Raw genomic sequence first — 69,368 nt, forward strand, 5'->3', positions numbered from 1 at the left:
AAAAAATAATAAATATGGGTGAAAAAGGAATAATCTGATTGACTGAGAACACCATATCAGTAATATAACCGGTGTATTCTAGATTTTTTTCTCTAACAACTTCCTTTAAAGTGTCTTTAAGCCTAGCTAGCGGAACGCAATATTACGTTCGGAAATAAACATGATATTTTTCTCTCGTCGTTTCTCACCGCATGTAATACAATCTCTCCGCAATCCCAAACGAAGTCTTTAATCTATTACTACCTATTACTTTTATTTTTATTCCAAATTTTAATTTTTTTTAAAAAATAGTATTAAAAAATATCAAACAACCATCAGATGGAAACAACCTTAACATGTAGTAGTGGATTCGGGCCCAAGGAAAAAAAGAAAACTCTTGTAGAAAGCTCTTCAACAACACCTCTTCAAGGTGCCCTGATCTATCGCTATTTTTGTTCAAGATTATAATTTTTTAAAAATTTAAAATTTTTTTAGAAATTTTTGTATTTAAAAGCATATAACGAACCATCAGATATAGACAAAACTAACATGTGACAGTGGATCGGAGGTTCTCCATCAAGATATCGTTGGAGAGCTCCCGACTGAAGTTTTGTTTGGCCCCAATCTATCTGTGTATTCAAAAATTGGATAAAACCTTAGTGGAAGCTCTCGTCTATTGCAACAGATTAATTTTGTTTTTATCTAAAAATTTATCAAACTTTTTAATACTGGAAAGTAAAAAAAAAAAAAATTCTAGATATAAAGGTTATAATATTTCGATAGAGACAAAACTTAGAAAATATTTAATATGAGGCATCGTTGGAGCGTAGCATCGTTGGAGCGCTCCCTATTATAGTTTTCCCGCAAAATAGTGAAATTTAAATTTTTTTTAATTACTGATATTAAAAAATAATAATATCTAATACGTATCCTAAACATGGGAAATATTATTTAATATGCCACTTGTTTTCTATATTGTCCTTTTTATTTTCAAATTTACCTCCCGAAAATATCAAGTTCTTTTAAGTATACTTTTGCCCTACAAAGTTTATTAGAAAGATTTAGAGTTTTAGAGAGTATTTTAGAAATAGAGGATAGGTTTAAAAAATTATAATAATAGATAGGAATATACAAGCAATTGCCGTTATCGATACACTCAAAAGATGGGAGTAAATCCTAAACCTTATTGATCCATGGATCAATATTTTTTAATTAATCTTAGTTTTTTAATATTAAAAATATAAAAAAAATGTTTAAATTTTTAGATAGTTGTTATAAAATTTACACTCTACTTTTGAATCTTTAAATAGAATTAAATGTTGTTGGTACATCATATGACGCGAGAATAAGTTATTTAATTATAGCTCTACCATCTTACGAAGGAAAAAGTTTTTTTTTTGTTCATATTTATTCTGGATCAGAAGAATAATTTCTAATTAAATATATCTACAGTATAAAAAGTATGAATATAAATATTATTTATTTTGTTCATGCTCGTATTCTTTACAGTCCTACATGACACAATATGATTTATTTGGATATATTCTATGTAGTATACCTGTTTACAGTAAAGACTTTTTCTAATGTAATTTTCTTTTTCATGATTACAAGTTAGAAGTTAGATTTTATTATTATTATTCCTTTTTGCAAAATGTTAGCCGGCATGATTAATTAGTTAATATAGTATATATCATCTTCAAGATGGTTTATCCTAGTCGAAAAATAACTTAAGTACCACGTATTGTATTCCTTTCAAAACATTTGATTATATATATATATATATTTTACCAAATGCTACATTCTAAATTCATTTTGAGTAAACAAAAGAAATATGCGTAACAAAATATTCATGCATTCAAATGGAATTACCATCAACATGTGACATATTTGTCTATAAGCAATTCACCTTATATACCGAATAGAGTACCGTACCACTAGGGCTGGCAAACGAGCGAGCCGGCTCGCGTTCGACTCGTGTTCGGCTCGATATTCGGCTCGCTCGAGCTCGACTCGAAATTAAATGAGCCGAGCTTGAACGAAATAAAAGGCTCGAAATTTATTTCAAGCCGAGCTTGAGTATTACTCGGCTCGTTCAAATTAGGCTCGAAAAGCTCGAAAAGCTCGAATATATATATATATATATATATATATATATCTATATAGTATATATATATATATAATTATGTTACTATACTATCAATAGTACCAAGCTCTTGGTACGATTGAGTTTTCGGTCGTTGGATGAAAACATGTGCGGTTAGGATGATAGTGGTCCCCGATTAAATTGATAGTGGTCTCCCAGGGTTGAGTGGATGGTTGGTTTAATAGTATAATCTAACGGGAGAAAATGATCAAAGGGTAAATCTAACGGTAGAAAACTCAATAGTACCAAGGGCTTGGTACTATCGATAGTATAGTAGCCAGACTCTATATATATATATATATATATATATATATATAGTAGGGCTATTGTGCTACTAGGAGCACAACAAACCTTGTGCTCCTAAGTTCTTAACTGTCCATCAAATTTGATTGGTGGTTAGGGTGAAAGAGAGAAGAGAAATTGAAGAGAGAGAATAATTTCTCTTCAATTTCTCTTCTCTCTTTCATCCTAACCACCCATCAAATTTGATGGGCGGTTGAGAACTTAGGAGCAGAAAGGTAGCCCTACTATATATATATATATATAATGTATTTTAATTATATATAGGCTTTAATTTAATTTGGGCCATTATTGTTTGCCCATAAAATAAACCCAACAAGTACAACCGTGCAATTGAACCCAACTCTAAATTTACATAACATACTCTCTCTTTCAGACTTTCACTTTTGCACATAACCCTAAAACATGATAACATTCAAATTTTCAAATTCCTAATTTTTTTTCTTCTCTCTCCTTCTCTCTCTCTCTTTGCCCCTCACCCGGTCAGGCAGTCACCCTAGCTCATATTTCTTGCAATTATTTTGTATTTTGAACTATTGGAAATGTTGCATCAAATTGTAGGTAATGTTTTATAAAAATTAAACTATTGATTATATAATGTCGAGAATTTCAATCGGCTCGTTTAGAGCTCGAGCTCGGCTCGACTCGAAATTAGGCTCGCTCGAGCTCGGCTCGAATTAATTTCAAGCCGAGCTTGAGCCTAGATTTAGGCTCGAAATTAATTTCAAGCCGAATTTGAGCTGACATAAGCCTCGCTCAGAGCTCGCTCGTTTCCACCCCACGCTACCACTATTTATATAGAGTATTGTTACTGACAAAATTATTTCTCAAAAGAGAAATTAAATAAGTTTAGGTGGCTTCAACTGTCCGCAAAAATTTTTTATGGGCACCATGTGTAATTTTTCTTTTTGAGGATAGTGGCGCCACGTGGCACCCGAGCGACGCGGTGTTTTTTTTGGTGCCACCGGTGTACCGTTTTTATTTTAAAATTTTAAATTTAATTTTAATTTAATATAATAGATATATATATTTATTATATTTAAAAAATATATGCAAAAATAATTTTATATCTTCAAATCTAAATTATTTTATATATATTTTTAAAGTATCGTAATATATATATATATAATATATATATATATATATATATATATATATATATAAAATTAAATTATAATGAAAAAATAAAAAATAAAATTTTAAAACAAAACTAGTGCACCAGGTACACCAAAAAAATCCAACAGCTCTCCCTGTTGGGAGAGCAACGGGACCGATGGATCCGCATGGCTCGGGTGCCACGCGGCGTCCATCCAGAGTGTCCTTAAAAAAAAAAAATTTAGACATGATGTCCATAAAATTTTTACCCCAACTGTCCCGCCTCTTGTAAGTACAGTGACGAAGGTATAAAATTAAAATTTCAATTGGGCTGAGTACTTGAATACAAAAGTTTTGAAGTTTATATACCAGTTTGCAAAATGGCCTGGAACTCAGATTGGTCTTTTCCTAGTTGTTTATCCCAAGAAAAGCAATAAATGGCAACTCATAAAATATATATATATCCTTCTAGAAGGTGGTTTTCTTGCTGAATGTTCTGGATTCCAAAATCCTTCTAGAAGGTGGTTTTCTTGTTGTCCTTAAACATTTATGTCAAGGGCCTCAAAACTGTTCCATTGCATAAGCATGTATTGTTCAAAGTCAATGACCACTTGCTTTGAGATTTGAATGAGGACTAGAAATTTTATATATGTAGCTGAGTAAGAATATTGAAGAACCCAATCTAGAAGCAGAAGAGTTGAATAAGTAGACAATTTAGACAAGAAAAAGGAAAGATAGACTTGAATCAGAAGAGAAAAATCTAAGCTGTTGCATCAAGCAATCTCGGCCGTTCATTATAAGGAAAGAGATAATTGTAAGAGAAGATTTCAGAATTTGGTTGAGATTTTGTAGGATTCAGATTCGAATTTCAAAAACTATAAATACTTCCGAGAAAGACTCTAGAAAGAGACTAGATAGGAAGTTCTAACGTTCAATAAATTTGGATAGTCTTAGTTCGAGAGCAAGTTAAGTATTTTGGCAAATCTAGTTTCTTCTTCCGATAAGTCTCTTTAGAGCATTTGGCTATAACTCAGATTATTAGCTGAAATCGCAATCTTACAGAGTGCAAAAAGTCTTACCGAATCAATCCATTCCGAGGATCCAAAATTCGACCAGTTCGAAGTTGTCGAATGTAACATCCTTTAGGCGGTCAAGTTTCAGGAAGAATCCAAGCCGAATCGCTTGTGTTTTCATCTATTGTAATTTTCCAGCAATTAATAAAGTTCAAAGTTTTTCCTTCTTCAGCAAATTAAATTATTCAGTCGAATGAAAATAAATTAGGCATGCTCCTTGAAAGCTTCACTGTACTCATGATCCAAATCCCACGATTCGAGCCAAGCTTTTCCTGTTTGTATAAAAAAAAAAAGTTAAATTAAATTCCAAAATTATTGATGTATAAAATTTTAAAATCAGCTCAAGTTTTGAACATGTTAAGATCCAAAACCTAAGCAAGGGAATCTTATTAATTATTATGTAAATAGAGAGCGTAAAAAGAGTACCCAATTATTACAGTCAATACTGCATATATGCTTAAGAGTGTAATGTGGATCATGCCGAACCAGCATGGCCCATGTTACCCAGGTCAAAACGGGCTAGGGGTTGGCCCGGCTCGACCTGGCCCATCTTGGCTTCAAATTCAGGCCGGACCGTGTTCGAGCTGAACCTAGTCAGCCTCCGGCCTAGCACAGCCCTTCGGCTTGGGAGGCACGGTCCCGGCCATGCCGGATCAGATCGTGTTCTTGACCAGCCCCTTATATTTTATAATTTTTAATTTACAAAAAAATATAAAATTTAAAAAATTAAATTATTCCTATTTAAATTAATATTTTGATCAATAAATTTTAAAATTTATAGAAGTAATTATAAAATAACAAATATTTAAATTTTTTAAAAATTATAATTTTTTTTTTTTAAAAAAGATGAATTTGGAAAGATTTTGGTCCATTGTTTCAAAACCTACTCCTATTATCGTTTGCATTGGCAGACCTTGGGAGAAGAGCCTCAAAAGCTCAGACCCCAAGACCCAAGGCAAACCTTGGCTTGGAGCCGACTATATTGGGGCCAGGGGGAGAGGCACAACACAGTCTGGGATGCCGGGCCGGATCGGCACTGGTGCTACAACACCCGTGCCGTGTCGCAGCCCAGCCTGAGATTGTGCCAGGCCGTTTGGCCCGTTTTACATCCCTATGTATGTTATAGGTTATTATTTCGTTAGTTTTTTTGCTATTCTATGATTTATATAATGATAGATTCTTACGGTAAAATAAAAATGGGGTAATTGCTTATATACCCCTGAAAAATTTTCGATTTTCTGATTTACCCCTATTAGAAAGCTAATATTAAAAATACATTTTTACGTTCTAATCTATTTCAAATATACCCATAGAGTTAAAATCCGTTAATGAACTTTGTTATCTGTATAAAATTACTATTTTGCCCTTTCAAATATAACCTTCCACCATCACCGACTTTTCTTTTCTTATTTGCCCTTAAGTCTGAGGCACAAAAAGTATTTTGACTTTTGGTCTTTTCAAATATACCCCTCTACCATCACCAATATTTCTTATTTGCCCTTAAGTTAAGGGCAAAATTAATATTTTAATTTTTTTTTAACTATGGTAGATATTTAACTCATGTTTAATCCTAGTTAACTTAACGGATGATAACTGTAGGAGTATTTTGGAATAACGGAGGAACATATGAGGGGTATATTGAAAAGAAAAAAAAAGCAGGGATAAATAAGATATTTTTGAAGTTTTGAGGGGTATATAGGCAATTATCCCAATAAAAATAAAACCTTAGCCTCAGGGTAGTAAAATAACATTCAAACCACAGAGTATAAAATGGAAATGTATTTAATCAGAGTGGTTAATTAAAGTTTTTCCTAAAATAAAAACCATGATAAATTTACCTTTTTATTTTTCTAAACTAACGTCTATACTTATTAATTTTTGAAAAGAACAATGCTACTTAGTTGAGAAATCTCATCTTTAAAATGGATAAGGTACAAGATTTACACTAGTAAAGAATATCAATACAAACAAGTGAAAGGCGAGATGTACGGCAGGCTCCCCGCAATTTGCGGCCCGGTGGGGCCTACCAGGGGTTCGTGGCAAATATTCGCAATTTCTGCGCCCCCCCCTCCCCCCTTTGCGTTGCCCTACCGCCCGCTCTTTCTCTCTCCACGTGGTCCCACTCCCCCCAGCGGCTTCCTCTCTTTCGCCGCCGTCCGATCTTCTTGCCGAGATCCGCCGGGGTTCGCGGGTAGCCTGTACAGGTGGGGCCTACCAAGGGGTTCGTCGCGGATTCCCGGTGCTCATTTCCTAAACCACCCGGCCCCCCACCCTCCCCGGCTTGCGTTGCCCTTCCGCCCCGCTCTTTCTCTCTCTTCCCCCGCCCTCCGATCTCCTCGCCGAGATCCTCCGGGGTTCGCGGATAGCCGCGTTTAGGGGTTTCGTTGGGGCCCACCAGCGGAGGCGTCGTAGGTACCTCCCTCCGAGTTGCTCCCCACGGTTTCGTCTCTCTCCCCGTCGTACGTTCCCCTCCCCGAGATCCGACGGGATTCGCGGCGTGATCCTCGCCCGGGGAGATCTGCCGAGGATCTCGCCCGATCTCTCCCATCTGACTTCCAGATTTGGCGCCACGATCCTCGCCGGCAGAAATCCAGTGAGAATCGCGCGATCTCCGCCGGCGGGCAAATCTCCGAGGATTTCCGAAATAAGATAGGTGAGATCCGCTGGTTTCCCTTCCCACCCCCCTTTCTTTCTCTCCCCGCATTGCCCCCCCCGGCTGCCTCTGTCTCCCTGCTCTCCCTCTCCGTATTGCCCCCCCCCTCCCCATCGCCGCTGGCTTTTCTTCCTCGCTAACTATTAAGTCCACACAACCTCCCCGGCCTAAGCACCGGCCATGTAGCGCTGCGCATTCAAACTTTGTTGTAGAGCCGTTGTTTGCTCCAAAGGTGTGTGAGTTAAGCCGACAAATCTCATCTCCATCGATGGTAGCTCGGCCTGTGCCAAATCAGGACCAAGAGGAGGTTTGCCTCTTTGCCTTTTTTGCCTTACAGTTATATTGTTATTGCCATTGTCTCAGGTGAAAGCTTGCGTATTTTACATATTGCTATTGTAATTTTAAGCTCCACAACTATCATGTCTCTACTGCCCTGATTCTTGACTGCATTTTATGTGTTTTCCCTTATGTATTGATATGCCTGCTTGCCATTTTTCTCCACCCTACCCCTCCCCCTTGCCGGAGAAGCTCTTTTGATCCCCTATCTCTTAAGAGCTCTTTCTTACACTCAGCTTTAAAGCGGTGATTAATTTTATTCGATTCTTTTTTGCAAACCCCTTCTGTGAATTCCCTTCTTGTTTTGTAAGAAATGTTCGGCAGGAACCCCATTTGCTTGCTCAACATTTGCTCGCATAGGCACAGCAGGGCTTGTATCAGATACCTTTTAGCGAATGAATGGTTGTTGCTATGACCTATGAATAATATTCACTCGCATGGCCTTCGCAGTGCTATTGCCTTTGTAGCAGTTCCTGCAGCCAATGAGCTTCCTCACATAGGCATGGCAGGACTCATGTCGGTTTTATTTTACCAAATAAAACATAGATACTGCATCCTGCGAGTAATGCCCACTCGCATAGGCTTGGCAGTGATAATATTTTTGTAACAGTTCCTCCAACCATCGAACTTTTCCACAAAAGAAAAAAGAAGAACACATTATAGTTAAATTTTTTTTGTTTAAGAGGCAGCATACTGAATTTGTGCCGAATATTTTCAATTACTATAATAAAATTTAATTTGATATGATGCGGTACACGCGGAAAAACGCTATATGCTGGGGAAGAAAGACCTTGGTTTATTCAATGGACTAAATGAAGACAATCTTTATAAGGAAACTGTGAAACTGAGCCTTACTGTTTTTTTGGGTGATTTTTTTGCATTTGTTTTCAATGTCATTTAGAATGTTTGCTTTTTTTTTTTTTCTCTCTCCTTCCTGCTTATTCACGCTATGGGGTTTTTTAAAAGCCCCTGCTGGTTTTTTTTGTTTTTCCCTGTGTTATTATCGTTGTGCTAAAACTAAGTATTTTTTTTATAATTTTTTTTTTCCTTTCCCTTCCAATATGTTTGCAGTTTGCTCATGTTTTCCCTAGCACTGACAATAGTGAATGTCGATTTTTTTTTAATAGTCGCTTACTTTCTGAGCTTTCTGAGAAATTCTATGGGGTTTTTAAAAAGTTCCTGGTATTCCCCCCCAGTGTTGTTACCATTGCGCTAATACTAATTATTTTTTGTGCCAAATTTGTTCTTTTTTTTTGTCTTTTTCCCCCATATGTATTTGCAGCTTGCTCAAGTTTGCTCTAGCTGCGACAATGCCGACTGTTGATTTGTGTTACCTTCGTTTGCTTCATGAGATTGCTGAAAAATTACAGCTAGGAATACCTCGGTGCAAGGTAACTACAAATCTCGATGGATAGTTAGTTGCATATGTTGATTTGTGTATTCCCTCGGATGAGCCTATAGTTGGAGTTACTCGCTGTTGGGGTTCTTCCTCGGATATTGCTGGTATAGCTGAGCAAGATGCTGCTCGCGCTGCCATCCACCAGTTGAAAGGTAAGCTTGATCTGCACATTAAAGATGCTAATTATGATGAGAGATCGTACTACAAAAATATGTACGAGCATCTCACCAAATAGTACGCAGCGTTGTTCGAGAAGTACGGTAAGGTCAACTGGGAACTTGCTATCCTAAAAGAACGCTTCAATTCTGAGGTTGGCCAGAAGAATGAGTTTCTTGCGGAACGTCTTAACATACGCGCTGCAATTGAGGAGTGCCACTCTGTTATCAACCATCTAAATTCAGGGCCAAGCAGTTTGACGGTTGAACCTTCTGATTAATTCTGGCTCTCCTCCAATGCCCTGAATCCTAGCTGTGCTTCTTGCGTTTTCTATGTTTGCTCTATTGGTTAGCTAAATAATAGGGACATGGATAGTTTTTGGATGTGGTTTTCCTTTTCTTCTTTTTTTTTTCCCCCTTTTAGCGAAGAATATCAGAAAATGCTTCGCCTGTTCAGTAGTTTTGGCTGTACTTTGTAAAAGTTCTCCGCCTTAGTGGTGGTTTTGGTTGTGGTTGTCATATGGTGCAGAATATCAGGAAAAGCTTCGCCTGTTAGTAGTTTTTGTTTTGCTTTGTAAAAGTTCTCCGCCTTAGTGATGGTTTTGGTTGTGGTTGGCATATCATAATGAATTTTATGGTTCTACAAAAAGAGTGAAGTTGTCGTGTGATTGTGGTTGGTAAAAGCTCTCCGCCTTAGTAGTGGTTTTGTTTGTGGTTGTCATATCATAATTAATTTTATGATTCCCCAAAATTGGTGGAGTTGTCGTATGTTTGCTGTGCATGTATTTATGCATTTTTAACTGTAAGAAGTTGGACAGTTAAACACAAATTGGTCTTTTGAACTTCCTTTTTCTGAAATGGACTTTTGAAGCAGTTTTGCTTTGAACAGAAACAAATCGTGGTGGAATTGCTGTCTATGTATTTATGCATTTTAAAATTCATGAATCTGGGCGGCTAAACGCGAATTGTCCTTTTGAGGTAAGTTTTTTTCTTAAATGGCCTTTTGTGGTGATGCTGGTGTAAACAGAAACAGAAACAGGAATTGGAGTTTATTAAAATATGACAACCACAACCCCTTAAAAAACATAAGCTCATTAAAGTACTATAATGTACTGTGGATGCTATAAACTTCGCTTTTTTAAAAAAAGGCCAACTTTCAACAGTCCAGCTCGTTTCCATCTTAATTTGCCATATTTGTTTTCCTCTAATGTTTCTACCGTCTATATTATCACTGCTGTTTTACAAATTTGTTTTTATTTTCGTAAACTGCTAACTATAATCTAGACCTCCTAGGCTGTCTAAATATTTCTATTACGAAATTTCTAAAAAATCTTAATTCTGTTTTCATTCCATCTATTTTACAGATTGTCTTATTTTTTAAATATTTAAACCAGTATTCTTTTAGAATATTTGTAGTCATAATTTGTTACATTTATAGTCTACCTAGATATTTATATTTTTAGCATTCCATCTATTTGTATTTTTTTTTGTCGTCCCATAATTTTTTTTTTTGGCATTCCATTTATTTTCAATTTTGTTGTCATTTATTTTATTTTACATTTACATGTTTTTGCCATTCTATTTTTTTTCCCCTTTTATTGAATACAATTTATAGCTAATCAATATAATAATTTTTAGTAGCGTCAAAATCAAATCAAACATCATTATAGCATGTATACAAATGAAGAAGATATATATTTATTTTTTTTTCCTCCTTTGGTGACATTTGAATAGCAGAAACATACGCTATTATTTTTCACTTATGCAATTTATAATTTATATTATGTAAATAAACTCTAGATATATTCAAATTATTACCCTATAGTTTCACACTTTAGTACACTTAACATTTCTCTTTTAAAAAATGCTACCTGACATCTTATGCCCTCTCACATCCTATAGTTTAAAATATTTCTTTAGGTATCGTTTGATTCGGGAATAAGTAAAAAGTGGCTATTCGAGGAATATGCATAAATTGAGGTATAAGCGGGGATTAGATCAATTTTGTGTATAGATGAAAAAATTGGGTTATTTCTGGGAATAAAAAAAATAGCGTTTGGTTAGCTAAGATGGAATAAGAAGGATAGTGGATAGTTATAAATAAAAAATATTGATATTACCCTCTTATTATATTTGAATTTAAATTTTTAAATTTTAAATTTATATTTTTAATNAAATAATTTATTATAATATTTAAATATAAATAATATGTATTAATATAGTACAATTAATAATTTTATAATAAAAATAATCTATTATAATATATAACATACTATATTTATATAATTTAGTTTTAATTCAATTTATAATTTTAATTAAGTTTGAAATTAAGTATTTGAATAGTACTATTCCACCAAAATAGTGGAATAGCAAATTTCAAGCTATTCCGGAATAATTGGGAATAACAATATTTGACCGGAATAAAATATTCCGGTAAAAATTCACTCCGTTTGACGGAATAGCGGGAATAACTTTCGTTAACCTCGCTTATCCCCCAAACCAAACGGAGCCTTAGATTTTTAGTAAAATGATAATAATAATAATAATAATTAATAAGACTAGCAGGCGGTTATAGCTATAGAAAGTTTAGGATGGCCTATCCGGTGGGGCCTTGTTTAGTCCTGGCCAATTCCGCTTCTGGTTTGGTGTATTTAAATCCAACTATTATAGTTGGAAATGCAAGAGAAGATTCAACTATAGTATTTGGAGTTGAATCCAAATTGACCGTAATTCTAATTGCGGCAGCAGTTGGAAAAGAACAATTCAAAGCTTCAAAAGGAACCATTATTTTTTTTATCTTTGTAATAGATAAGTGATGGCAAGATGAATAATAAGGTAGATGACCAAGAGAAGCTATTGGGACCAACCAAATACACAAAAACTAATGTATTAATAATAAAGGAGGCAGAATCTGGCGAGGGACAAAATTGATTCGTTAAGTATTAATGTTTTTTTACTTTATAATTTTATTACTATATTACTATAATTTATATGTAAAAAATAATTTAGTAATTTTAAATTTAATTTTAATTATATAATAATATAGTTATATTATTTTTATTTATTAAAATATTTATTATTTATATATAAATTATAACTTTAAATCATACATTTTTTATCAAACAAACAGCAGAACTAATAAAATTTTATCTTTATAACTACGAAATAAATAGCGGATGCGAAATAATTTTTACGGAACACTACTTTAATTCAAAATCCACTCTAAGCTAAAGTTGGGTTTCAGCGAAACAAACGTGCCCTAAGTCAGACGCCCACATAATCTCATCTGGCACTTTGAACCGCAGCAGGCAGCATCAGGGCTAACTTGTAAGTTCCAGCCCAAGTCGGGCCTTCATCTTGCGCGCGGAAGCCGACTCGGCGCCGTGGTCGGGAAAAGATGCCGGCGGCCAAGAACTTCCGCAAGAGAACGTTCGACGCCGACGACTCTGAAGACGAAGCGGACCGCAGGTGCGTACGTTTACGTTACGTGAGGGTTTCTTCTTCTCCTTCTTCTTCCTCTTCTTCTTCCTTATCATCATCTTCGTAGGTTGGCGCTGGAGGAGGTGAAGCTACTGCAGAAGCTGCGCGAGCGCAAGCCCGGCATCCCCGCCGTCCCCTCCTCCTCCTCCTTCTCCGCCGCCGCAGCCGCCGCCGCCGCCGCGGCCTCCGACCTCCTCCGCCGCCCCTCCGCCGGCTCCGACGCCGCCTCCGCCGCCGATTCCGGCAAGGAGGACCTCGTCCTCCAGGACACCTTCGCCCAAGAAACCGCCGTCACCGTCGAGGACCCCAACATGTCCAAACCCTAACCCCAACCCTAACCCTAACCCTAACCCTAACCCTAATCGTCTTCTCATTGTCCCTTCTTTTCGATTGCTATCGTTAGGTTGAAGTATGTGGAGCAGGAGCTGGCGAAGAGGCGGGGCAAGAGGATCGACGCCGGCGATAAGGAGGAGAAGGACGCGCTCGACGAGCTCTACGCCGTCCCCGACCATCTCAAGGTTCGTAACCAATCCATCCCTGTCGTAGATTTGATTGGTTTGCTAAGCAACATTGCGAAAGATGCCTCCTTTACTGTTATTAGTTTTTTTTTTTTTTTTTTTACTTCATTTTGTTTCTTGCAGGTGAAGAAGAGGAACTCGGAGGAGAGCTCGACGCAGTGGACCACCGGGATCGCCGAAGTCCAGCTGCCCATCGAGTATGACGTCGTTCTCGCTCTTTCTCGGTAACTCGTTCGATAATCTCGTTGTGTTTGTTAAATGGTAAATGGGACACGCCGATGCTGCAGATATAAGCTGAAGAATATCGAAGAAACAGAGGCCGCCAAGAAGCTTTTGCAAGAGAAAAGGCTCGTCGGCAAAACGAAATCCGAGCTGAGCATTCCGTCCAGTTACAGCGCGGATTATCTGCAGCGCGGTCGAGATTATGCTGAAAAGCTTCGGAGAGGTATGATGCATTTACTCAAACCCACGCTTTGTGCAGGTCAGAGTTGCAAATGCAAACTTAAGGAAGAAACTGCAGCCGATCAGAACGAATCTGAACTAAAATTTAGAATAGTCTGTTCCGGATAATACTGGATTGCTAAATGCAAATGTTCCCTCGCTCTCTTTTCTTCAATTTTCTGCTAAGAACAGTGTCCTACCTCTCTCCTGATTTCCCCATTTATTACTTTTGTAATGAGCGAATCCTTGTATAGGGTAAAAGTTCTCCTTTTTCTTTTCTTCTTCTGTACCTCATCAATTAAATAAGTGGTGTCAGCTGTCGCTAAATCTGGTCTTTATTTCTAATAGAACAATTTCACGTAAGTAAATTCACATCAAATTTATAGAATAAGGAGATTTGCATTGGAAGGCACTGAAATTGTTTGCCGCCATGCGTGCAGAGCATCCTGAACTGTACAAAGACCGAGGTCCACAGGTTAATGAAGCGGGAGGCAAATCGACAGAAGCTAAAAATCCCGATGGTGCAGTGCGTAGGCAAGCTGCCACAGACGAGTTCATGCTTGAGCGCTTTCGCAAGCGAGAGAGACATCGTGTTATGCGCAGATAGCATCAGATGTAATACTGTTGCAACATGTTAAGTACTGACCATCCTTTGCATTACTTTTATTTCCCAATTGTAACTTTCATATCTTTGTCCTAGTCCCTTGTAACTTGGCTGCTGATTTGGGGATGCGAGGTTGCCTGTGTCATTTCCTCTTTGATGAGTTGTGGTAATTCCAACAAGTTGAATCTATTGACCAGGAAATATGTTTTACTCCATCCTGTTATCATGCACTGGAGACAAGCTATCCTGATTATGTTACATTACTGTATTATCTTCAAGTAATTAGTGTAAAGAGTGGTGAATTTTACAGTATTTATCCAATAATGCTGCTGTTGTTCAGAGTGGCTGGTAAGATTATTTGTGTCCTTAGTCAAATTCTGCATCCTAAGTACATTAGTTTTCGTGTATTTATTTGTTCCCAATAGCTTCTCTTGGTCATCTATCTTATTCACCTTGCCATTACTTGTCTTTTACAAAATTGTTCTTCATTGAAGCGATATTGGCATCAAGGCCATGAAACACTCGAGAGGTAGATAAAGTCTTGGCACCAGATTCAGATATACGACAATATAGTCAGTTATTTTATAAACGAGGGTCCTTGATTCTTGTGGAAGGAAAACAAGCAAGCTAATGATAGTACAAGTCTTAGATCCATGGGCTATACATGGTCAACTTGTAATATATGCATCGGGAGAGGATATGGAGAGTGAGCTTCTTCTGTTCTCAGTATTGGAACTCGGGGAAACTTTCTGGCTAGTGGTTGCTGTTGGTAAGTATTGCAGCCTAGATCTGGGCAATCTATTCTACGGCTGATCACACATTCTCCCTCAACAACTTTGCAGATCAGTCCTGAAACTTTACCGTATATAATAAGCTGGTGAATCTTATTCTGCCCATCTTAATGCTCAGTTTGTGTTGAAGTACTTGCTTTCCAACTATAGTTCCAGCAGGCCTGCAACTTTCTTATACGGGCCCGCCATGAAGTCCAAGAATATGTTCCTTAAAGTTCAAAGAATATGTTCCCCTCTATAAAATCTAGTATTGCATACTAATCAATCACTCCTTAGCAGCCATGAATAGCCATTGCACCCAACTTAAAAACCGTCTCATCCAAGTCTCTAATGTGTTCCATAATCATCTTGCAGTTTCTTCGCCGTTCTCCTTTGTATATCTTGTTATACCATTTTCTCTTCTATTTCCTAAGCTTCTTGTCTTCTTCTTTCCCCTTTTGATTTCTACTGTGCTATGTTGTGTGGCAGTTTATCTGTTTATATTATCAGAAAGGCAATCACCAAAGGAAATCGTACTCCACAACGAAGAAAACTCAGAACTAGGAGTGCTTCAATTTTACGACGAAGTAAACTTCAGCAGATATGATGAACACATAGAAGCTGGGTGTTTTCTGTTGAAGCGTGGCCAAGGGATGGGCGAAGAATGGGTGGGGGAAGATGGCGAGAGAATAACATATGCCGGGAAGTTGGAATGGCTAGGCTGTTGTGGTGTCCTCGATGAAGATGCTGTGTCGTTGAAGACAGATCTCCTTGCCGGAGGAGTGTGGAATGAATACTTCGGAAGGTGCTCAAAATGGACCTACATGAGGGGTATTTCGGAGATGGATAGTGATCTCAAGGAAATTTAACTTATTATCAATGTCCCTTATTCCTGCCTCTTTCCTACTTATGTAGTTCGCCAAATCCTGAATGTCTTATGAAGATTACTTTTTGTTTTTCTGGGTGTCGTTGACAGCTTTTTTGAGAGAATGTTCTTTCTTTTTTTTTTGTCGACTAAATTGCTAAGTTTAAATCTGAATTCGCTCTTAGTGAGTCTTTAGCAATAATTGACCTTTCATCCTTTCTGACATGTAGAAGAATCAGAATTAACTCCTTTCTGAGATGTAGAAGAATCAGAATTAACTGTGACAGTGTTTCTTTAAATTATCGTTATCTTGTATCAAAAGCAGCATGGCTTTGTGGGTGATTTGTATTCTCTACTTTTGTTTTGATTTTACAGTTGCTCATTCACTCACTGCTGTCACTTGTTTGATGCCAAATGACATAAAAAAGTAGACTTATGCATTGGCAACATTTCTCCCCCACTTTTATCTCTCTTTAGTATATTTTATACCCAAGGGATGCACTTTGTTGTAACACTTTGTTGTAATTGCTTGGATAGTGTGGTAGTTTTTCCTTACTGCATTGGCACATTGAGGTAGGGTACCCTGTTTTTAGTGGAAAGATGCTTTGCGACTCGAATCGTCTAATCACTGCTTTAGCTTTGCTTAAAAGCGCAGAGTAACTCTTAAAGAGGATGCAAATTGCTCAAACTTCAACAAGAAGCTGCATCTTTTTATTCCATGGAATCATATTCTCTGGTTACTTGGTGGGCTACCTTTATGAATCGTAAGCCACAGCCTAAGTACTTCAGGAAAGAATTGACACACAAGTAGAAAAGCAGGTCAGAGAGAGAAGGGAAAAAAAAAGAGGAACATGTTGAACTGAGCAGTGACTAGAACTGGAGGTTAGTGGTGTATGTGTTGCCGAAGCCCCAGTACGAGGGGGCGACGTCGTAGGCGGTGAGGACGCGGCCGTCAGCAGTCTGCACCCGGAAGGAGAGGCTCTGGCGCCTGAGGTATGCATTGCTCTGCCAGTTCTGGCCCCAGTTCCTGCTCATCTGAATCCACCCTGTCCCCGACCCTTTGATCGTGAACCTCACCCCGCCGTTCCTCTGGCACAGAACCCTGCGGCAGAACAATCGAATTCAATTCCAGTCTACTTGCTGTTTCAAATACGCTGTGAATGCTGATAGCGNGTTCCTCTGGCACAGAACTCTGCAGCAGAACAATCAAATTCAATTCCAGTCTACTTGCCATTTCAAATGCGCTGTAAACGCTGATAGTGACGACTTTTACCTGCGGTAGAAGACGGGGACGATGCCGCCACGGTAGATGGCGATGGACTCCCACGCAGGCTGGGACATGTCGAAGTGCTGGCGAGGGGGATTGCACCAGCCGCCGTTGTTGGAGGGGAGGTTGTAGTTAGGGGGGCAGAAGTTGGTGGCGGTGACGGTGACGTAGGTGCCCGGCTTGCACCACTGCGACTTGCTCCGGTCGCACGTGATCTGGAAGCACGCCCCGCACGACCCGCCGTTGTTGAACAGCGCCGTGCTCAGTGCCGTGTTGCTGATCCCATACCCGCCGCTGTACAAGTTCCCGTATCCGCATGCTCCGCCTGCACATTCCATATAGGCTGGTAGTTTAGTTTCGAACAGAGTTTCCCCGACGGCAGGATGAAGTGCAATATGTTATGTTGGGTGGGTGTTAGGAGTTGTCGGAAAAAAACTCAGAATTTTGTGGTGGTGGAGGTGAAGAAGGTGTATTTAAGCTACTGTAAATTGTTCAATTGTAAGTGCCAAGCCCTGCTTCTGAAACACTTTTTCACAGAGAAAACCAACAAAAGCATTACAGTTTTTGCTATGCCATCAATTGAAATGAGCTTCTATGATGTAAAAATTGAATCTCTAGTAAAATGAGGGGAGAATAGTAATGACTATATTTATTAGTGCTTCTTCAAACGGCTTCACTTGCACATCACTTTTACAAAAGCTGTAGTTGTGCCGATAGGCGCATATTTTGAGGCTCCTAGTGTTATCTATAACCAAATAAGGTTCCAGAGCTCTAAAAGCATGAGCTCTTAACTTTTACTGATGTTGTGGTAGGAAAAAGCTTTTATTAGAGCATCCCAAAGAGTACTAGACTTTTTGGTGAACCTCCAATTTGAACTAAAACTGATAAACAGACCCTCAGATAAAGATTTCAAAGGTAATGCAGAGCTGCCACTTTTTGAGTAGCTTTTCCATATGACAAGAGAAAGGTGAAGGTGAGAAGTTGCAGATCCCCTTAGCTTAGTTAATCAGGACATGTACCAACTACAATGCCCAATGCCGACGCACATTTGTTACGTAAAAAAGGAGTATACGGTGCGTTGCACCAACACACGTACCCATAGTCCCCGAAGCGTCGCTGCCTCCATAGAATGTGGCAGTCGCGGGGACCCATTGCGCCACGGTCACAGTGATCAATTGAGAGGTGGTGTTGAGGAGGATCAACAACACTAGCAACGGCAAAGCACTGCAGATGTTAGCAGCAATCATCTCCATCTCACACTGCAGAAAAATGCCCAGATGGAGAAGATTGATCATCACATTCTCTATTTATAATGACATACTTGGCTATCTCTCTCTCTCTCTCTCTCATCGGAATTGACCATTCCTATATAGAATTAAATTATATATAAGCATGATTACTTGGTTACAGCTTATTAAATTAGGACTCTGTTGTTTAAGTTGACTCTGAAAACTTCTTTTTTTTTTCTCTTTTTTATTTTTGAAAGTCAAAGGCAGTTGTTTTGTTGGTTCTTTAATGAGTTCTTCTTCTTTGTGGAAAATTTTTCTCTGTTCGACGTCTTATTTACATTTTGCTATATATGTTTTGGAGCATATAACTAGCATGATAATCAAAAAGATGCTGTATTTTCCATTACTATGAGACTCAGAATAAACTCTTTCTTGCTGCAAGTGATGAAAATGAGCACAAATTTTGTTTTTTACTTGGATTTGCAGATTCTGAGCTACTTGCAGGCACATGTGGGATTTAGACTTCTAAAACATTTCAGTAAGTAATTGTTACCTTAATTTGGTTACTTAATTTCCGCTATCTGTACGAAAATAACGACGGTACGATTTGCGTACGGTCCGAAAGAGGGAGCAAAGGGAATTGCATGCCACACTGTACTTATTAATCCAAGTTGCAAGTCAACTTAATGATCCTTATTCTCTTTGCTTCTCATTTGTTATTTTAATCCCTCATTACATTCTAAAATGTTGTGTAGAACATGCATTTCCATGTTACAAGGATATGCCAACCGAATGCACATGGGACCATTGCGGCGTGCCATATTTATTCTTCAATTTTAGAGTACCTGACCAATTCACACTTGATCAATTCAATGGATATAATGTTCAAGTATTGAAACATATGCATACCTCTCAATATAGTAGTTTTGTGTAGATATCTACATTGAGGTGATTATATTACTTAATAATTAAGAGTAAACATTAGAAAATCTGTAATTAAATATACTTGAGTTATATAGTGCACATGGCTTAGCTCTCTTTATCTATATGTCACCAACCATGTGCATCAGGCCTTTTTAAAAATATTGTATTAACTAACTATGGCATGGAACTTGATGGGCACCTATTCTTCATTTTTCACAAAAAAAAAGAGGGGAAAAAAATGATTGCTAATATATCAAATGATGGTTGATTCTATTGATTGTTCAAGATGCAGAAATAATGATTGTATCGGTGCGACTCACATGCTTGTTGACAATTTAATGGACACAAAATAATGGAATAATATCCAAAAACTTAGCAAATTGTTACTATAACAAAGATATCTCAATCAACTGTTTGACCCTAATGCAATTATTATTATATAATTTTTCATTATTTTCTTCCGTAATATTAGTCAATAGCTTTCACACCAATCGTGGTGGATGCTCTACTGCAACCTTCGTTTTCTGTGTTAGATGGGGATGTTGATTCGGGCCTGATTCGGTTTGGAAAAGAACAACTTTCGAGCCCGAGCTCGCTCTTAGTCTACCCAGCTGAGTCGAGTCAAGTTCGGTTGTGACTGAGGGCGTGTTTGTTTCTTAGGATCCACGACGAACACGAATGTCCTTACGCTAACTCAGTAGTGACCTCGTCCGCTATAAAGCCAGAGTCGAGATCAAGTGTAAGACCGCCGAGGTTCGCGACCTCCTTACCGTCGAAAATCCAACGAAACAAGTAGTCCCCCTGCTGACTTTGGGCATGTTTGGTTGGCCGAAAGTAAATCACCGAAAGTGGCACTTTTGAAAAGTGATACCTTATCGATTGTTTGGTTTGCGAAAGTGAATATGAAAGTCACTTTATAAATGTGGGCCGATAAAGTGAGTTATAACTAAATTTAACTTTTTTGACTTCAGTTCAAAAAGTTTGGAAATCACCAAAAGTGAAGAATTAGTTAAGAGGTTATATTTTATCTTAATTTTAATCTTTCAAATTATTTTTAAAGTTGAATTTCACTTTAAATTTTAATTAAAATCATGATCGCATTCTGAATTCCATTTGTAAATTCAAATTGAACATGAAATTTTTAAATTCAAATTTATGACCTTGTATTTAAATTTAAATTTAAATTTTAAAATTCTTATTTTCATTTAAATTTGAATTTTAGAATTTAAATTCAGAATTTGAAGTTTAAATTTTAATCTAATTATTTTTCGTTAAGAACTTCAGTTTGAACTTTAATTCAAATTATTCCAACTATAAATTAAAATTATTGATTGAAATTTGAATTTAAAATTCAAAATTTTAAGTTTAAATTCAAATTCAAATTTAAATTTGCTATTTTATTTAATTTAAATTGTGTTTCAATTTGAGTTTTGAATTCAAATTATGAATTCAATTATTCAGTTTGAATTGTGATTTAAACTCAAATTTTAATTTTAATTTAAATATCAATTCAAATTGTGAATTCGTATTTGAATTGAGAATTTAAGATCAAAGAGTAAATTAAAATATGATTCAAATTATAAATTCAAATTATGAATTCAAATTTGAATAAATGTTGTAATTTCTATGTTGAACTTTTATTTTAGAATTTAATTTTAGTTATGAATTATAACTTAAACTTTAAATTCAAATTGTAAATTTAATTTATATCTCAAATTTTAATTATAAATTTAATTCAGATTTAAGTTTAAATTTAACTTTTAAAATATAATTTTGAATTCAAAATTTAAATTTAAATTTAAATTTTTAATTTAAATTGCGAGTATAAGTCGTTTGTTTATATTTTCACTTCTTTATGTGTATAATAATTAAAGAATCAAAATTATAAAACTGTAACTTTTCATGTTTCGCTTTATAGCCGACCAAACAATCACACTGAAAAGTCACTTTTGCGAAAGTGATTTTTTTGTTTTTACTTCAGCCACTTTGGGGCAACCAAACATGCCATTTACTGCACTTCTACAGCAGCACTATTTTTCGCGACTTTTTCAATTTTAATGACCTTTTTATTTTATTTCAAGAAGGAGGTAGCGATGCACTGAGCTGGCAGGCCGGGCCCGGGCCGGCCCAACCGAGGACAGTTGGATCAGCGGTGTCAGCTGGGCTGGGTGTTCTTGCTGAGGCCTGCAGCCTACTCTCGGTCCATCTTCATTACACAACCCCGTGGCCCTGCGGGTCGAGCCGACTGTCATCCTAGTCGGAGGCAGGAGGAGGAGGAGAGGTGTACTATCCCCGGACGATCCGCAACCGCCGATGATGAGAGCTCGCTGAGGCCGGTATGGCGGAGAGGATGATGGGAGTCGCCTGACACTAATTATGATGTGAATTGTCGAAAGTGGGATAAGAATTGATGCTGGGGGTTGAGAAGAGAGGGAATAGAGATAGAGATAGAGATAGAGATAGAGATAAAGGACTGGGGTTAGAAGTAGAGAAGAGAAGAGGAGAGTTGGGAAGAGAAGTAGTAGAGAAGAAGAAGGGTTTGGAGAAGAACTTTTGGGAAAGAAAATAGACTAATTCATTTCCTTCATTGGTTTTCTCACATTACATTCTTGTATATTTTATATACTGCCTAACACTTGTACTGAAATTAAAACGAAACTATCCTATGGGGCTTAACAGCAATTTTTGTAACTAATGGAACTGTGGGCCTTCTGGGCTGAATTCGGACGGTTTACGGGCCTCGTCTGGGCTTGGCAGGTCCAAAGTGCTCTAGTGAATGGATGCGGGTTACCGGGCGCTTCCTCCGCGTAACCCACAACCCGGCGGGTACACCCTGCCGGAGTTCTGCCTGACGCCCCTCTCCGTGCTATCCTCCGCCAGCGCCTGAGCCCCTTCGGAGGCGCTTCCCGCCGCCGGATCGCTCCGCCNCTTGGTCGCCCGCTCCGCTAGCTGACTTCGGGTCTGGTCTCCGCGTAGCCCTCAAACCGGCGGATAGTGGGTCCGCGTTTTACGCCCGATCCGTTAATCCGACCGCCCGATCCGCCTACTACTTCCCTTCCGCCCGATCTCCTCTCTCCTCTCTGCCTCTAAGGACGCCATACTCGCCTCCGGTTTCTTCTCCGCCAGCGCCTGAGCCCCTTCGGAGGCGCTTCCCGCCGCCGGATCGCTCCGCCGAGTCCGCTCCTCTCCACCCTGCTGCCGCCCTTATTCCTCTCCTAACTGAGTAAAGTTGACATTTTTACTACTCTCCCCCGCTAACTCCTACTACTACTACTACTACTACTACTTGTACCATTTATTCTTCAGGGTTGTTACAGAGGAGAGGAGAGGAGAGGAGAGGAGAGATGACGACGGCGACGTCGTCGTCGTACCCGCCGCCGCCGCCCTACTACCGGCTGTACAAGGACTACGAGCGCGACCCGGCGTCGGCGCCCGACCCCCCGCCCCCCATCCAGGGCGCCTTCCCGCTCTTCGGCGCCACCTACACCGTCCGCCTCTCCCGCCTCCTCTTCTTCTCCTCCTCCTCCTCCTCCTCCTTTTTTTCTCTCTCTCCCTCTTTCATCTCATCAAAGATTAAGATCGATTCATCTTCGCAGACTGACGTGGTGCTGCCCACCCTCGAGGATCAGGGCGTCCGCCAGCTCTACCCCAAGGGCCCTAACATCGGTCCGTCTCCTCTCTTCCTTCCTGTTTGGTGTATATATATATATATATATATATGTTAGAATATGTTGTTCAAAAAAATCGAAGGGAAAAAAAAGAAAAAGAAAAAAGGAGTTATCACCGATTAACTTGTTATTATGACCAACCCGTGCCAGTTCTACGTCTGAGCCAGTGTTATGATTTGGCATATTATTAGTAGTAGTAGATATACTCTCGGTTCGGTATTCACTTCGCTAATCGGCTAGGGCTCATGACGAGAGAAGTATAGGATGTAGAACATTATTGTGAGTTGCGAATGAGCGCTAGGCCTTGCTCGCCTTTGCGATTCGCTGTAAACTGCTCTTATTTTGGTCCCTGGAATGCTATTTAAGTAGAGCGAGCTTTACCAAGCTTTTTTCAAAGAGCCGAAGTGTCGACATGTGCTTAGGAAGAACGTAATACTTCTTTCTGGAGCTAGACTAATAATCTCTTTATTGCAAGAAAAGTCATTGTGTGAATGGGCCACTTCTTAGTAGTAGCTACAAGTTCTATTGGGACTACTTTGTGTTGTTGTCGGAGTAGTTGCACATAATTTTGAGATAATATTTGAAGTGGAGTCATTACTGTAGCGGCAAAAGCGTGTTGCATGCTTTGAAGTTAGAAACCAGCTTTCCTTGACTGATACAAGAAATCAATCACTTGTAACAGTTATGCAGAGACAATTACAGTAACTCAGAACTGAGTTACTGAAAGCATTTACCAAAAAATAACATAAAATAGAATTTAAACAGTGGAAAGTTGTTATTTTTCTATCCATGTAGCATGTAATGGTTACAAAGTGGTTCTAAATATCTTAATCAGTATGATCTATACTATTCAAAATTATAATTAGCTAAATTTATTGAAAGTTTTATACCTCTAGATAAGAAATCATTGCAAGTCTTGTACTGGAATTATGTTATATTCCTTCATTTTTCGGTACGCTTGGTGCTTAATTAAAATACCCCCAAATCGAATGATGTCCTATATGTACGAACCTTAATGCTGTAGATCGTAATGAACTATGTTGATATCTCTCCCACCCTTCTCGCCCCTCTAAGTGTTCCGCTTTAGTGTCTAACAGGTAGAAATCATGACAAGAAATCAATTAAAACGAACATGTGGGTTCTAAAACACCGAGCGAACAAAATGCTGCCTTTGTTGCTATATGCAGCCATCATTGCGCAGCTTGTTGCGTTGTTAATAATATAATATAATGCCTGTTAATGTTTGGCCTTACATGTCTCCTATCCGCTTCATTTTGATTCCCAATTAGTTGAATTTTGGTTCAGACATAAAAAAGGAGCTAAGATCACTTAATCGGGAGCTCCAACTTCATATCCTGGAGCTAGCAGATATTCTAGTGGAGAGGCCTTCTCAATATGCACGCAAGGTGGAAGACATCTCACTTATTTTCAAGAACATGCACCATCTCCTCAACTCCTTGCGCCCTCATCAGGTGTCAAAATCAGTTGGCTATCTCAGTTGCATTCCTACGAAGTTAGCCTTTTCTCGCATCTGTTTGACATTGTTAGTTATTTGATTGTTTTCCAATTTTAGGCCAGAGCAACGCTCATCCACATACTGGAACGTCAGATACAGCGCCGAAAACAGGCAGTGGAAGACATAAAAAAGTGAGATATCAACCATCTTGACTGTTTCTTTTGTAGTTTGTTCCTGGTATGAACTTATATTCAACAAGGAAACTAAACATAAAAATATGGTTGTAATTTGGCCTTTTTTTTTTAGTTGCATTATCTGAATTGTTACCAAATCTTCTACACTATGAAATCAACCATTTGCTGTTCTTCTGATATTGCTGATGATTTGACACTTAAATTACTAGGCATTGCAGATGACAAACATGGTTTTGACATTTTCGGGTCCCAACTTATAATGATTTGTAAGATTAGGTGGCTGTCGAGTATGATATTGTTTTAAATTTTTGTCATCTTAAGGACACTAGGTTGCAAACTCTAGATCATGAGAAGCTTTTTTTGTGTAAATCTTCATTGTCTCACTTCTCTTGCATTTTGTCTCCATGCAATCTGCTTATTCTCTATGGTTTGAATTCAGAAGTGGATATTGAAGGATCACATGCATTAGATCATTTTGTTATGTAGTATTTTTTTTAGTTTGAAAGCTCTTGATAGTGTTGTCAATTGCTATCAGGCCGATTTGGGTCTGCATACCAGTGTTGATTTGCTGGTCGGATCCCGTAGGAACAGCTGGTTAGGTAGTTGGACTTGAATTTTGACCATTTTATGTTTAAGTTGGATTGGGTAGGACCTAAAAGCACGAAATTCACAAACTATTAAGCCAGGTTAGGTCCAGAAGCTGTTCTTAGCTTTTAAGTCGGAATGATCGATATTATTTGATAAGATTACTAGTTTAGAATCAATGTGAAAGCTTACTATCTAAGTGAAAGCTTACTCTATATTTGTGCTAAAATAAAATAATTCCATATCTTTTGATGGCTAAATATCTTCTTTTCTGGAACCAATAAGAGATAAGGATCTATTACTAAAAATAATAAAGGAAAATATCACGGAAAGAAAATATACAAGTGGAAAACAAATAATTAGATATATGGTGCACAGACAGTTTTGTAAAGAATTATAGTGCTACTGCTAAATCTGTCAAATATCACCGGACTCTATTAAAAACTAATCGAGCAGGTCAAAGTCAAACGTGTATTTACTTTGTGACACTTAACCGTCTTATTTGGTTTGAATTCCAGCATGCAGTTTCTGAAATAATCCTATAAATACATACATACATACATATATATATATATATATATATAGAGCAGGGCTGCTGTGCTCTCAGGAGCACGGCCGTTTTCGATGATGGAATTTTCGAATTGACGATCGGCTCCGATAGACTTGATCTAGCGCATTTTAAGTTTTTAGAAAATATTTTTTGCGATTTTTTGATATCATTTACTTAGTGATCGAAAGGATTCAAAATCAATAATTTTTAATGGTTGATATCTGCCGTTTTCAAGTTTAACGGTATAGAAGTATTCAAATCAGATGAAATTTTGATAGAAAATTCTTTATATTATCTACAACAAGATCAATATTTCTGATCGAAAATTTTAGTGCTATATCACCACTTTTTATAGAATTTTTATTTTCAGCCGTTAAAAATTATTGATTTTGAATCCTTTCGATTGCTAGGTAAATGATATCGAAAAACTGCAAAAATTATTTTCTACAAACTTCAAATACGCTAGATCAAGTTTAACGGAGCCGATCGTCGATTCGGAAATTCCATCATCGAAAACGGCTCCTGAGAGCACAGCAGTCCTACTCTATATATATATATATATAGAGAGAGAGAGAGAGAGAGAGAGAGAGAGAGAGAGAGAGTTGAGCATCCGTGCTTATGACATTTTAGTCGTCGGATTGCCTCACGATCCGTGCAGCACTATCAACGGTATGTCCCGTTAAGTGCCCTTTACTAGTGGTGCACAGATCTTGAGGCGATCCGACGGCTAAAAGCCACAAGCACAGATGCTTTTGTGCTTTTAAAAGCACATGAGCTCAACTCTCTCTCTTTCTCTCCATTTATATTTATATATATCACCTGCGCTTTGTGGATATTTGAACTCTTTTCTATTCAAGCTCCAATTGCTATTGTTGCTCCCACAGTATTGATAGTTTTCTTTATCGTTACTGAACAACTCACTATTCAGGAGAGAGGAAGCCCGAAGACTACTCAAGGAATCACTCCAGATTGTAGATGGTCAACTACGCTAACATTTGTTGCTGGTCACAGATGTAATATAAGTTTAACTTATGCAGCATGCAACTGCTATTGTGTTATTTATGTAGTTTGATAGTTCTATGTTATTTAACTCTAGCTTATTTATTTCGTAACCAAGGTACTCTATAAAGAATGTGTACTTTGCACTATGTTATAACATCATCTTTTCCTGTTTATTGGCATGTGCCACAACCTTTTATTGAACATAGATCTGATCTGCATCTCCTGATGTGATTGTTGGTAAATGTATATTGTTCAGATCCTTTCATATGCAGAGAAAATCATTGCATTGGCAACTTGAGTGATGAAATTTTGGACAATTACTTGTTATATATATTTTCTGGATGCCTCTAGAATTATGACCATGGAATTGAGTGTAGATCTTTGTTTTTCACTGCTTATAATCATAAGATTTATGTTTCTAAACATGCTAGATGGATTTGTACTTAGCTTCGAATTTCCAAAGTCTATGGAATTATAGACGATATAGGCTTAGTTTGGAAATGTGTTCTCGAAGCACAACCACTTTAATGATTCAGGCCTAGTTTGGAATGTGTCCTAAAGCCGGTGGTATTTGTTCCCCATGTACTTATCTATGTCTCTTTTCTGTGTATCAAGAACTACTCCAGATGGGAGAGGGGATGGAACCCTTCTTCCTTTCTCACCTTTACTCTCTCTCTCTCTCTCTCTATCTCTCTCTCTCTCTCTCAAGCCCTCTCTTCCTCTGCATGATGTTCTAATGATGATTAGAAGCTGCTCATACAAGTATACAACAGGTAAAGTGCACTATCAGTCCCGGAATCAGAACTTATTCTAATTTAGGATTGTCGGAGGATGCTTTTTTTGAAGGAAGAGAGGAGTCAAATATGACCTGCCACTTTCAGGGTGGAATAACAGAACATTAATGCAAAGCCTCTTAAAGGACATAATCTTGATGCAATGAAAACTTAAGATCACTAGTTCATAAGATATCGTTATTCCCTGAAACTCTTATATGCTTCATTTTATTGTTTTCATTTGTTCTTTTTCTATGTATTACTCTCTAATGGTGCATATTATTATTAAGAAGTTGCTAATAAGGACAGAAGATCTTTATTGGTATGGATCTATGATACATTATACTTTAGGTGGAAATAGTGCGACAACTTTAAAATCCCAAGTTCTTTCAAGCTCTTTGTAAACTCTTATGCTAGCATACGTTTTCGCTGATACTGGGGTTTACTGCTTTTATCTGACATTCTCCAGCTAGTGAACGTTCACTAATTGTGTTTCCAATTGCCAAGACTTTTGTCTGCTTTTGTCTGATATTCGTAGTGGAAAGAAACATATAGAGATTGGTAATTCTTGTCATATCGCAAACATAGTGGCCGGATTATTCCCGAATTATCACTGACATTCTCCAGCTACTTTTATCTGCTTTTTAGCTGAACTTCAACTTTTAAGGATTCTTTTTGTTGCCCGGAAAGCTTAAGCTGCGGGACCAAATATACATGATGGGTATCATTTTTTTTTTGCAAAGCATGCGAGCATTCATCTAGTTGTTTGATCTTTTTGTCCTGTTATGCAGACATGATCTTCTGTCTATTCAGCCGCAAAATTTCAACATTCAGAAAAACATTTGTTTGAGATTGTTTAACTCTCTTTTCTGTCACTATCTGGACTCTATTCGTTAGATGTTGAGTGTGGATATTGTGACTAGATCTATATGTAACTGTCGTACCATGACCTGCGGTATATACTGGCCAAACGAAGATGCATCTTCGTGATTTATACTTGTATACGATGCAAACAGGTCATGGAGAGGGATAATATGTGGCAGGTAGCAAACAAATGTGTAGGTCATGCTGCTTTTTAGTCGGACTTTTGATTTGGTTGGATCTTTTGCTATTTGGCTGTACCTCCTTGAAGGAGGCCCACTAGCTTTTTGCTGAAGTTCTCTCATTAGCTACCCTTTGCAGCTAAAGGGTAGAAGTTTCAAATTTGAAGTTCTGTTCTGTTTGGGGCCTCAGAAGCTTATTTCAACTTTCTATCATGCTTAATAGCTATTTTTTTTCTGTCCATTGTTTGTCTTCTGCTTCTCACTAACCATCTTTGGAAAGAATTAGGACCAGGTGGTGCTTTTGCTGACAGCAGTTATGCATGAGCCCATCCATAAGACAGATTCCCTACAAAAGCTGCTTCAGCAAGATGGTGGATGTAAAGTGGGAGGAGGGCAAAAACCAGTGATGTGCCAGGTAGTAACAGAATACACTCTTTTTAAGTAATAGTGGATTATGGATTAATCATTATATATATTTTTAGACATAAATTGTTGAGATCCCATGATCATCAGTTTGGGAATCAGCATTAGATTTGATTAAGCCCACAATTTAAAGTTAAAAAGTGTGCCAGTTGTGGTGGTTAGACTTTAGAGTAGCCCATGCTTTTTGGGTCTTGCTTTGGCAACTGCTTCTTGTAAAAGTGGTGGTGGTGGATTGTGAAAAAGTTTTTTGAGTTCAAATTGTTTCTACTATGTCCTCTTTGTCCCTGTCCCAACTACTTATTGATCCCTTGCCCACCATCAATTGTAACAAAGCTCTCTCATAATTATGATCATCATCATCTTATCCATGGAAAAAAAAAATCTCTACGCTTTGTGTGAAATTTTCCAATGTTTTAAAATTCGGGCCAATCCGGCCGATCGGATCGGGACCCAATGCCTAAACCGGTTTGGTTATACTCATAAAACCGGACCGACTTAAAATCCGTTTTCACCTGTTTAGACCTGTGGTTCAGCTAGTGAATTGGTGAACCAGTCTAGTTTTTGCAAGAATTGGTTGATTTCCTTTTTGTTTCATATATTTTAATAATTAATTAAATATATCTATTATTTTTTAATAATCTAAACTTTGGATATATTTTTAATTATATATGTAATAAAATACTATTTTAAAATAATGTAGAAGACTATACTAAGTATATAACCCTATTTTCTATTATATATATAGTGTGAAGAGAAATAATTAAGTATTTATGACATCATGTTGACGGCATTCAACCCAGTGGTTGAACCGGTGGTTGAATCAGTGACTCATGACCCGGCAATATTTTCGGATCATAAACAATTTTGGGTTTTAAAACACTGAATTTTTCATGCAAATAGCTTAAGGGCATTTGGGTATTTCTTTTATTAGGGTTTGGCCTCAGGCCCCAAAAACCAAAAGAGGGAAACAAGAAAAATGAAAGGTGAGAAATCATTAAGCTGGTGGGAGTTACAGAAACATAATTATTACCAAATGATTCAAATCAAGAAGTTAAATTGAGAAGAAAAAGTTAAACAGGCACCAATTGATCATTAATACACATTAAACATAACAAAAACAAAATGCCCATGGGAAAGAAAAATAGATTGTGGGACAAGTGATCATAAGAAGCAAACACAAATTAAACAAATCAGTTTTCCAATGCACTAGGTTATGTCATGCTTATTCATATGTTTATTTTTTTGGCGCAAGGCGGGATTTGATCTTCTCGGCCTCCTTGGTGCCGATCTGGAAGGCCTTGGTGAGCACGTTGTCCGGCACGGGCGGCGTGGCTGTGAAGAGCGTGAGCGCGATGGACTGCGTCCCCGGCAACTGGCTATTGAACGCCGCGATCGCAGATGCTGGCTTGTTGCCATTGTTCTTCTGGAAGTGGACGAGGCCGCGCGGGAACACGAACACGTCCCCCGCGGAGATGGTCTTAGCAACGAACTTGTTGGCGGTGGTGATGAATCCGACGTCGAGCGTGCCTTCGAGGACGAACACGATCTCGGTGGCGCGCGGGTGAGTGTGGGGAGGGTTGAGGCCCCCCGGGGCGATGTCGACGCGCGACATGGACACACCCAGTGTGTTGAGGCCCGGGATCTTCTCGACATTGGCGGCCGTTACCAGAGAGCCGTAGGTGTTGTTGGTGGCCCCCGGCGTCGCCAGCCCCTTGAAGAAGAAGTCGTCCGCCGTCACGTCCGCCTTGCACACGAATCCATTCACTTTCACGGCTGCGAGGGGAAGAGACTGATTTCATTCAGCAATACAAACTAGCTACTTAGCTCTCCGCTTTCGTCCTAGCTTCTGTTTTTGCTTTCAGCTGCAGTTTATGTCTAGTATAACATTTGGCAAACAGAATGAAAGTTTGAATTGACACTGTACTTTGTCGAAAAGCCAATATGAGATTTTGGGCCTCATAAGCATAGAAGCTCCAATTTGGACTTTCAAACTTCTGCTTCTGCTGCAAAGAGAATCTGATCATGGAGTATTAGGAGTTGGGCAGAATATGCACTTACTGGAGGTGAGATCGGCGACGCAGATGTCTTGGAGCATGTCGGGATCAGCGGCGAGGGAGGGTGAAAGGAAGAGGAGGAGGAGAGAGAAGAGAGCAAGGAGAGAACTAGAAGACCTGGCCATGGTGCCTGCTCTTCCTGCTTCTGCTGCTGCTGCTTCTGCTTCTTGGTTTGGATCTTTTGGTTTGGAGACTCACAAACTGTTGACTAGCTAGATGTGGTTATACTAAAGGAGAGAGAGACATAAAAGAGAGAGGACTTAGACTTGGACTTGGTGTGGATACAAAGAAGGGTGTATTTCTATCAAGGTTAAATGCATACAAGTCCCTACAAACATAGTAAATTATAAACTTATTTTTATAAAGTTCAAATTTCATATATTGTCGTCCTTGCAAAAGTTTTAATATTTTCAAATATGTTTTTTTGATTTGTTACTTTTAGAGAAGTGTTTATATTTTAACAGTACATAAGTGAAATGTCAATTTTGCCATCACAAATATGTCCCTCTAAAAGCCATAAAAGCAGAATAAAAATGTCAAGTTATCTCATAAATTAATCAGGGTTAAGCATTTTTGATTTACTAATATTTTCTAACGGATTCTAACGGTAGGGACATATTTGAAAATATTAAGATTTTTATTTGGATAACATATAAAAGTTGAACTTTGTAGTGATATATTTATAATTCACTATATTTGTAGGAATCTGTATGTAATTAATCCTTATGAACAAAGTACAAGCAGATAGGGTTAGAAAAGTACAATAAATGGTTTTTTTAAAAAAAATTATGATAAGATGACTGAACCTGAATGACAAAATTAATTGGTTGGAGACTAAATTAATTGGTTGGAGACATAAGTGATGTGAGGCAGAGTTTGGTAGAAGTTTAAGGCCTATAATAGTATGTGATATAAGATATTGTCTAAATAGTGCTTTTAGAAAAGGTATTATTTTAGAATTTCAATAAATTTTATCTGGTGCAGGAGTAGAAAAAATTAAATTAAAGCTTCTGTTTTTAAAACTCATAATATTATTTCTAATTTTCATTGCAGCAGAAATATTAGATTTTTTTTTTTTTTTTCGATTGTCAAATGTGATGCTAAAAATGATTGTTATAAGAAAATTGTAGGTACCAATGCCGCCAACTAATTTTCCATCTTAATATTGTTGGCTTCAATGAGCCATCATCCTGCTCTGTGGCGGGAGGTCATGTTGGGCCGAGTCTTGTTCGAAATAGCGTGAGGTTGAGTGGGCCAAGTCATATTCGAAATGGCATAAGGCTGATTAGGCAGAGTCACAATTGAGACCCGTGGGCGCTATATCTGTACGCTTTAAATGAATTAGTTGCGTATTTCTAATAGTTTCAACTTTTGGGATTAATGGTTAACGCCAACGATTTAACAAGTGGTATCGCCAACGATCTAACAAGTGGTATCAGAGTCGGTGGTCATGGGATCGATTTCCGCATGCTACAAATATGTGCAGGTGCTGGAGGAGGGATTGTTGGCTTAAATGAGCCAGCATCTTATCCTATGGCGGAAGGTCATGTTGGGCCGAGTCATGTTCGAAATGATGTCAGACTGAGTGGGCCAAGTCTTATTCAAAATGCCGTGAGGTTGATTGAACCGAGTTACAATCGAGATCCGTGAGCGCTGTATCCATACGCTTTAAATGAATTAGTTGCGTATTTTTAATAGCTCGAGTTTTTGAAATTAATGGTTAGCGCTAATGATCCGGCAGATACTGCAATTTAGGGTCTAGTTTGGTAATTTGATAGCAGCAATGTTGGTTCTGTGCTTTGGATGGCTCAAAAAATTAAAAAATGAATTCAATTTTTCGTCTTCAAATATTAAAAAATTGTAATTAAGATTTAATATTTTTAGTCACCGTATTATCAAATAAGGTCCAAACAGGTAAAAGATTAAAACTATGAAAAGACAACTGACCTGCTATCTCTTGTACAGAGCACGCATTTCTTCTTTGTCTTTCTTTTTTTTATCCCTTTCTTTTTTTGTCTTTTTAAACAATACTAGTAAAGATTTAGAGTTACATAGTTTTTGTAGCAGCATTTTTTTTTTATCTTGTTAATTAAAACATAATGTTATCCACGCCTAGCATTTATAACGTACATTAATTTACTCATTAGTTAAACTAGTGACACGTGACTTAATAATATTTTAAGTTCATAAACACTTATAATGAGTTTTAAAACATTGAATTTTTCATGCAAATGCGCCGAAAACCAAAAAAGGGAAACAAGAAAAATGAAAGGAGAAAAATCATTACACTGTTGTTGGGAGTTACAGAAACATAATTATTACCAATCAAACATAACAAAAAACAAATACACCAATCAAATCAAACATAACAAAAACAAAATGCCCACGGAAAAGAAAAATACAATGTGGTACAAGTGATCATAAGAAGCAAACACAAACAAATCAGTTTCCCAATGCATGCACTGTATCATGCTTGTTTATTTGTTTATTTTTTTGGCGCAAGGCGGGATTTGATCTTCTCGGCCTCCTTGGTGCTGATCTGGAAGGCCTTGGTGAGCACGTTGTCCGGCACGGGCGGCGTGGCCGCGAAGAGCGTGAGTGCGATGGACTGCGTCCCCGGCAGCTGGCTGTTGAATGCCGCGATCACCGCAGCCGGCTTGCCGCCGTTGTTCTTCTGGAAGTGGACGAGGCCCCGCGGGAACACGAACACCTCCCCCGCGCAGATGGTCTTAGCGGTGAGCTTGTTGGCGGTGGTGATGAATCCGACGTCGAGCTCGCCTTCGAGGACGAACACGATCTCGGTGGCGCGCGGGTGCGTGTGGGGAGGGTTGATCCCCCCCGGAGCGTAGTCGATGCGCGCCATGGACACGCCCAATGTGTTGAGGCCCGGGATCTTCTCGACATTGGCGGCGGTTACCAGAGAGCCGTAGGTGTTGTTGGTGGCGCCCGGCGTCGCCAGCCCCTTGAAGGAGAAGTCGTCTGCCGTCGCGTCCGCCTTGCACGCGAATCCATTCACCTTCACGGCTGTGAGTGGAAGAGATTGATTTCATTCAACGGTGCAATACAAACTACTTAAGCTTCGTTTGGGATTGCGAAAAGATTGTGTTACGTGTGATGAAAAAGTATGTTGAAAAAATATTCTGTTTGTTTTCGTACATACTATTGCGTTACGCATATCACGATGAGTCCATTACGATATATTTTCTACGGTCCCATCGAAAAACACAGAACATATCTCTATATGCTTTTACCCCAACTCTATTTTATCTAATGACGATAGATGAGCCTCAATATCAAACTAAGCCTTAGCCCGTTCTAGCTTCTGCTTTTGCTTTTAGCTGCAGTTCATCTTTGGTAGAACATTTGGCAAATAGAATATATAAAAGTTTGGACCGATGCTGCATTATTATGTCGGAAAGCCAATATGAGATTCTGAGCCTCATAAGTACGGAAGCTCCAGTTTGGACCTTTTGAAACTTCTGCTTCTGCTGCAGAGAGAATCTGATAGTGGAGTATTTAGAGTAGGGCGAAATATGCACTTACGGGAGGCGAAATTGGCGGCGCAGATGTCTTGGAGCAGGTCGGGATCGGTGGCGAGGGAGGGGGAGAGGAAGAGAAAGAGGAGGGAGAAGAGAGCAAGGAGAGAACTAGTGGACCTGGCCATGGTGCCTGCTCTTCCTGCTTCTGCTTCAGCTTCTGCTGCTTGGTTTGGCTCTTATGGTTGGGAGACTCACAAAGTATTATTGACTTTATGTGCTTGTATTAAAGAAGAGAGAGAGAGAGAGAGAGAGAGAGAGAGAGAGAGATAAAGAGGGAGGACTTGGACTTGGACTTGATGTGGATGCAAAGTAAGGGTGTATTTATAGCAAATTAAGTATGAGGAGGTAGGGTTGAGATTTTAAGAGGGGGAGTTGGAATGGAGTGGAAGGAGTTTATTATTAGTTGATTATTTGAGGGCGAAGGCTCTTATCAAAGAACTGATCTTCCATGTAACAGCGACATCGCAACAGTACATCTCAAACCAATTAAATTTTTTTATTTTCATAAAAAAATATAATAAATATTTTTTTTAAACAAAATATGATAAGACTTCAGCAACAAATTTAATTGGTTGGAGACACAATTGATGTGAGGCAACAACCACTTTTTTTTTTTTTTTTTCCTTATGGAGAGATGTGGGGAATTTTTTTTTTTTTTTTGAGAAATAAATAGCACGCTATTCACTTCGTTTATTTCATTTAGAAATAAACTTAGCTAGAAATATGAATCAACTAGGATTCAAACTGTTAAAATCGGAACGGCGAAAAATAGATCCAGAAAATAACTTAATACAAAAAAAGAAAAGATAAACGGAAAGACAACACCGATATTTACGTGGTTCGGCCAACGGCCTACGTCCACGGATGAAGACGGAGCAAATACTTTATTAATATCGAAAAGACGGAGTACAAGAAAATCTCTCAAAAGAATCCCATAATCCAAATACACCAAACACCGACGGCACCGAAGAAAGAAAAACAATGATGGCTAATTAATTAGAGGATTGCATGCCGGCTTCATTAGAGCTTCCCTCTAATTAGAATAGAGTTTTATCTCCCTTCACACGTTGTTGTTGGCCGGTCGGATGGACCACCAGATTTAATTAATTTTGCATGGCTCTTAATTGGGTCGCGGCAAGATTAATTCGGCCGTAGCATGTATTTATAATACATGTCTCCTGAATAGACTCTAATTCTAATTCAATTAGAATTACACTCTTAATAATAATCCATATATACCAAATTAAATTTAAATAATATCTAATCCCAATTAGATCAGGATTTATCCTCAATTTAGATAACTACAAATCTAAACCAAATATAACACAAACTTAGGACTTCGGGTACCAACTATCAAGCTCTTTACCACTTGCTTTAGAAACGGTTGGTGATGTGGGGATGTTTGATATTATTAATCTGTTAAGTTAATTAATAATATCCCTATATTTATAACTTGGGATTATAGTAATAGTTGGGGTGGTGTGAAATGGGCTGCAATTCGATGATAAATAAAACATATTTTGGGAATGTCTAGTTTCCTCTTCTGTTCCTTCTTTGTTGTTCAAAAGGTGGACTTTCTTTTTTTCTTTTTATATATATATATATATTTTTATTCCCTTTGGGTTGTTTGGTTGTCATCTATCAACTTGATCTTTTTTGGATGAGAGAATAAGAGTTTGGTGGTAGATGTTTTAAGCCTATAATAGTATGTGATGTAAGGTAGTGTCTAAATAGTGCTTTTTAGAAAAGGTATTATTTTAGAATTTCAATAAATTTTATCTAGTGCACAATTAGAAATTAAAAAGCTTCTGTTTTTAAAACTCATAACATTATTTCTAGTTTTCATTGCAGCAAAACTATTAGATTATTTTGACGAAGAAAATCGATGCGTTCCAACACCACCACCTGTTTTTTTCACTACAATTTAAGGCTTAGTTTAGTAATTCGGTAGCTGCAAGTATTAGTTTTATATTTTGAATGGCTCAAAAATTTTAACAATGAATCGAATCCTTTTTCCTCCAATATTTAAAAAATGTGATGGCGATTCAATACTTTTAGCCCTCATATTACCAAACTAGATCGAAATGGATAAATTGTTAGCCATTATTATCCATAGCATACACTTCTTTTTTCTTTTTGTCTTTCTTATTTATCCCTTTTTTTTTTTTTTTTTAGTCTTTTTTAAACACTTCAATCCTAGATGGTAGTGGAGTTACATAGTTTTTGCAGCAGCATTTTCTTATCTTGTTAATTGAAGCATAATGTTATCCATACCTTCTTTTTTTTTCCTTCTTAATTTTTCAAATTGTATGAATTTAATAATTCCAGTTGCAATTATATATATTAAGGTGGCCTGGGTTAATGGGACTGGACTATTGATTCTAGGGGTATCCTTTAATTAGTTAAACCATTAAATGCTTGCTAATTAAAGGCAATTACTTAACCTCATTTGGTCCCAAACCTCACATGATGTGTGGGAGATGGGAAAGCACTTCCATGTCCACATGCCATGCATGTGATGTATGGGTGGTTTGCCTTTTACAATCACATTGCATCAAGCAAACCAATTTGGCTTAATTTTTACACCTCATCAGACGGTTCAGATTAGTTCGCACGAATCACGAAGGATATGATTATCTAGTATTTCATACTTATGTATATATATAGAGAGAGAGAGAGAGTAACGCTGTATACATTCTACAATATTTTTACTATCAATCTCGTACAATAGTGTTTCAATTAAATACCTGATATAATTCACAAAAAAAAAAAAAATCTGTATAATATTTTATAAATTTATTAATTACCTCCAAAGATAGAAGGATAAGGATCAGGCATCCAACTACAAGCCATTTTCGAAATGGCCCCTCAACTTTATTTTGTTTTTAAATTGAGTACTTTTCTTGAAAGTTAAAATTATATAAAATGTCATCTAAATATTTAACACTTTTTTGGGATTATGTAGGAGGTTCAAAAAAAAAAAAAAAAAAAAAAAAACTCTTTGATTGGCAATTAGTTGCCACCAACTTAAAACTCTATGTTCCTTTCAATTTGAATCTCTAATTAATTAACTTGAAACCAAATGAAAATCAAACTCAACTAGTCCCTAAAATCAAAGTTAAAAAATAGTCTCTATCATGCATGAATTATTAGTTGCTTATTGGTGGAGATAATTAGAGTCAAACTCTCATTAAACAAAGAGATCCTCGAACCTCTTCTCTCATCCTCTTTGATCTTATCCCTCTCTTTATTCATAATCAAGGCCAGTATCATGTCATTCTCTTAGATATATGAGCTTTCATTAATGCAAAGAGTTTCTTTCAAATTTAAGTTAGTTGAATTAGCAATTTTTACTTAGAGAGACCTTTAATTAATAGTGAAAATAACTTTTAAAAGACCCCTCTGTGGTTTAAAATGTTGCGCTTTGCTATTCTGTGATTTTTTTTAGTTCTCGATATTCTTCGTAAATACTCCTATAAAAAAGGACAACAAAGAACTACTATATGTTGCGCACTACATGGTGATAAAGTATAAAAAATCAGCAATAAAACTGCTATATTTTATAGTAACACTGGTTCTTAAAATATGGCATTTTGTTGTCCCTTTCAATGGGAAATGCTTACCAGAAAAGGAATATGAAGGGAGTAAATGGGTTAAATATTCTAGCCAGCTGGATGGTGATTGAGGGTGCTGGTCCATGTATTTGTAGTTTATTTATTTAAACAATAATGTTGCAACATCCCCAACCATCTGATGCTGATCAAACGGCTAGAATATAATAACATCATCTAACTACATGTGTGTATGTATCTCTGCAATGGAAAGAGAGAGAATGTTGGTGCTGGCCATAGACCAACTGGGGGACTGGAAATAGAAGTGATAGAAATGAGGAGAAAGAGTAAACTTAGCACTGCTGAAAAGCAAACTGGTCCTGCCATATGTATTTTTTGCGCTTTAAGTCGAAGCTACGACCTGATGCATCCAACACCGCAGATGAGCAGTGGGATCATCCTGTGCGCAGAGAACCCGGCCCCTAACACCAGAGTTAGAGCCACATCAAGACACATCAGATGATAAATACAACAGCTGGAAAACTAAACAAAGATGAAAAGTAGGCGTTTACGACTACTTGCTTCATCACAAGAGAATAAGAAATGCAGCATAAGTTAACATAAATTACCCTTTAAAATTCAGGAGGCAGCCTTACAACCATGAGTTAAAAACTTGGTACAGTGGGCAGGAAAGAAAGAAAGAAAGAAAGAAAGAAAAAAAAAGAGAGAAAATTCCACAACTCGAACTATATCTCAACAGCAAAAACCTGTTTATACCGGCAAGAAGAGGAGCAACTTAAAACTGTTGCCTCCGAATAAATAGCTATAGCTACAAATATCTCCGACAACACAATTTTCAGAACCCTACAATGACTCCTTGAAATGAAGTTCTGCTTTGTGTGAGTGCTGGTTCTAGAACTCATGAAACGGTCAAGATTCGCTGCAACCTCAGAGTTTTGAGTATCTGAGTCATCCCGGAAGAAGTTACCTGTCATTGCAAAATATCGGAATTAAATGCCATGATATGCTCAAGCTTTTTTGTTCCCCAAGTATATCTTGTAACAAACAGCGCAATTTATAGGCGAAAAGAAAAACTATCTTGAAAGTTTCTTTTGGAGTATGGAATTTTGCACGCTTGCCGGTGAATACCATAAAAGAGAAACCTCATTGCAGCCATATCACTCGACATCAAATAGCTTAGACAACCCTAATAAATGGACCTCTTTATAGCCTACATGCCACCACAAGCAACTACTCAGTCGCGCAGGCAATAAAACTGGAATTTCCTTCAATCGGTTATGTAAAACTAAAAAGGACCAAAAAATATAACAACTCAGTCCACTAGCAATAATAACTCGTTGGCCCTAAACTACCAGTCTAAAATGTTTAAGCCCAGTTATTATTATTAGAGCCCATGATCCTTATATATCCAATCATAATCTCTTTTTCTATCCGATGTGGGACGATTGGGGCGTTACAGACTCACCCAGTTGAAACCCTGACATCCTCGTCAAGCACAAGCGCAATCACACATATAGGCTAGAATTACCAATCACACATATTGGCCAGAATTACCAATCACACATATAGACCAGAATTATCAGACGATGTGAGATTCTAGAGGTGGCCCTTGCAGGTTGAAAAGGTGGCTCCCATCAAACCAGTGGTGTAATACTTTGTTCCGCATAGCACTTAGCTCTCACGCTTTCGGCTATTATTTGACTGTGTTATCAAATGTAACGACCAAATCCACTAACGATAATAATTCGTTAGGTCCAAACCACTGGCCCAAATGCCATGCGGAAAGCTTATTTAAATAACATAATTAAATTTAAATAGAATAACATAAAAAGGTAAGCTTTTCGTTTGTGGGAAGTCATTACCAAACTAATGGTTCCCGCCTGAAGGGGTGATTGAAGCTAGACTATAAAAATTTGAAATTCTGCATACATGGACCCCCCTTTTTTCACCTTCTTTTCAACTGCCAGTGCCAGATCTTATGAATTCGGGTCAATTGAATCTCAACTGTTCCAATTTTGTCTCTTGAAGAAGTAAATGAGTTATATTGAGTTCTATTCTATTAGAATAGAAATATGTTAGAATAGAAATATTTTTAATATTTAAAATTGTTTAAAGCTCAATAATTATTAGGATCTATGATCTCTTATATTCCCAATCATAATCCTGTTCTCATCCGATGTGGAACTATTGGGGTATCACAGAAAGCATATTCATTAACCAGTATGAGACTATAAAGAGGTGGTCACTAGTGAGGATGCTTGGTTCGCAATGAGTGATAGGAGTAGAGTGTTTAAGGGCAAGATGGTTGTGGGTGCAATAGAGTTGCTGTGTATAGAAAAAAAGAGGTCATCAAAAGGAAGGGAGTGGCAAGAGGACATCTATTAACCTATATGATTCTTCAATATTTTTGCCACGTAGCAATTTTTTCTTAATCCTCATAAAAATCTAATTTAAACCATCTAATATATTTTTATTTAAGTCTTTAAATTAAGAATGAAAAATTTGCACACCAAAAAGTTCTTTTAATTCACTCTCATTAATCATTATAATTCTAACGTGCAACAACCCACTACTATGAAGCACATTACGGTCATTAAAATCCAATTTAAGCCGCCTAATATATTTTTATTTAAACCTTTAAATTAAAAATAAAAGATTTGCACACCAAGAAGTTCTTCTAATACACTCTTATTGATGATTATAATTCTAACGTGTAACACCCACTACCATGAAGCACTTTACCCTCATTAAAATCCAATTTAAGCCATATAGTATATTTTTATTTAAGCCTTTAAACAAAAAATGAAAGATTTGCATACCAAAAAACTCTTCTAATTCACTCTTATTAATCATTATAATTCTAACGTACAACACCCACTGCCATGAAACATTAAAATCCAAACTATAACTTAATCACTAATTACATACGTTTCAATAGCCTTTTAGATTCTTATTACATAATTAATTAATTAATTAATTAACTACATTAATCATCAAAATTATATATATATCTAATCTAACCATAAGAATCATTATAGTTCTAACATGCAATACCCACTACCACGAGACATAAAAAGCCGAGATATAACTTAACCACTATTTATATACGTTTTTGCGACCCTTTAGATTCTCATTACATGACTAATTGTTTAATTGATGAATTAACTACGTTAATAATCAAAGCTATATATCTAATCTAATATAATAATTATATTGCTGATCTCGCCATTGACACGTGCGGTATGAGTCGGATTACACAGCGGCAGAGGAAGAGGTGGACAAAGCTAAGGTGCTAGCGTGGGTGGCGGAGGACGACGATCTTGGTGGCGGCGGCAGAGGCGGTGACTCCGTCGATCGACGCGATTGTGAGGATGAGGAGAAGGCTTAAAAGCTTTCAGATATACGTCATTTTATATCAGATTATAAGATTACTAATTGCATAGATTTTCTAGATATCTATACCTATACATTAATCCCCAAAAGAACATGCCACGTGGCTGTGTTTCCTTTATTTTTAGGCTTCACATTGCGAAACCGACATTTCGCCTTCCCTCCACCCATAAAGGTTCACCCATCTTAATCCAACCCTTCGCCTTCCCTCCACCCATAACATCTAATTAATGGTCCACTCACCTTAACCCAACTCTTCGCCTTCTCTCCGTGCATAACCTCTAATTAATGGTCCATCAATCGTAACTCTAATCTAAACAATAGATAGTAGAAACCCACGAAAAGCCCCCTTCTCTCCCTTCTCTATTTTCTCTTCCTTCTCCATGAGCTCCAAGGTCAAAATCGAGCACGTTCTGTGGACGGAATATGAGTTTGCATACTGCATCGCCGAGCTTGGCGCTGCTATTTTCATCAAATTGAGGTTTCCTCCAAATTTTAGGAGTTATTTTAAAAGATTTATATATTCTTTATATTGTAGCGTTGAAATTTCTTAGGTAGCTTTATTCAGCTTTTTCAAGTTCTTTTTATTTGCGTGGTATTCGAACTGATGTGTTTGTTGTGTTGAAGGTTTATTACTTCTTCTTTTTCTATCCTTTGTACTTTATATATTTTTTTGAAGTAAAATTCTGTATTATATTTGCTGTATTAGGTTGTGTTAGGTTATATATCTTTTTATCTCTTAAATATTTATAATATAACTTTTCATATACTTATTTTTTTCTAATTTCATGACTCTTTTTATTAACTAATATAAAAATGTTTACAAAATTAGATTGATATATGATTTAAAAAGGTCTTTATTTTCTTGAAGGGATGAGTATCATAGCTTATATAAAAAATGAAGGGATAAATATATAACTTATACAAAAAAGTTTAACATTTTGATTGTTTTGATTTGATTTATAAAATATTAATTTTTATTGAATTTTTTATCTAAATCTCTCCCAAATAGTATATCGTTTTTCGGCTTAATAAGTTGACATGCTTATTATTTTTCTATGAGCATTTTGTTACTAATCGGCTTCAGCAAATTAATATACTTTTGCAAGAAGCCAATATGTTTGGACTATTTTGATTTTTTAAATAATAGCAAATTTTTGATATATTAGTTAGATATTAAATTTATTTTAGTAGTATGTACCCACCGCAAAGCGCGGGTTACTACACTAGTTATTCATTAAAGGTAACTTTTTTTTCTTCATTTTCTATACTTTTTTTCAAAACTATATCAAAATATCTACAAAGAATCAAGCTAATTTTTAAAAAACATGAAATGATCAATACCTTTGCTTTTAAATAAATCAGATGCGTTTTAAGATCTATATTTTATCAACTCGTAGGAAAAAATTTTAGATAATATTTGAATAAGATAAACTGAATTATTTTAAGAGTAAAAAATGCTTTACTCATGAACACTTCTGAGAATTATTCTCATTACAGTATTAGTTGGAATTTATTTTTAGGTATTTAGTGAAAATTAGAGTATCACAAGGTGGATGAATTAAGTAAAATAAAAATATCTTGACTATTTGCAATGCTCTCTCCCCGCCGCAACGCGCGGGTTTCTACACTAGTTAGTGAAAGGCAAGTAGTTGAAGGTGTAGATGGAATCAGAAAGGAGAAAGGTGTTAAATAAAACCGGCAAATAGCCACCTTCCGAAGGCAACCATAGTGAAAGGGGAAAGTGAACCGATGTGGCAAACAAAGGACCAGAGTAACCTTTTTCAGATCCTTTCCTTTTGTTGTTGTTCCGGTTATAGAGTTCGGAAAGAACAGAATCCACTGCAGACTTCCTCTTTGGCCCCCGGCTGATGAGGACTCGCCTCCTTTCCGGAGTGAGGGGCTGTCTGCATGCCTTCCCTTTTTTTAGTTAACAAGAAGATGGCAGTTCTCTTATTGAGAAATAGGGAAGACCCTAAACAGGTAGATTAACAAAAGACCTGGTAAAGTAGATCCCTGGTTCCTACATTATTCAGGTGGTCCTCAACTCCTCGTGTTGGTCTCTTAGATGGTCTACAACAGCGTGGGTGGTAACACAGCAACAATGGTATTTATGGCAATCCTTCATGTCAAGTATTTGACATAGGACACTTTCAAGTATTCAACACATATTCTTAGTCAAACAATTGGCTTTATCCACTAACATTGCTCAACAATATTAATCCTGTCTCACACTTAATATCATGCTACTCACATCCTTGATTTTAGGATTCTAAACAGGGCATGTTCTCAACAAGGGCGAAACCGGAAATCCATGTTCTAAACATATCATACCAAGATCATCTTAAAACTTGTTGAGCGACAATATGTATCAGAAAGTTACTAGCTCTTTCAATGCAATTACTATTCACCATAATTATAAGAGTGATGAAAAATTGAGAAAAATGAAAGGATGACAAAAAACTACATAGGCGGTCCAAGCCTTTAAACAATGTTGATATTATTTTGGTGATACAATTCAGTGTACAAAAGTGCTAATCCCTGATAAAGTTTAGTGCTTGATGCCTTCCTGATGATGTCTTCAGAACAAAATGATCATATTTGAAATTTACAAATTACCAGCAAACCAAAACCAAGAGATATAAAATTTTTAAAAAAAAAAAACTTATCCTTCTCCCAGCCGGAGTTATTAGGGTCAAGAATGTAGTGCTCTTATCATCTAGCTATATATTATATTTGCAGAAGTCAGAAATCTACATGATAAATTATCAGAAAATTAAGCTTATAAAATCATAGCTACGAGAATTCACGTAGGCTAATCATTGTGGCGAGTACGCCACCTGGCACAATAAATTGTCTTCGGTAAAAACCACCAACTTTAAGTGCTAAGAGAACAGAAGCATGCTAATAGCTAAGCAAAAAATTAGGGAGTATGTTGAGAAAAAGGGAGGGGAGGTTCTACTTCAAACTGAAAAAGAAAAAAAAAAAAAGAATGGAAACTTTCCGTTCTTGAATATGAAAATTATTAACATAATAATCAGCAGAGAAACTCACATAAGGTGGATAGCAGACGGTCCTGAAACAGAAGCAACCATCTGAGCCCTCTGTGCTTCACCTCTGTACAAGCCTTTCATCTCTTTCTTTGCTCTGCGCGCTTCTCTCCTCTCTTCTTTTACAGCAGCCTTTTTGTAAGTCATAACATGCAAAAACCAGATACAAGAATATGTAGCAGGATTACTAAATAAAACTCTGTAGATTTAAAAGCACATAACGAAAAAATGATGATAAAAACAGATAAAAAAAAAAATCACCTTATCCATTATAACCATCAAGGGTCAACGAATATCTAGCCTTTTAGTGATACAAAGATAAAATTATATCAGCAGATATGCATGACGATACAGACATACATGATTAACAAGAGGTCAGGTAAGATATTAAACATGTAGCAGTCAACTCAAAACCTCTTTATGTACGTGGAAAGAATGATTACTTTGCTTTATTTTCGTGATTTTAAAACTGTAAGACAATCATCAACTACTAGAAATAGTAGTTTCTCTGAGAGCTAGAATATATCTGATTTTTTTCTCTTTCTTTGCTCTTATTACTTAAACCAGACAAATCTATACGCTTACAAACAACTAATCAATATATCTTCATTCTATTCCTTCAACACTTTCACAGCAAAATATTTGAAAAAAAGGAAACCACTAGGTCAGAGTTTAATTTTAAAGCATACCTTCCTTTCTTTCTTTTCTTCCTTAGACTCCTCCTTGCGTACTCTCGTTTTCAGCTTATCAGAACCAGAGCTAACTTCTGCCTTTGATTTCTTCGTGCTCTCGACATTTCTTTTCTTTTGGTGTAGATAGTCAACTGGGAGCATTTCTTTTCCACGAAGTGCAATCACATCACGCTTCGCAGTTGCCTCTCCAGGAAACAAAGTTGGTAATAGCTTTTTAGGGTTTTCCGGTGCCTGAATTTGACCAGGATGGTTGTCAAGATTTGAAAATGTAGAGACAATAGTCTCACAGTCCCAAACTTCAGATTCATCGTCACTTTCTTGAACAAGTACTGCCTCCTCATCTTCTTGGCTTTCATTTAAATAGCCTTCAGCATATTCTTGGCATCTGCGAATGACATCAGCAGATGGTTCCAGCTCTGAGAGTGTGCTTGATTCTTGATCCCCCACGCCATACTTTTTAAGCGTATCTACAATCTTACTGGAAAGTGTTTCACGATCTGCATCGTCGGAATAAGCATCACCGTTATCACTGTCATCATCATACTCCTGCAGAGTGAGCTGTAACATAATAGCGATGAAAATGTAAGATAAGGGGACAGGAAGAATAAAAGAAATCATGCACAAAACGATCATGAGCAAACCAAAAAAGGGGACCGATAATAGTAGCTATTAACTACAAAAAATAAAATAAACTGCATCTTTAACTCTGAAATCATTCTTATCTCGAAAATGATAGAAGGAAAAATACTCAATCATGCAAATATGGATTATGCTCTGACATACTAATATTTTAAGAAACATTCCGTGTATCCAAAGGCTACCACATATTTTCACATTTAACTTTGCCAAACATAATAAAAGGCGCAAATCGTGATTAATATCCTTGTATATTGAGTGGTAGAGTGGGATTGAACTCAACATTTTAAATTTAATATAACAGAGACAAAAAGAAGCTCACCATATCAAACTGCTCATCAAGGAGTCTCCGAACTCTTTCCTTTCTTTGATCTTCCAATTCAGCTTCCCCATGCTCGGCGCCCTCCGTGGGATGGCGGCCCCTCTCACAACCAGCTTCGATGTTTTCATCCTCGTCTTCCTCCGCCTCTTCCTCTTCCTCTTCTCCTTCAGGGCGATTAGCCTGAACGACAAAATCCTCCTCCAAATCCTCCACGTCCGACCCGAACCGCGACAGATCACTGTCATCAAGCAGCTTGGCCACGTCGGGGTCAGCCACCTTCTGAACCTTCACGCTTGCCGTCCTCGAAGCAACAGAATAGATTGAATCTCCAGCCAAGTCCTCCACGGCATCCTCATTAATCCGAAGCCTCGAAGCATCGTATGCCTACGCGCAACAGCTCGTAAGTACAACAGAGATAAACACAATACAAAACATATCGAACTGATTGAATTATAACCCGCCTTTCGACAGCAACCTAACATTCAAAGAAAGTTGCGATTTTTACTACCAAATCTTTCAATTAGATTGATTAGAATCATTTAGTGGCTCTTCTGTAACAAAATTCAGTCACACGATTCGCATAACTCAAGCTCTACTCCTGTTAAATCAGACGGTAGGCCGAAACGCGATAGAAAAGAACAACACTCAGATCACAATCAATTTTGTGAAAGGTTAGTAAACAAAATCAAAGCTTCTAAAGGTAGGATGCAGCAAGTTAGTTCCGTACGTTTTTACCTAAATCAGGGAAAAAGAAATAGAGGAAACCTAGATTGCGAAGCACTCACCTTGACATCAAGGGGCACGAGATCGAACCGGGCTCTAGGGTTTTGGTAGTAGGCGGATCCGCCCCCGGCGTTCCTGATCTCGCGGAGGTGGGCCAGGTAGTTGTACCCGTCGTCGGGGAGCCCCAGCTCCAGGATCTCCCGCCTCACGTGGTCGGGGAGCGCCCCACCGCCGCGGCCCCGCGACGACGACGCCGCGCCATCGTCGTCCGCGTCGCTGGTGTCGCCGGGGGCGTCGGCGAAGGCGGAGTCTCGGGACTCGTCGGCGTTAACCACACGGCCCTCGGCGGCGTCGTCGTCGTCGTCGAAGAAGCCGGGGACGGAGAAGGCGTTGGTGTCGACCCTGACGAAGACGCGGTCGGAGGGGGAGGTGGAGGACGCGGCGGCTTCGGCGCCGGAGGAGGAGGAGGAGGAGAAGGGGAAGGGGAAGAGGGAGGACGAGGCGGCGGAGTCGCGGGCGAGGAGTTGGAACGTGGCGGAGTTCTTCTTGTCGATGAACTTCTTCTTCCTCCCCATTGCTAGGGTTTAGGGTTAGGGTTTTGCTAGGGTTTCTGGAACCGAGGCGAAAACGACGACGGCGAGGCTAGGGTTTCTAGAACCGAGGCGAAAACGACGACGGCGACGGAGGAGGTGGCGGGGGAAGAGGATACGAGCGTTTCTAGGGCTAATTAAGACTCTAATTGGGTCGGGTTTGGGTCGGTCCATATCTAGCCCAAACCCGGCCCAAAAACATTTCTGGGCCTTGTATATTATAAGCTTTTAAAAAACGCGTAATAGTAGAGTGACTTTTTGCCGGAACAGATCAGATTCATTGAATATAATCGAATTCTATCAGAAAATGATCAGATTTAATGAATCAAATAACTGAACATCCAAACTGGGTATCTTAGTAACGTTGCCAGCATCTTTTAGTGACGATTGATTAGATTCATTGAATTTACTCAAATTTAGTCAGATTCTATGAATCTATCGATTAATATCACACTCAGATCTCTTAGGTGGTGAGACTCGTGCTTTTCTTAAGCCGGCCGAATATGTGTTTTTGGAACCCTAATTTGTGGACCTGTTCGAGGTCTAGCATTAACTTCTACTGCCCAAAACCCGATTAAGCACGGCCCACCGGGCTGGGCAATCCAGCCCATGATGACTCGACAAGCAGATGTCTCGTTCAAGAAATTATTGCTCGCACCCGATACACTTACAAAATTTTCATCACATCTCATATCTCAATTTTATTATTAAATAAATTACAATCATTGTTCATGCTAGAATTGTATGGTTGAATGCAGGTCGTACTTTTACACTTTAGTACCATGTGGTTTAAATTGTATTAATTTAGTACCATGTGGCTTTATTTTTCTCTTTTCGTCAGTTCCTCTGTTAACATATCGTTAAATTATACACAAAAAAACTTCAAATGCCCCACCTAGGTTTATCGAATATTTATTTCAATACCTTTTAGTTTTAACTTTGTCAATGATTTAACGAAAAAAAATTAGTGGAAAAGATAATAAAAAGAGAAAAATGAAACTACGGTGTACTAAATCGATACACTTTATACCATAGGATACCAAAGTGAGAAAATACAAAATCACAGGGGCGACATTTGAAGCTTTTCCTAATAATAATGACAATATATAAAATATAATTTGGTGGGATGGTTTATAATTATCACATGGATGTTATTAGGCCTTTGTGCTTTTAAATTATTTTTGAAGACGAGACATTCAATTCAATGATCGACTCTATTAAATATGATCTATAATATTGTAATTGTTTAGAGACCAAATTTTAAAATTTTTCCGGTAATCATTTTTCTAGTCAACAAGTAGTCTCAAAATGAATGCTGAAAATAAAATTTTCATAAAAAATAGTGATAGAAGATTTAAATTTCAAATCGAAAGTATTACTTTTGCTCTTGATAATAAAAAAAAATATATTTCTATTAAAACTTTATCTGATTTGGATTATTTTATGTCGTGTAATTCACTACAACCAAACTATGCTATATCGACATTTTTAAGTATCCCTACGTTGCCAGCAAAAATACCGATACTAATTGTTGAACTTACAAACATGTTACGTCGGTCGTTAAAATTGTTATTTTTAAGATCTCTTGATTATTTGGTAATGATATTGAAAAATTATAAAATCTGATTTTAAATAGTTCTAATACTGCATGTATATCATGACTAATAGATCATCGATCGTTGAATCGAATGTTCCATCTTCAAAACAACTTAAAAAAACGAAAACATTCATATTTTGAAAAGCACACAAGTCAAACTCGTCATTAAGCAATGCATCTCCACAAAACTGTAATTAAGTTATACCATTTTATCAACTTTTGTTTTTAACTTAGGTGGAATATTATATAGGTAACTTTATGTGGTTCTCTTCAGAACCTAATATGTGAAATGTAGGGAGTGCTTAATTATTTATTTTAAGTTAATTAACAAAGAGATTAGAAGAGAACAAAAAACATACACATAATATTGTACATATTGGTTGATTATTAAAAGTTTATTATTGCATGGTTCTAAATTTTCTAATCCAAGATGGTTTGAAAACTAACTTGGTCCTAAATTAGTCCTTAAAATTTTACGAAATTTGTAATAATAAACTTTTAATAATCAACCAATATGTACAATATTATGTGTATGTTTTTTGTTCTCTTCTAATCTCTTTGTTAATTAACTTGGTCCTAAATTAGTCCTTAAAATTTTACGAAATTTGTAATCACAAAAGAGGACACAATTAATTTGGTGGTTGTCGAAACTGTCACCCAATCGCGTACGACGAATATTTTGATATGAAACTCTTAATTAGCCTCGTCAACGAAAATTCAAGAGAATAAGAACTAAAAGTACCAAAAATTAATTAAAATGATATCTGCGTCAACATTTACTTCAATAAACTATGTAGTCAATGTTTTCCATCTCAACTAACACAATTTCACGTCGCAATTTCTTTGCGTAATAGTAGTTCAATTTATATTTTATTTCAACTAAACTATTATTATTATAAAATAAAACAAATTAAAGGACCAATTTGTAAGAGAATAATTAATCCATCAACAAGGTTTATATATATGTTGATGTGAGTGCTTCATTTATCACAACAAAGTAAGCAAGAAAACGTGGGTACGTATCATTCACTATCCAAATCACTTGAATTAACATAACTATGTATTTTAATTAACCTCTTATTATTAGTAAGCTTTATGAGCATCAACAATTTGGGTTAGGTACATTCTCTTCTCAACAATGGCCAAGGTATGTTTTTTTTTTGTTTTGTTTTGTTTTGGTTTCTCTTTCAATCAAGTTTAAATTTCTTCTTCTTCTTCTTCTTCTTCTTCTTCTTCTTCGGGCAATAAATCGATCAATTTGCGTACAGAAAATCGTGTTGAAAGTGTCTATTGTGTGCGACAAATGCAAAACTTGCATTATGAAGACGGTCGCCAAGGTTTGCGGTCAGTAAATTTGACATTTATCGAAACTCTCTCTCTCTCTCTCATTTCAAACTTACAGAAATTTCTTTAACTTTTTGGTGGGTTTAGGGATAAAATCGTTAGATTTAGACGGAGAGAAGGGGACATTGACGGTGATAGGGGATGTGGACGTGGTTCTGATCGTGAAGGCGCTGAGGAAGGCAGGGAAGGCGGCTGAGATTGTCAGCGTGGGTCCAGAAAAGGAGGAGAAGAAAGAAGAGAAGGAGGAGGAGAAGAAGAAAGAAGAGAAGAAGGACGACAAATGCAAGGAGTTGCCTCCGTGCTGTCCTGCGTGTCGTCCCGTCAGCTTCGGTACCGTCGTGCTCTACGAAGAAGAACAACCCTTTGGATGTGCCATTCTCTGAAGCACACGCTTTTCCTCGTTCTTTCTTGTTCTCCTTTCTCTCTTTAGATTTTCGATCATAATATTTCGAATTTGATTTTTTTTAGACATATCCTTTTGTTTTTGTACCTCTCTTTCCAAAAAGAATTCTTTAAGCTTGGAACATAATGTATATTTCATGCATATATAATATCACTTCCCAATTGAAGTAGATAACTTGAACTTCAATGGAGACAAAATTATTGATTCCTCCTAGTCCACGATAAATGAACTACTTAAATGTGGCTTTATTTGGCTTACTAGAGCTTCTACAAAAGTACCACCTACGTGTAAACTATATAAGAAGTTTCAATATTAGTATTATCTTTTACTTTAATCTGATTCCACCATTACTTACCACAGCATGAGCAAAAACAAAATAGCTGCTCTATAAGCTAGACTGAATGATATTGATTTGCAAATAAAGGTGCACACAATAAACCAACAAAATAGACTCAAAAAAAAATTGAGAAAGTCAACTTAATGAAAAGTTTCATGAAAGGAGGTGTATATATTCCTTTTATAATTAAAACATTAGCTATAGAAATTTCACAAAGTTGTTGGTGATTCTAAGCATTCATGCATAGCTTGATGCATGCATAGGTGGTTACATGTTTTTTTTTTTTTTTTTTTTAAAAGGACAGACAAAAACATTAGTTATACAAAGAAATGTCACAAGTAGCTAGGTTGTTGATTCTAAGATGCATCCTTAGGTGGTTGGATTGTTTTTTTTTTTTTTTTTTTTTGAGAAAAGGTAGCATGCTACCGCTTCATTCAATTAGGGAGTGAACTTAGCTACAGAATGAGGCATCCAGGGCCTCGAGAGGAAAGAAAGAGGAAAAGAAAAAAGACAAACTCAAGGTACAAGAGAAAAACAAAAGAAAGACAAAAGAGAAAAGAAAAGAAGAAAAGAGAAAGAAAACAAAAAACAAAAATAAAAACATCACATATCAACTACATGAACAATTCCACGAGTCTCTAAACACTCTGATCTCCAAAAACAGACTCCCCAGCACCCGTCTTGATTGCTGAAAAATTCTTTTGTTGCACTCCAACCATAATACCCACCACGTTGCAACGATGGTCTACATTTCTATATCCCCCTGTGCGCCTTTTTTGGCACTATTTTTTTCCCAAATCTCCTTCGCGGAAGGACGATTGTTAAAGATTAGTTTATTAGGTAGCAAACCTTTCAGTAAAGCTGTGGTGTAGGCGCAGCCAGAGAAGAGATGATCCGCAGTCTCCTTCTCATTTAGACATAAAACATAATTTTCATCTCTATTCTAGCCCCTTTGAGAAGGTTATTCCTGGTAAGCACCTTGTTTTGAGAAGGTGGTTGGATCGTTTAAAAAAGAGACAAAAGGAATTAGACCATTAATTGAATGTGCATCTATTAACTAGTAATTATATAATTAAGATAAGATATTTTGAACCACTGTTTTAGTAACTAATTTTTATATCATCATAAAGTAAACTAGAGCAAGTATGTATTGTCTCAAATTTCTCAAAAAGAAAATAAACAAACATGTAACACTAAGCTGGCCACAGTTGTCCAATCAGTATATGATTACTTTAATTTATCAACGTGGCCTAAATAGTTGTCCATTAATTAATTGGGGAACTTGGACAATAACTCATAGGCCAAATTTCGATGCATGAGTATCTTGCTCGACAAATCTCTTTAATTTATCTCACAGTATTTAGTAGATGAGAAGCGCGATCAAATATTGAAGAACGAATACGTACTATATTTAGCCTTCCAAAATTTTTTTTTTCGAATAAAATAAATTATCTTATAAGTAAAATATTTTATCCTACAAAATTATGAATGTCAAAATTATAAAAAATTCTTATACTGATAAGTTATGATTAGATAACTTATTCCGACATCCAAATCAGGTCCTAAGTTTACCAATTAGGTCTCCTAAACTTTATCAAATAATTCAAGTGGCCCATCTCCGTAAGTGGAGTTGCTGATTAAATAATCGTTTTAGACTCACGTTTGGCACATAATTTTGTAAGATTTCAAAATACAAAGAAACTTGATTATTTCTTCGCTTCTAATTGTAGTAATTAAGTATTAAAATTGAAGAATTACAAGGTGAATATACCTTAATTTTTTTTTTACTAATTTTGCAATCAAAATAGCTGCATAATTAGTAAGTTTGCTTGCAAGTGGAGGCCTATTTGACCAATTGATAAAATTTAGAGGGTCAATGTGCCAAAATTAAAGATTCAAGGCTCTGTTTGCAAAAGTGCTAAAGGTCAGGGTGGTCTTTGTACATTTCCCCCTTAATTATTAGGAGGAGATATATAAGCAACAATTCCTTTTGACTTTGTGAAAATAAATGTAGCATTAACATTGTGGGCCATGATTCTCTAGCATTATATTTCAATTTGTTTGATTTGACTCAGTCAATGACACTTTGAATTTAAAAAATTTGAATGCATTATTTATTTTTTTCAAGTTTAATTAATACACTTAATACAATTCTCGTAATTATAAATTTATTAAAATGAGTAATTAGTGTAAATTTTAAAACTATGTATCATTCAATTACTCAAATCAAAAAAATTAAAATTTATTAAAATGAGTAATTACCTTAAATTTTAAAATCAAAGTATCGTTCAACTACTCAAATCAAATAAATTAAGAAATTAGATTGTAAAATCAAAATTTAAAATCAAAATTGGGAACAGATATAGTAACACATCCTGCAGTACTACAGTACTGTACTGCAATACCTGCAGCTGCAGTATTGCAGCTTCAGTACTGCAGCAGCATTTGTGCAGCAGTATCAGAAAAGAAAAGTAAAAAAAAAAAAGAAAAAAAAAAGAAAAAAAAAAACAGCATGTTGGAAGAGAATCTGATGCAGGACGGAATTTAGGGTCGTACGTTTTTAGAGGGCTCCAAAATATAATTTATGATTTTAAAAGCGTTTTGAAAATTTGAAAATTTTTGAAATACTTTTTTAGAAATGTTCGTAATTAAAAAATAAAAATTAAAGAAAATAGAAAACTTCAAAAAAGAAAGAAATAGAAAAGATAATTGGGACTCACTCCTGAACCGAACTCACTTCGGGATTGAACTCACTCCAGGGCGACGCATTCGCGAAGGGATAATTAGAGAACACATCTCATTTTAAAAAATAACATTCTTCTTCATTCATTGATTAATTATCGTCCAATACATAGAATATTTAAAGAGCTTTTCTAACAATGATAAGCTCAAAACAAAATCCTAACAATAAAATCTCTACCAAATTAACAACCTTCATAATAACTTCTAGATAAAATCCTAACAATAAAATCTAAAAATAAATACAGATAAAACTAAATTAGAGGATAACTACAAAATCCTCATTTAACTAACTAAAAGATATGCTTAACTAATCTAATCTAAGTTTTTAAAAATGATGAACTAAATCAGTTTAATCCGATCAACATAGGTTCAAGTCTGTTCTGCATCATTCGCTTCTGCTGCGCAGGATCTCGTCCTCGAGATTAGTTGGATTTATAAGGAGATAGAAAACAACCAAATGTGTAGAATAAAGTGATGCAGCCCAATGCATGCATGTCGAACAATCGGTATCATCCGAGTTTCCGGCTTGGTCTTGATGTAGGAAGAATGATTGATAAGTTTATGAGACTTCACAAGGTTTGATATCAATGAGAAAGATACTTCCGATGCAATCTGAAGCTCTACTATAGTGGACTCATATTGCTGGGGCAATAAGGGTAACTCGATCTGTAATCTTACCTCCTCAACACACTGATTTACCTTATCTTCATGAATCAACTCTGGATTTTCTAAATCTAACTCGGGCTCAGCCACATCTGGAACTTGTTGGCAATCGAATGGTGTGGATGAAACTGGATCAGAATTGTCGACTTCCAACTGTGCTATAGGTCGTGTACTCTGTTGAGTAACTAGGGTTTCTAGTTTAACTTCTAGTTGAATCCACCGATACTCATCTCTAACCTTACCCATCCATCGAAAATCATCTTCAGAAATTTTAGCACCATTTTCAATATCTTGTAACCTTCTTTCTTCTTCCTCCGAAAATATTATGTTAAAATCAAGATGAGATATTTGCCTTTATCTATACTACCATCTCAAGTCATTTAGTATTTCCATCCGAATATCATTTCTTTTTTTCTCAAAATATGACCTTTAGTCGTACAGCCATTCATCAAACTCTACTCCTGTCATCTCACATATTTCTTTTAAAGACTCAATATGAATTCCTTTTTTTCTACCATACTTTTGAAAAACTTTTTTAAGACATTCTTTTGTATTCATAATATTTTTTTTTTTTTTTCCTTTTACACACTCTCCATTTTTTTTTTCTCCGCACTTTTTTTCTTCCACAAGCCCAAAACTTTTGACGAAATAGAACAGTCAAATAGCCTAAGCTCTGATACCAAATTGATGCAGGACGAGATATAGGGTCCTACGTTTTTAGAAGACTCCAAAATATAATTTATGATTTTAAAAGCGTTTTGAAAATTTGAAAATTTTTGAAATACTTTTTTAGAAATGTTCGTAATTAAAAAATAAAAATTAAAGAAAATAGAAAACTTCAAAAAAGAAAGAAATAGAAAAGATAATTGGGACTCACTCCTGAACCGAAGTCACTTCGGGACTGGACTCACTCCAAGGCGACGCATTCGTGAAGGAATAATTAGAGAACACATCTCATTTTAAAAAATAACATTTTTCTTCATTCATTGATTAATTATCGTCCAATACATAGAATATTTAAAGAGCTTTTCTAACAATGATAAGCTCAAAACAAAATCTTAACAATAAAATCTCTACCAAATTAACAACCTTCATAATAACTTCCAGATAAAATCCTAACAATAAAATCTAAAAATAAATACAGATAAAACTAAATTAGAGGATAACTACAAAATCCTCATTTAACTAACTAAAAGATATGCTTAACTAATCTAATCTAAGTTTTTAAAAATGATGAACTAAATCAGTTTAATCCAATCAACATAGGTTCAAGTCTGTTTTGCATCAAAATCATTCATTAACAAGTCAAATCATAATTAGCAACAGCCTCCCTTTAAGACATGCTATGCACAAATTAATCACCACATAATAATTAACTCTGTCAAACAAGATGATACTGTTGTCAACACAGACAGATTTTTTCAGAAGAGTGGTGTTTGAATTTCTGAATTTCATGAGAGGAAAATCAATCTTTGGCCTGAACAAGAAACTAATGAAAACAATTTACATGTCTGCAGCTACTCAGGACTGCAATGGGGATCTCTGCAGATTTCAAAATTTCTGTTCACAAGGATCAAAATTTGGTCTCAAACAAAATTTATATATATTATCAAAAAGTTACAGATTACACCAGTGAAAGTTCCCATATGAATCTCCATACTTACCTGAAATGGAAAGCCCAATGATTAGAGTAAAAGAAAAGGAAAAAAAAAAAAATCTGAGGGTTTCTGATGTAGAGTAGTTTTTCAGTGCATTAGTCGGAAAAGACGCAGAAATGCTCATATCAGTAAACAATGTGATGAAGCACCAAAAGATAACTAATTACAGCTGTAATATAACTTTATATGCTATCAAAGCACTCCTCACAAGTAACAATATGCTGTAGCTTCGAAAGAAGATACATTATGACCTTCGAGAAAAGGGTGAACTATTTGTTTTCGTGCGATTTCGATGCAGATAATTGAAAAACAAAAAAGAGCAGCATTTCAGTTCCTCTCAGATCTTTGCATTTTACTTGGATGTGCATGTGAAGGAATGGTCGCAAAGCAACTAGGATCGAACCGATCCGATTCATCGATGCAGTAATATGAGCAAAACAGATCACCCAATAACTCGAAAGAAATAAAAGTTGAACCTATATAATTTGTGACCGGGGGTAAAGCTCGAGCGGCCGATCAATTGGATGGCCAAAAATGCACTACAACGGCAACAGAGAAGAGGAGGAGAAAAGTTTATATCTCAGAAAGGTGTAAAGCAAAAGGCAGATCGCCAATGAACCAAAAAAAAAAGAAAAAGAAAAGAAAAACAAAAAAACAGAGCACCTTTCTTGATAAGGAATTCATTACATCAAGGGGCTTTTAGGGCAGCGGCCCGTGTAAGTATTGAAACAATCAACCAGAGGAGCGCCAAATCCTTCCTTCGAGAGAAACCACCATGACAGAAACATCATCGTGATATTTTCTCCGATCGCCATGGGGAATATCTAGCAACTCATGAAAATCCATCCCTATTTGAACATCGCGAAAGAACACAGATTAATCTTAATTTATAAAATAATGAAAAACACTCTGCAAAATGTTTGAAATCCAAGGAAGGGTACAACATTGCGCGCATGTAAAATATACATGATTAGTAAAGGTTGGAAAATGAGCTAATTAGACCTCGTAAGAGCAAAAGACGAACTCCACTTACGAAGCTTAGATCATTCTAAGCATTTGATTCACATGATGGTGTTTAAAGAGGTGAAAACCAAGAAAAATTTGCAAGTTTGTAGGAAATCTTTTTATTTATAAGCTTTTAAATTGCACTTCTAATAGGATGTAAATTTTTGTGGTACGACGGACATTACCAAGGCAAAACTGATAAATGAGATAGGCTTTTGCATTTTGCTTATCTTGACAGACAAAGAACATCAACAATTCAACACAATATGCGTGCAATTAGAAAATATGAAAACTTTGTACCAAAACAATAATTGAAAATAGGGCCACAACAATAATTCTTGAAAATATGTGTAAACATATAAAAACAAACAAACAAACTGAAAACCGTAAATGCACTGACCATTTCTTTTGGCTGCTCGACAAAGGAGCTCAGCAATGAGGTATTGAGCGGGGTCCCCTTCCGGAACATTCTCCATAAACCAGGCAACATGCGAAACGACCTCTTCGTTGCTAAAATACTGGTAGAGTCCGTCAGAAGACAGGACCAGAAAATGATCGCTCGAGCACAGACGATGATGAACGACTGAGGGAATGCAGCTAACATATGGTGATGTCCCAATGTAATCAATCCGAAACATCTCAAGCAGAGCTTCATTGAACTTCGGCTGTATTAGGAGGAAAGAACTACCCCAATATTAGTTTCTGAAATAAATTTAATTGGAAAGTTTAGTAAGCACTCATACTGCAAATATATAATTTAAACAACAGAACCCTGATTGTGGCCCATGATTGTTCTCAACGTTTTCATAGAAGAACATAAGAATAAAGCATTCATCTTGCCGATTGGTAATTAAAATCACTAAGGATTGCAACCGGAGTTGTATTAAACTTATGATGATGAAAAACAGTGCACTAATCTTTTTCCTATGTAATGCAGTCTTATGTAAATAACAAAATTACAATATGGTGCATGAGAAACTGCGTAATGCGTCAACAGGTGAAATTATGACAATGCGACGCTTATGAGAAAATATAAATGACATCATCAGTACATAGTAGGACCAATAATAGGTGCATGCGAAGGCCTGTGTGATAGCAACCTAACAGATGTCAGATTTGAGTCATACAAGAGAAAGTTAGATGATAGTACGATACCTAGCAAATTAACTCGAGTTCTGCCAATATAATAAGTCAATTACTACGAGATATCTAGCAACTCATAACGATTAGAATTAATTCAAACGACAAAGCAACAGGAATTCATTGTTTCAATTTTGTATGGCATAATGATGGAAATTTAAATCTTCAGGTAAGTAGAATACTAGAATCTATTTTGTATTTATAGTAATAACAATCTTACTGAACAGCCCTTAGCATGGTGCATGAAAGAGGGCATTTTAGCATTCAAAGAAGCTTGAAGCTGGAACTTAGGCAACAAAAGATTTTCATTGACTACTTAACAAAATGGCTCGTAATAGACAAATCCCTGCTGTATGTGCTAATGGCCTGATTTATCAGCATTAAACAATGTTTTACATAAACAAATGGCATCTGATTCAAATGATATTATTAGAATCAAATCCTCTTCCGGAGTACCTATGAGAGAGGGGGGGGGTAAAAAAAAAAAGAAAAAAGAAAGATATCCTGACATTAGTCCGAGTTCTTCCTTCTCATTTTTGTTGAATCAGGGAAACTAACACTTCCAATAAGAAAGTGCATCAAAGGATGAAACAAACAGCCAAATCTTTTCTCGTCTCATCAAGGGACAAACCATAAAAAAATATTCCACCCAAAAAAAAACTCATTTTGAACTTTATGCTATTTGGACAGCCATTGTGGAAGTTGTTATACCAATTAAAATGCAACATCAAATTATGTATTCAGACAGCATTGCTGATCACCCAAATACTAGACAAAGGATCCAGATATGTTCAAAAGAGAGAGAGAGAGAGAGAGAGAGAGAGAGAGAGAGGGCATAATCTGCACAACGATTATCTTTATTCTCATTCTTATTCTTTGATCAGTACAATCTTATAAGATGGCAGTTTATAATCATAAACTACAGACCAGTGATCTGCACAAGTATTATCTTTATTCTCATTCTTATTCTCGTTAAAACCAAAAGCTCTAATTTGAAATTCAACTTCTCCTGCCATACTAAGCTGTTAAGACAATTTTAGAAAGAAAGCTTATAGTGCTTCTTCAAACAAATCTACTCAAACAGCCCTGTACGATCTGTCTCAACATATAACGAAGCAGCACTCTGAGACCCACTATTTACATAAACCAACTTTCTAATATTCCATCCTCATCTATCCTGATCACAATTTGAAGTGGAAGATAAATAAAGCTAATTACAGTAGGGTATGATTAATAGCATTACTAGCTCATGTTGTAACGCTCCAATAGTCCCACATCGGATGAAAAAAGAGTTCTGATTAGGAATATAAGAGGCCACACACTCTAGTAATAATAACTAGATTTGAGCATTTTAGGTCCGTGGTTTGAGCCAAACGAGTTATTAGTGCTAGTGGGATGGATCATTACTATCGTGATATATTTTAATATAACAACCCGACCCGCTAATAATAATTACTCGTTCGGCCCAAACCACCGGCCCAAGATACTTAAGCCCAGTTATTATTTCTAGCATGTCGGGTCGTTATACCTGACATCAAAGCGAATTCCAGCCGGGGGCTAGACCTGACGAGGATGTTAGGGTCTAAGTGGAGTAAGTATGTAACGCTCAAATAGTCCCACATCAAATAAGAAAAGGGTTTTGATTGGGAACATAAGAGGCTACACGCTTTTGTAATAATAACTGGGTTCAAGCATTTTGGCCGGTGGTTTGGACCCAACGAGTTATAATTGCTAGTGGGCCGGGTCGTTACATTTGATATCGAAAGCAGTTCACTAGCTGAAAGTGTGAGGCGGATCTCACATCGCCTTGTGATCTTTAGCTATGTATGTGATTGGGCTGACAAAAACGTCAGGGCCTAAACGGAAGGAGTTTGTGAGACCCCAATAGTCCTATATCGGATGGCAATGAGTTTGCGATTGGCAATATAAGAAACCATAGACCCTAGTAATAATAACTGAGACTAAGTATTTTGGGCTAGTGGTTTGGACCCAATAAATTATTATTATTAGTGGGTCGAGTCGTTACAGTTGGTATCAGATCCAAATATCAGCCGAAAGTGTGAAAACTAAGAGCTATGCAGGGCAAAGTGCTACACCACGGGTTTAATGGAAACCACCTCTAGAATGTACATCGCCTGATAATTCTGGTCTATATATTTGAGATCAAGTTTGGAGCTGACGAGAACGTTGGGATCTAAACGGGGGGAGCCTATAATGCCGCAATAGTCCTACATTGGATGGGAAATAGGTTTTGATTGGGACATAAGAGGCTGGGCGCTCTAATAATAATAACTAAGCTTAAGCATTTTGGACCGATGGCTTAGGTCCAACGAGTTATTATTGCTACTGGATTAGATCGTGACACATGTCATCTCCAGCATGTGCTCACAGCACTAAACATTAAATCCAGTTTATAAGTACATGTTTATAATTATCATCAGAATTTAAGATGCAGAATCCTCCACCTATACCCCAAAAAGAGTAAATTGCGTAGAAAGTAAGGATGTATATTTGAATAGAGCTAACCTTTTTCAGAAACCCTGCACCAAATGCTCTTGTGACCTTCAACTGTCCTTTTACTCTATCATTCAAGATAGCTTGAGGATCATCTACATGTTCCGCTTTAATCCTTGAAACTTCCTGCATAATGATAATAGAAGTATTAGTTAAAGCTAACCCAAAGACTCAATCATGGCAAAGAGTAGCATATAAGACCAAAAGAGCAATGAAGAAATTGACAATAAATGAGCGACAATTTGCCGAAAAATAACATTACTCAATAATTGATAGAGAGATCCAGCACTGCCCCAGAATATATGTATATCAACAAATTGACCCGTTCTATAAGGATTGCTTATCTGATCGGTTAGCATATCCTTGCACTCTTTCTTCTTACATAGACAGCTCTGGTCTCTGGTCAACAGTAAAATTACATGGCCTGAACCATCTTTGGAGTGGCTATATCCATCCAAGACTTACAAAGATATTGATGGCAAAATGAATGGTTCTACGTGACTAAAGTAGCAATTCCCGTGAAAGGACGAAGAATCAATTTCCTCAACCAAACTAATGGAGGTATATTAGTGCCAAGATTAGTGAATACCTTTCAATGCAAACTAATAAGAACCCAAGGATATCACATTAGATTAAGGTAACTATTGGAAGCAACAGAGACTTTAAATTGAAGTTTATTTCATTCACTTTTTTAAAATCATAGCTTCGTTTGTCTGCATCTAGCTTCAGTATTCCACAATCAAATGGTTGAAGAAATGTTTTACTAATTAGGCTCCGGTAAATGGATCACCTAATTCACTTATATAGTTCTATTGGAGTACCTGCTGTAAAATAGAATTGGAAATTTTTAAAAAAAACGAAAATCTGCATACCTGATGAAAAATAGATAATTAGTTAGAAAATGGTCATATTTCACATAAAGATTGATTAATTTCAGCCCCTAAGCCAATCAGGAACCATTGTGTCAATGAACTTCTATTAAAACCAAGAAAGTATCCAATAAAGAACTAATGTATCAATTGACCTTCTATTGAAGACAAGAGAGTATCTTAAATATATTCATGATAAGATCCCCAAATAATGATCTCCTATTCCTTATTAACACCCGAAAACATTTCAAATTGAATTTAAAAGAATACAAGCAAGATATGATCTCCTATTCCATGTTAAGACCCCACAATTGTTCCCTTTGAAGAAAAGAGGCTTCAAAATAAGATTATCCCATATTCCTCCTATTCCTTATTAAGGTCCAAGAATCTTTCAGTTTGAAGCAAAATTGTACCACTGCAAGTACTTCAGATGCCTTTTCCTTGACAGATATCAAAAGAGTAGTCAAAGTGGGAAGATATGCAGGGATTTAATGAGATTATGGAAAGATTTGATTCTCATTGAATAGTTCCAAAAGGAGGACAAGGATATGACTGCATTATTCAAAGAAAGACTAAACAGAGCCTATAAATAGCTGTGGTCAGCTCCTACGGATGGTTCAGTTAGAGGAACGAAAAGAAGTCTCCATAGTTAGGTGCCACCCCTCTCTCTACCTCCTGGCCTCTCCTCTAAACAGTACTGACACCAGCCGTCAGGTCGACCACAACAAGCTACCAGACTGGTGCAGAGAATTAAAAGTCCTGCCGATAATACAGGATTCTAACAGTCTCACTATTATGAGCTCTTTCCTATTTACTGTTTAATCTTACTATGTTCAACTCTTTCCCATTTAGTTCATTCCACATCTACATGACACTAAGGGCCTGTTAGGAAGGTAGAACAAGTTAAATGGTGATAATTTGTGTGTGATGGGGACTTGTCTTGTGATTCCAAATTACGAACTTGATTTTTAGTTGAATTGAGATCTTAAGAACTGCGACTGTTTAGGATAGTAGCTTCCACCTATGAGGAGCTGTTTCATATTTCGACGGGAATGATTTAGCAGTATGTGATTGCAGAGATCTTTTGCACTCCTAACAACATTGTCCTCGAGCAGTGAAAAGAAATACGCTAACCAAGAAGTTCAAGTATCAAAATTGCACTAAGGTGAAGTTATTGTAGATTATAACCATTATCTATTGGATCCTCAAGGCTCAAACTCCTATACCAAGATGTTAAAGGTCAAACATCTTCTTAATCACTGGGTAAAATAAAAAAAGTCACCCCATTTTCTTGTAATTGAAATCCTATTGTTAAAATTGTCTCTTGATACAGTAGTACAAATAATATGAAATCGATTTTACTTGTAGAAACACGGTTTAGTGTTCACCATCTAACTTTTGACTAAAGCTTCTTCAATTACCTACATGTAAATGCTCTGCGTTCATTTTGGTTTTAGCTTAGTATAAATTTCACATTTGGACATGGATTTCTTCATACAATCTACAAATACCTACTATAACATATGACATGCAGATACTGACTCACAAAATTGCAGTCAACTGTAACAGTTAATACATAGCCTGCCTGCATAATAAAGTACCTGATAGGCTTATTTTCTAGATACGCAACTTTTTCTATTCTTTGAATGCTGCGAAATAGACGAACCAAATTTTAATAAAGCAGATTAATGACTGTAGCAGGACCATAATATCACTAAATGCCAACTAACCAAATATTACTGTAATCAAGCTGAGAAAACCAAGAAATGACAGATTCCGAGATAGATATTCAACACAACTGCTTGATGTTAAGTTACCGCGAACCTATGTAAAAGTTTTTTGTATTTTAATACAACGACATATGACGCTAGTACTATACATAGATGCCAAGCAAGTATGTTTATAGAGGTACCAATAGTCAAGTAATATTACATAATATAGACCTTGTTAGCTATTGGGTTCACTAATAAACCAGGAGAAACAAATACCTCCTCAATGCTGGTGCTATGATCAGTCGACAGCTGCGCGGCTCTCATTTTCAATCTGCAAAGAGAAAGCTCCCTCTTCTTGTTAACGTTGGAGATGAGGCTATTGGGATTATGTATAGGAGACTCCTCCGATATCCTATCCAGCTCCATGCGGACAAGGGACTCCCTTGACCTGTTCCTGTGCCTCATATCATCATTGTTCAGCCTATCCTGTGCCAATATAATTCTACTATCCCCTAAATTCATCACGTAAACATCCTGATCCTTCATCAACATCACAAGAACGCATGAGCCCATTAATGCAAGCTCAGGATTCTTGTCAAGAGCTTTTTCTACCATTTCCATGTAAGACTCCTCTGTCGCTTCTAGCGCGCGCGTCATCGCTTTGAGAACCTCATCATGATCCACTGGGCCTGACTTGCATCTCCTAATGACTGCAGAAGATGGCCTGATTGTTCTCTCATCAGCGTTCGGTTCATCTCTGTGCCAATCATAACTCCAAGGAAAGAGCTTTTTCCGCAGTGACTTCTGCTTCCGATACATTTTTCTCAGCTTGGAGCCTAAGAGTGCTCTTCTAAGTAGCTGCTTCTGCCCCCCTGAAGCAGAAAAGTGCTTCCATTCCTTTGAATCCACCCGTGAGACGCCCTCACTTTGTCTCAAACTTCCAGCCTCTTCAACTGAACTTTCAGCTTTGGAACTGGAAGAGCACAAGGAAGGCTGCGCCACCAACATGCTTTGTCTGGTAGACAAGTCTTCGCTGGCGCTTGATTGAAGGTCCCATGAGCTCCTCTTTGTGCCAACATTTCTCTCCATCTCTTCCAGTAGTTCCATCTGAAGAAGCTCGTAGAGGCGCTTGCATTTTCTGCATTGCTTTGATTCTTTGGCATCTGTAGTAGTAGATGTGTTGCCTTCTGGCACATCAGCTGGTCCTTCTGCGGCCACATTGGTGTTTCTCAAGCCTTGGCTATTTTCACTTTGCAGCTCATCTCCTTCCTCGGGTCCCTCTTTCTCCTCTACAATTTCATCACCTTCGACTTTTTCATTGCCCAAACTCGTCCCCGTAGTAATCCCCTGCTCGCCGTCATCTTCCTTCGACTCGATCTTACTTTGGGTTTCAACAGATGCATCATGTGACTGAGAATTTTCGCTTTGCTTTTCCAAGATATCATTCTGCAGCTCAGCAGTAGCACTATTTCCTTTTAAAATATCCGAAGAAGCCCCAGTAGAATCCGTATCAGGAAGATCAGATGCAGGAGCAGCCTTTCCGGGCTTGTCTTCATAATCCCACAACAGCCCTTCCAATTCTTTATCTATAGCCTTATAAAGATTACTCATCAGAAAGTCTGGCGCATCGGGTCCGCTGAAACCATCGTAAATGCCAACAAACAACCATCCTTGCTCTTCCGATAGCACAATATGAACCCTATCTTCTCCCGCCTTTCCATGAGCCCATTGCAAGTTGCGCGAGCTCCCATACACCGGAGCTTCAGATCCACCAACATCCATACAATTTCTCGGAGCTTCAGATCGATACTTTGCCTCTTTAGAGTGCGTCCATCTTCTTGTAAACGTTCTCGAGAGCGCGCTTCTCATCGGTCTACTCATACTCCTAACAAGCCGGCCCAGCCCCGCCCTCGGCCGCGCGTACGCAAGCGGAGCTGAGAAGTCGTTCCTATCACTATTATCTAACGGCCCAGACATGAAAACGCCCTTATCTAACGGGCCCGACATGAACCCTGCCCCCTTTTCCAAAGGCCCCGAAGCAAAACCCCTTTCGAGAGGTCCTGACATGAACCCATTGAGCGGTCCCGAGCCGCGCGGCACCGGCTGTAGAGGGACCGCCGCGAAAGAAGCCGTGCTCTCGAAAGAAGCGGCAGGCTCTTGTGCTTCGCCCGAGTATAATACATTCGGAGTGCCAGTTCGAGCGGTCGACGCATTTGCACTCACCGAGGCTCCTGATATGGTCTTAAAAGTAGTTTCCGCGTAATTCTTGATATTGGGCCTCTGCAGTCCGGCCAACTCTTCGACAATCTCCTGTCTAAAGGAGCCGCTGTGCGTCTCGGAATCGAGGGTGCTCGAATCCAGCGTGTACCTCTCGGAGTTCGACGGGGTTATAGCCGGGGATTCGGCGATCACCGGCCTCACGTAACAGAAGGAATGGCCCAACCCTTCATCCAGGGGCTCGAGAAAGTCCAAATTCACGCCGGATTTGCCATTACCGAACGGTGTGAAGCAGCCGACGACTCGAGAAGTGCTATTGCCCATCACCCCTTCCCTCTAACAGAACATAAACAACAACAGCAACAACAGCAACAATATCAACAATAAAAATCGAATATTTACGGGGCGGAGAGTCCCCACAGCTCTGGGGAGGAGCTGGAACAGCAGGAACCCAAGAACTCCCTCAACCCAAAGGCACCTCCTTTTCTCAAGAGATTGCATCATAGGAAGCAATCCAAAGCAGCTAGCTACAAGATCAAAATTCCCACATACCCAAATGCAAAAACCCCACCTTTACCCACAATTTCCCGGTGAATCATTCCCACAAACACTTGGCGTGCGCAGCAGGAGATCAAGATTCAGTCCCAAACCTCTTGCAGACCATCCAAGCCTGCTGTGAGCCCCTGGATCTTGAATCCCATGGAGGATGTCCAAGCAGCAAAGGGGGCCCAAGGGAGACAAGGACAACTCAGGATGGGATTCTCAGGGGAAAAAGGAGAGGGCTTAAAAAAAAAAAAAATGAGGTTTTTGTTCTGATCTGGGGAGGAATGAGAGATTGGTGCTTGGTAGGAGCAGTAGGGAGGAGTGTGTGTGGGGATGTAGAGAGAGAGAGAGAGAGAGAGAGAGAGTATACACTAATAAGAATAGTAGTAGCTCATTCCAATCACAGGGACTTTGGGGGAGGAGAGGTCTCTTTCTTGGGGTTTTAAAATCATGGAGGATGGAAAAGAGAAGAAAATATAAAGAAAAAAAAAAGAAGAGAGAGAGAGAGAGAGAGAGAGAGAGAAAGGAGGGGGTGGGAAGAAAATTGGGGTTGAAAGTTGGAGGAGGGGGGGAGTTGGTCCTTCGACTCTTCTTTTGTTGGGTTTTTAAGCAACTAATTAATTAATTATTTTTTTTTATGTTTTTTTTTTTTTTTCCTTTTTGTGTGGTTTAATTATTTTTGAGTTTTAGGGGAGAGGGGAGGGGGGTTGGTTTCTTGGGTGAATGAATATGATTGGATTTGGTGGGTGCAAAAAAGAGTCAAAACCAAGGAACCCCCAAGAGAAATTGCTGGCCCTGTGCCCACATACCATTCATTCCTTTGAATCCATCCTCTCTCTCTCTCTCTCTCTCTCTCTCTCTCTCTCTCTCTCTCTCCATCATAGTCACCATCATTGATCATCATGATCATGATGACCATGACATGGATGTACTACTGGGCCTGGGGGTGGACTTTTGTATGCTAAGTCTCAAACAGGGATGCAAATGGATCGAGATTGGTAGAGCTCCTGTCCAGATCCGCCCTACGGGGTAATAAATAAAAATTAAAAATATAAAAAATGTAACTCATCTCGAATTCATTCCGATCCAATAAAAAAATAGAGAGACAAAAGACCCCATTTTTCGATTAATCTGTCTGGATCCTTCAAAAATCTGTAAAAAATCGTTTTCGTTCAAATCCTTCCTGAGTAGAGCGATATCTAGGAGCCAAAAATAGAATAAAAATTAACTTGCCCCAATTCTACCTCAATTCCCAAAAAAATAGGGCCAGAGGTGGGAGACCTCTTCCGCCTTCGGATCTATTCCGTTTGCATTATTAGTTTTAAATATTCTCTATATAATTTAGACTTGTATGTTTCACTATAAAGAGGTGAAGTAATTTTCGATCATAAATATTCGCTCCTTTTGTTTGATATGCCATAAATTACGTTCAACAATAATTCAAAACATCACAATTGACTTCGTAGTGACGGCGAAGGTAATTGTGGAAGAAAAAGAAATAGGAAAAAAATTAAAAATTAATTGTTATAATTATTCTTGTTTATCTTTTAATTTATTTAGTGTAAAGTTTTTTGATAAGACAAATACAAAATGGGAAAAAGTTATAACCGCATGCTATTAACTTCCTATCAAGCAAACAATGATGAAAAAGAAAAAATCACCTAAACTTTAGTCCAACTGAAAGTCATTTCAATCTAAAATTCAGTTACAGATAAAAAAAAAAGTTTTTTGCTTATTTGTACCCAGTTATTTTACTATATTATTTGCTGAACATAAATACCCTCGTTACTGTTATATATTATGTGATAAGAACATTTAATTCAGTTCGTCAAATGTTTTTTTTTAGAGATAGGTAGCACGTTATCTGCTTCGTTTATTTTATTTAGAAATAAACTTAGCTAGAAATGTGAATCAACTAGGATTCGAACTTGGGTCTTGGGTACCAACCATCAAGCCCTTTGCCACTTGCTCTAGGGACGGTCGGTTCAGTTCGTCAAATGTTATTGCACATTAAGATTTATTTCAACTCTCGTTTTTGAAAAAAAAAAAAAAAAGAAGAAGCAAATAATGTCAACTTTATCATCATAATTTTCATTTATTTTTGAAGGGTATGGACAAAGCTGATTTTGATATTGGTATATAAATTTAGTAAATCTAGTTATTACTTATCTACTAAATTTTATTAAATTTAATAAATATAACGCTCCTAACAAAAATAAGTCTGTTAATATTACTTCTCACTTTAAATACGTACTTATGAAAATACTTAGTATTTTTATCTCACAAAATTGAAGTGGTTTAATCGACTTGACTTTAATATCACGTTACACAAAAATCGGCCTGATAGAAAATGAGACAGTAAAATGCTAAACAACATCATCATTTAAAGAAGGAGATTTTAATTTTAAAAAATGTCTCAAATTAATAAGGAGATTTTTTTTCAATACATATATATATATGAAATTAATTTATGAATTGACTAATCTTAGAATGTAATAAATAAGCATCCACATGCATGCATGCATAAGATAAAAAAAACATGCACTCTGATGTAGACACCAGCATATTTAATTAATAAAGGGCCAAAATATATAAGTGGTCCCTGTACTATGCCAAAATTGCAATTAATTATTGTACTTTTTACTATTAGTGTTTAACCCTTTTAAAAACTTTACTCCCTAACCCTTGGGTGAAAAAAGATCTATCACAAAATAGTTATTATTTAATTTAATCTATTTAAAAGTAAGCTAAAATAAGTAAGAAATAGGATAACTTTTACCATCCTATAGTTTAAAAAATTATAATAAACCTGCCTTATAATTTTATTTTTATTTTATCGTAAAAATCTATCATTAAATAAGGTGATGGAGCGATAAATTTTGCAAAACAAAGAAAAATACAATTTAGAAATTTACTATCGTATAATCTATGCTAACCACTAGGTTGAATGATCCGGAACCGTTTACGATCCAAAAATATTGCTGGATTATATGGTTCAACCACTGGGTCGAATATGAAATCAGTACGACAGTATGGCCTCATAGTTAATACTCAATTATTATTTTTTCATGCTATATATAAAAAAAAACATATATTAAGTATAATATTTTGTATTACTTTTAAATATCATT

At 37.0% G+C, this 69,368-nt stretch overlaps 9 protein-coding genes across 20 annotated transcripts; 4 read left to right on the forward strand and 5 right to left on the reverse strand.

Annotated features, from left to right (window-relative positions):
• LOC109724177 (uncharacterized protein C9orf78 homolog) lies at positions 12,397-14,528 on the forward strand. The gene is made up of 6 exons (XM_020252907.1): positions 12,397-12,601; positions 12,681-12,926; positions 13,017-13,131; positions 13,255-13,328; positions 13,419-13,576; positions 14,013-14,528. Exons 1-6 carry the CDS (start codon positions 12,531-12,533, stop codon positions 14,177-14,179), a joined length of 831 nt encoding a protein of 276 aa, XP_020108496.1. The 5' UTR covers positions 12,397-12,530; the 3' UTR covers positions 14,180-14,528.
• On the forward strand, positions 14,672-16,110 carry LOC109724178. Of its 2 annotated transcripts, none has more exons than XM_020252908.1 (2): positions 14,672-14,945; positions 15,436-16,110. In XM_020252908.1, exons 1-2 carry the CDS (start codon positions 14,807-14,809, stop codon positions 15,813-15,815), a joined length of 519 nt encoding a protein of 172 aa, XP_020108497.1. In that variant the 5' UTR covers positions 14,672-14,806; the 3' UTR covers positions 15,816-16,110. The 2 variants fall into 2 exon arrangements, 1 of the variants encoding a protein (XP_020108497.1); XR_002219851.1 differs by lacking the exon at positions 14,672-14,945 and adding an exon at positions 15,244-15,341 and having other exon boundaries at positions 15,436-15,558.
• LOC109724179 (expansin-A8-like) lies at positions 16,587-18,420 on the reverse strand. Its single transcript, XM_020252909.1, has 3 exons — positions 18,175-18,420; positions 17,085-17,403; positions 16,587-16,913 (listed from the first exon to the last, which is right to left on the reverse strand). Exons 1-3 carry the CDS (start codon positions 18,371-18,373, stop codon positions 16,682-16,684), a joined length of 750 nt encoding a protein of 249 aa, XP_020108498.1. The 5' UTR covers positions 18,374-18,420; the 3' UTR covers positions 16,587-16,681.
• On the forward strand, positions 22,300-28,825 carry LOC109724315 (mediator of RNA polymerase II transcription subunit 7a-like). 4 transcript variants are annotated; one of them, XM_020253097.1, is made up of 6 exons: positions 22,300-22,454; positions 22,538-22,719; positions 22,828-22,897; positions 24,205-24,371; positions 24,473-24,547; positions 26,611-26,946. In XM_020253097.1, exons 2-6 carry the CDS (start codon positions 22,576-22,578, stop codon positions 26,674-26,676), a joined length of 522 nt encoding a protein of 173 aa, XP_020108686.1. In that variant the 5' UTR covers positions 22,300-22,454; positions 22,538-22,575; the 3' UTR covers positions 26,677-26,946. The 4 variants fall into 4 exon arrangements, with proteins under 4 accessions (XP_020108686.1, XP_020108688.1, XP_020108689.1 ...); XM_020253099.1 differs by lacking the exon at positions 26,611-26,946 and adding an exon at positions 28,789-28,825 and having other exon boundaries at positions 22,301-22,719; positions 24,473-24,546; XM_020253100.1 differs by lacking the exon at positions 26,611-26,946 and adding an exon at positions 27,460-27,478 and having other exon boundaries at positions 22,301-22,719; positions 24,473-24,546.
• On the reverse strand, positions 29,901-31,326 carry LOC109724314 (germin-like protein 5-1). Its single transcript, XM_020253096.1, has 2 exons — positions 30,984-31,326; positions 29,901-30,698 (listed from the first exon to the last, which is right to left on the reverse strand). The coding sequence occupies exons 1-2, from the start codon at positions 31,102-31,104 to the stop codon at positions 30,160-30,162; spliced, it is 660 nt and encodes a 219-aa protein (XP_020108685.1). The 5' UTR covers positions 31,105-31,326; the 3' UTR covers positions 29,901-30,159.
• Positions 33,248-34,880, reverse strand: LOC109723867 (germin-like protein 5-1). Its single transcript, XM_020252355.1, has 2 exons — positions 34,523-34,880; positions 33,248-34,003 (listed from the first exon to the last, which is right to left on the reverse strand). Exons 1-2 carry the CDS (start codon positions 34,641-34,643, stop codon positions 33,465-33,467), a joined length of 660 nt encoding a protein of 219 aa, XP_020107944.1. The 5' UTR covers positions 34,644-34,880; the 3' UTR covers positions 33,248-33,464.
• Positions 38,674-47,539, reverse strand: LOC109724184 (protein LTV1 homolog). The gene is made up of 5 exons (XM_020252915.1): positions 46,966-47,539; positions 46,181-46,564; positions 45,220-45,780; positions 44,535-44,662; positions 38,674-39,057 (listed from the first exon to the last, which is right to left on the reverse strand). The coding sequence occupies exons 1-5, from the start codon at positions 47,476-47,478 to the stop codon at positions 39,054-39,056; spliced, it is 1,590 nt and encodes a 529-aa protein (XP_020108504.1). The 5' UTR covers positions 47,479-47,539; the 3' UTR covers positions 38,674-39,053.
• On the forward strand, positions 50,131-50,950 carry LOC109724468 (heavy metal-associated isoprenylated plant protein 39-like). The gene is made up of 3 exons (XM_020253310.1): positions 50,131-50,237; positions 50,359-50,434; positions 50,522-50,950. The coding sequence occupies exons 1-3, from the start codon at positions 50,229-50,231 to the stop codon at positions 50,815-50,817; spliced, it is 381 nt and encodes a 126-aa protein (XP_020108899.1). The 5' UTR covers positions 50,131-50,228; the 3' UTR covers positions 50,818-50,950.
• Positions 55,893-66,804, reverse strand: LOC109724084 (protein phosphatase 2C 32). Of its 8 annotated transcripts, none has more exons than XR_002219819.1 (6): positions 63,754-66,804; positions 60,909-61,022; positions 57,643-57,907; positions 56,925-57,085; positions 56,714-56,776; positions 55,893-56,243 (listed from the first exon to the last, which is right to left on the reverse strand). XR_002219819.1 is itself a non-coding variant. In XM_020252747.1 (5 exons), the coding sequence occupies exons 1-4, from the start codon at positions 66,016-66,018 to the stop codon at positions 56,970-56,972; spliced, it is 2,760 nt and encodes a 919-aa protein (XP_020108336.1). In that variant the 5' UTR covers positions 66,019-66,804; the 3' UTR covers positions 55,893-56,243; positions 56,925-56,969. The 8 variants fall into 8 exon arrangements, 3 of the variants coding, with proteins under 3 accessions (XP_020108336.1, XP_020108337.1, XP_020108335.1); XR_002219818.1 differs by having other exon boundaries at positions 56,901-57,085; XR_002219816.1 differs by lacking the exon at positions 56,714-56,776 and having other exon boundaries at positions 56,901-57,085.

Source organism: Ananas comosus, linkage group 18 (genome assembly GCF_001540865.1).
Source record: "Ananas comosus cultivar F153 linkage group 18, ASM154086v1, whole genome shotgun sequence".
In the NCBI taxonomy this organism is placed as follows: domain Eukaryota; kingdom Viridiplantae; phylum Streptophyta; class Magnoliopsida; order Poales; family Bromeliaceae; genus Ananas; species Ananas comosus.

Coding starts and splice junctions, on each gene's coding strand:
- LOC109723867 (XM_020252355.1), bottom strand. CDS start 34,643: ATGGCCAGGTCCACTAGTTCTCTCCTTGCTCTCTTCTCCCTCCTCTTT. Junction 34,004..34,522: donor CGCCGCCAATTTCGCCTCCC/GTAAGTGCATAT, acceptor TTCCACTCACAG/CCGTGAAGGTGAATGGATTC.
- LOC109724184 (XM_020252915.1), bottom strand. CDS start 47,478: ATGGGGAGGAAGAAGAAGTTCATCGACAAGAAGAACTCCGCCACGTTC. Junction 46,565..46,965: donor TCGTGCCCCTTGATGTCAAG/GTGAGTGCTTCG, acceptor TGTTGCGCGTAG/GCATACGATGCTTCGAGGCT. Junction 45,781..46,180: donor TTGATGAGCAGTTTGATATG/GTGAGCTTCTTT, acceptor ATTATGTTACAG/CTCACTCTGCAGGAGTATGA.
- LOC109724315 (XM_020253097.1), top strand. CDS start 22,576: ATGACGACGGCGACGTCGTCGTCGTACCCGCCGCCGCCGCCCTACTAC. Junction 22,720..22,827: donor TCTTCGGCGCCACCTACACC/GTCCGCCTCTCC, acceptor TCATCTTCGCAG/ACTGACGTGGTGCTGCCCAC. Junction 22,898..24,204: donor CCCCAAGGGCCCTAACATCG/GTCCGTCTCCTC, acceptor ATTTTGGTTCAG/ACATAAAAAAGGAGCTAAGA.
- LOC109724468 (XM_020253310.1), top strand. Junction 50,435..50,521: donor GACGGTCGCCAAGGTTTGCG/GTCAGTAAATTT, acceptor TGGTGGGTTTAG/GGATAAAATCGTTAGATTTA.
- LOC109724177 (XM_020252907.1), top strand. CDS start 12,531: ATGCCGGCGGCCAAGAACTTCCGCAAGAGAACGTTCGACGCCGACGAC. Junction 12,602..12,680: donor GAAGACGAAGCGGACCGCAG/GTGCGTACGTTT, acceptor TCATCTTCGTAG/GTTGGCGCTGGAGGAGGTGA. Junction 12,927..13,016: donor ACCGTCGAGGACCCCAACAT/GTCCAAACCCTA, acceptor TGCTATCGTTAG/GTTGAAGTATGTGGAGCAGG.
- LOC109724084 (XM_020252747.1), bottom strand. CDS start 66,018: ATGGGCAATAGCACTTCTCGAGTCGTCGGCTGCTTCACACCGTTCGGT. Junction 61,023..63,753: donor ATAGCACCAGCATTGAGGAG/GTATTTGTTTCT, acceptor ATCATTATGCAG/GAAGTTTCAAGGATTAAAGC. Junction 57,908..60,908: donor GTGCAGGGTTTCTGAAAAAG/GTTAGCTCTATT, acceptor CTCCTAATACAG/CCGAAGTTCAATGAAGCTCT.
- LOC109724314 (XM_020253096.1), bottom strand. CDS start 31,104: ATGGCCAGGTCTTCTAGTTCTCTCCTTGCTCTCTTCTCTCTCCTCCTC. Junction 30,699..30,983: donor CGTCGCCGATCTCACCTCCA/GTAAGTGCATAT, acceptor TTCCCCTCGCAG/CCGTGAAAGTGAATGGATTC.
- LOC109724179 (XM_020252909.1), bottom strand. CDS start 18,373: ATGATCAATCTTCTCCATCTGGGCATTTTTCTGCAGTGTGAGATGGAG. Junction 17,404..18,174: donor CGACGCTTCGGGGACTATGG/GTACGTGTGTTG, acceptor TGGAATGTGCAG/GCGGAGCATGCGGATACGGG. Junction 16,914..17,084: donor GTCCCCGTCTTCTACCGCAG/GTAAAAGTCGTC, acceptor GTTCTGCCGCAG/GGTTCTGTGCCAGAGGAACG.
- LOC109724178 (XM_020252908.1), top strand. CDS start 14,807: ATGATAGTACAAGTCTTAGATCCATGGGCTATACATGGTCAACTTGTA. Junction 14,946..15,435: donor CTGGCTAGTGGTTGCTGTTG/GTAAGTATTGCA, acceptor GTTGTGTGGCAG/TTTATCTGTTTATATTATCA.